The sequence below is a fragment of the Ostrea edulis genome, chromosome 1, assembly GCF_947568905.1.
Source record: "Ostrea edulis chromosome 1, xbOstEdul1.1, whole genome shotgun sequence".
Classification (NCBI taxonomy): Eukaryota; Metazoa; Mollusca; class Bivalvia; order Ostreida; family Ostreidae; genus Ostrea; species Ostrea edulis.
In genome coordinates, this window is record NC_079164.1 from 5,218,655 (window position 1) to 5,290,743 (window position 72,089).

At 36.2% G+C, this 72,089-nt stretch overlaps 2 protein-coding genes and 2 long non-coding RNA genes across 15 annotated transcripts in view; 3 read left to right on the top strand and 1 right to left on the bottom strand.

Annotated features, from left to right (window-relative positions):
- The first annotated feature begins 3,742 nt into the window (after positions 1–3,742).
- LOC130050976 (uncharacterized) lies at positions 3,743–10,224 on the top strand. Its single transcript, XR_008799355.1, has 7 exons — positions 3,743–4,428; positions 4,553–4,630; positions 4,820–4,966; positions 5,075–5,149; positions 6,341–6,533; positions 6,627–6,762; positions 8,911–10,224. It is a non-coding gene; the product is annotated as an uncharacterized LOC130050976 (long non-coding RNA).
- Positions 10,225–20,865: 10,641 nt separating this feature from the next.
- On the top strand, positions 20,866–58,977 carry LOC130050932 (protein mono-ADP-ribosyltransferase PARP12-like). Of its 3 annotated transcripts, none has more exons than XM_056151911.1 (9): positions 20,866–21,014; positions 48,082–48,144; positions 49,699–49,917; positions 50,013–51,080; positions 51,164–51,387; positions 51,545–51,775; positions 53,495–53,691; positions 53,957–54,172; positions 55,072–58,977. In XM_056151911.1, exons 1-9 carry the CDS (start codon positions 21,008–21,010, stop codon positions 55,535–55,537), a joined length of 2,691 nt encoding a protein of 896 aa, XP_056007886.1. In that variant the 5' UTR covers positions 20,866–21,007; the 3' UTR covers positions 55,538–58,977. The 3 variants fall into 3 exon arrangements, with proteins under 3 accessions (XP_056007886.1, XP_056007889.1, XP_056007880.1); XM_056151914.1 differs by lacking the exon at positions 20,866–21,014 and adding an exon at positions 25,187–25,330; XM_056151905.1 differs by lacking the exons at positions 20,866–21,014; positions 48,082–48,144 and having other exon boundaries at positions 48,761–49,917.
- LOC130050960 (uncharacterized) lies at positions 30,750–35,475 on the bottom strand. Of its 3 annotated transcripts, XR_008799350.1 has the most exons (5): positions 34,796–35,475; positions 33,537–33,592; positions 31,699–31,760; positions 31,355–31,428; positions 30,750–31,160 (listed from the first exon to the last, which is right to left on the bottom strand). It is a non-coding gene; the product is annotated as an uncharacterized LOC130050960 (long non-coding RNA). The 3 variants fall into 3 exon arrangements; XR_008799348.1 differs by lacking the exon at positions 34,796–35,475 and having other exon boundaries at positions 31,381–31,428; positions 33,537–33,726; XR_008799347.1 differs by lacking the exon at positions 34,796–35,475 and having other exon boundaries at positions 33,537–33,726.
- A 4,635-nt stretch (positions 58,978–63,612) lies between the features above and the next one.
- LOC125664362 (serine/threonine-protein phosphatase 6 regulatory ankyrin repeat subunit C-like) overlaps positions 63,613–72,089 on the top strand; it is an 83,076-nt gene continuing 74,599 nt past the window's right edge. For 4 of the 8 annotated variants that reach the window (XM_056151880.1, XM_056151887.1, XM_056151885.1 and 1 more), the window contains exons 1-3: positions 63,637–63,725; positions 64,059–64,238; positions 72,059–72,089. The exon at positions 72,059–72,089 is cut by the window's right edge and continues 74 nt beyond it. In XM_056151880.1, coding sequence (XP_056007855.1) covers positions 64,061–64,238; positions 72,059–72,089 — 209 coding nt within the window. In that variant the 5' untranslated portion in view covers positions 63,637–63,725; positions 64,059–64,060. Of the gene's footprint in view, positions 63,726–64,058; positions 64,239–72,058 lie in introns of all 8 variants that reach the window. The other 4 variants (XM_056151904.1, XM_056151894.1, XM_056151892.1 and 1 more) reach the window with 2 other exon arrangements.

Here is a 72,089-nt window from a genome sequence, read left to right on the forward strand (position 1 = left end):
AATTTTAATAAAATCCTATACTGTTGGCCACTTCCTGTTATTAGCCTGACCCTACAAAAAATGTCGGTCAAAATAAATTGTAAACAGTATGGCTAATGTGCATCTGGAGGTTATGTACTTCGCTCCATATCTGCTTATATGGATGCCTCTATTGTTTTACATATTATTTACAAAACCTTTTGCATGTGCAGTGGTTTGGAGAATAAATTTGAAGAAAAAAAAACCGTATTTACTCTGTCAGAAATATACGGTTACCTTTTTTTAAATGGCCTAATTTCCCTAGATATGAAATTGGGGAAAACATATATATATATAATGGGGAATAAATAGCTAATTTTAGTGAGGGGAAACAGCCGAATATCGGTGGCATTTTAGCCCCAAAAAATCACTGCTAACTAAGCTGCTACTGTAGGAGGATACCATCTCCTCACATAATTATCCTGTGAAAATTGCCTAGGTTTAAGACATCTATCATAATACGTCATTTGTTTTTCAGCGGTTCACTTCAGAATTTCATTAACAAAATCATAAGTTTCAGACAGAACATTTCTCAACCATTTCACATATTCAATAGGGCAAGTAGGATTTGTGGCACGTTGGGATTTTCCCAATATAAGATCAATACGACCAGAAATTCCATGACCAAACATGAGCAAGTTGGGTGAACAACCAGTACTTTCTTGAACTGTAGACATATTCGCCATAAAAAGAAACGGCAAATTATCATCCCAATTGTTCCTAACATTTGATGCAGAGTCCTATTATACCTTTCCACTAACCCGTCGGACTGTGGCCTATAAGGTGTAGTCCTTGTTTTCTCAATACCAAGTTTTTCACACAAAACTGAAAATAATTCTAACTCAAGACCCTGATCAGAATGGATATGCTTGGGTACACCACATCTACAAATAAACACATTCACAACTTTATCACCTACAGTCAATGCGGTTTGATTAGGAATTGCATAAGCTTCTGCCCATTTTGTAAAATAATCACAAGATCTTCGTTTCCATCGCCAGTAATTGGAAGAGGCTCAACAATGTCTATTACAACCCTATCTAAAGGTGCGCCAGTAACTGATTGACAAAGTGCTGATCTAGCTAACCCTGGACCACTTTTAGCTCTTGCACACACACATTGCACTGCTTACACCAGCGTTTAATATCAGAAGACATGCATGACAAATAAACTCTAAGTCTAATATGCGGTCTCTGCCTGAATGTCTTATAGTTCTAGATTCATGTAATTGGTACAATATTGTATATCTGATTTCCTTAGGAGCAACTAACAACAAATTTTCATTATCATCTGAATGTTTCCATCTATAATAAAGGGTATTCTGAACAACTGTTAATGACTCTCATAATCCCCAAAGTGTTCTGGAGATGCATCTAATACAACATGACGGGGTGGTTTTGTAATGAACTTTTCTTTCAGACTAATAATATGTTTTATTGCATGTTCATTTTGTTGCAAGTTAGATAACTCCTTATGTGACCAAGTTGTAACCAGTTTGGTTCAGGCTTACCATCAAGAGAATATGTTAATGTATTAGACTGGTCTCCTAATTCGCACTCATTGTAGTCCTCAACACAACTACCCTATATGTGACAGATGTTAAGAAATCTTTTGTTTAGGCAACTCCTTTGGAGGCATAAGACAACTGTGATTCCAGAATGACAATCTGGACAATCTTTACGTCTGCATTGTTGTGTAACCTCCCAGGTATGTGCACAATGCTAAAGTCATATGTTTCTAGAATAGAGAGCCATCTGACTAACATCTAGTTTCTTGAAATTCTTTAGCCAGATTAAGGACGCATGATCTGTTCTGATTCTACCCCAAACGAAGCGTCTGAATTGTCTAATAAAAGTAATGGCATTTAACAACTCTTTGTATATTATGCAGTGTTTGGCTTGGTGTTTGTTTAATGTACGACTTACATATGCTACAGCCCCTTCTTCACCATTTTGAATCTGTTACAGTACAGTGCCAAGTCCTCTGAGCCTGGAGTCAGTATCAAGAATAAATTCTGAATTGTTATCTGGATAGGCCAAAATGGGGCTCTTGTTAGTGATTCTTTGAGTTTGTTAAATGCAGATTGATGTTCAGGGGCCAACAAAATCTTCCTCTTTTTCTAACGAAATATGAAATAGGACTTGCAATTGTGGAGAAATTGGGTATGAACCGCTTATAATAACCTGCGAAACCAAAGAAACTACGAACGTCAGTAGCATTGCTAGGTAACTCGAACAATTTTGATTTTTTTCTTCAATTAAACTAACAGATCACTTCTTATACAAAACCTGTAAATTTTCTGGCAGCTCAGATGATACATCAACTGACTTAATACTTGGCTCAACAATATCAACAGATTGTAACGCCGCAACTGTGGCATTCTTGTCAACTCTAACAGGCCTATCTGTAATATTTAAAACGGAAAATAGTATATTTTCTGGATCAACCAAAGTTCTGGAAGCCCACATTGTAGCATTCTGTATATGCCACGTTCCCTGAGTGTCTCTTACCCCTCTTGTTGGTCTGAGTTTTGAAAGCTTATCTACACAAGTTTGCACTAATTTCATTAACTCTGACATTTCTTTAAGGTATCCGAATCTCATTAGACCACGTGACTAAAAGACGATGTCGGGACATATTGGTATATGTCAGAAGGTGTCGGAAATTAATAAAAAGTATTTTAATAAACAAATAAAATTAAATGAATAGCTATTTTTAATGGTTCATTTTGTTCGCCAATCATTAAAACATAAAACACGTTCAAGTTTGATGTTTCCGTAAAATCTCGCACACACGAGATGGTGGGACAATCTGTAATGGTTGCGCCCCTGAAAAAAGTCGTGCGGGAAAAACGTGGTCGTTTTACGTCGGATACAGTCAAAAAAGGGGAGAGGAAGACAGCACAAAACGACAGAAGGGTATTAGAAACACCGTTGTTGAACATAAGCACCCTATTGGACATTTTCACAACGATAAGAACAGATGTGAAGAATGTTGTCCGGGAATATCACGGTTAGCGAATTAAAAAAAGATAGAAACGGAAGATTGAGGAAAGGGTAGGCGTGTTGTAGAATTGAGATGTTTGGTCGATTCCTTAAGCCACTGTCTGTTCTGTAGGATGGAACCATTATATCTTGCGCATGAAACTATCAAAGGTGAAATGAACATGGGACAGGGGGTTATTTGTATATACAGTGTAATAACTGCGGGCAACTGATGAACACAAAGTTAGGTGCAGTTATGTACTGCGTGTTTATAATTGAGAAAATATACAATGTTAGTGTTTGCATATTCAATTAACATCCACAGAAGATTTGAAATTTGCTGAATATGTTTTGTAGCAATGATTGACTCGATTGGAGGCCCACAACGAGTCAATAATGTCCTTACAACGCTTGATCTCCCATCGATATCAAACAAAAATCTCAAAGCCATGGAATGACGAGCTGGGCAAATAATTAAAGATTATGCAGAGAAAAGTATGGCCATTGCAACTAAAGTATCATTTGACACTGAAATGAGGTCAGTTTTTCAAAGTACACACGGCTACAATAAGATATATGTGTGTTTCCTATTTTAATTTAAAGGTAGGTAAAACATTATTTTATAAAATGGAAAACATTTTATCAAAATCGTAGTTTTTGATATGCTGTAAATACAGACCTATTTACATTTGAATACTTTTCAAACAATATGATTGATTATATATTGTTAACATACCTCTCGAGAATCCTTCAATCATATGGAGATGTCACTACTACTGGTGAAGGGCTGCAAAATTTAGGCCTATGCTCGACGCTTATGGCCTTTGAGCAGGGATGGATCTTTATCGTGTCACACCTGCTGTGACACAGGGCCTCGGTTTTTGCCGTCTCATCTGAAGGACTGAGAAAATCGAATGCAAATGAAAAACATAAAACATTCCTGTTTCTAAAGTTCGGATTTTTATTTTATTATGTATGTATCATCAATAGAGTCTGCAGCAAAAATGTAGATGTAGGGTTGGGAAACCAAAAACAGACATATTTTATTTAGGCCTAATATATTTGAAAGATTGACATAATTGTTATTTGTAGTTTGTCACAATTTTTCAATTTAAAATACAGGGAATCATGTAGGCACATACTGTATGCGACACGACACAAAACACTAGGTATTATTCTATTTGATACTTTCATTTTGTAATTTGATATGAGTGGATAAGTATTTACTCATTTGAAGTGAATGCCCTCCTATTTTATTCAGACTCTATCAATTGTGTACTTCAGGAAAAATTATAAATGAATAAGTGAAACAATTAAAATATCATTCATTGTAGTGACATTTCAACTATGGAAGAAAACAATGCACCATTTGTCCATCACGCTACTTTTAATGAGGTACTGCAGTTATAGATGGTGAATTTCTAGGGTATGTAATATTAGAATGTTGAAACCTATGTCAGAAATGACAAAGTTGTTACCCTTTATGTGCATATATAGGTAACATATATACCTATGCGAGTATAAATATGATACTACTGAAATAATTTCAGTAATCCTGCATCACTTTTGAAATCTACAAGTGTGCTTCAAGACCTGGAGGAAAGTGGCGATTCTGGAAATGATGATGAGTAAGTTCTAAAATTTTCATCATATACTATAACACTAACAACAGCATATTTTTTTAAATCTTGGGAGTGATCTGACTTGTATCAATATACCAGTTAACCAGACACAGTGCTTGCACGTTTACAATTCATACACCAGAGAAAAGCGTCGATTAATTGGAAATATACATTATCTTGTGTTATTTATTTCAGGAATTCTAACCCAGCGCAAGTTTGTCTGCCAGATCGAGATTCACTAAATGTTGATCATTCCCCTCAGACTCCAAAACTAGTTTGTCCATCACATATAGATTTACGGGAAATGGACCTTTCTCTTCACACTCCACAAGGAATAGTCAAGTAATTCTCATATACTTTAATACTTTCATGTGATACATTTAATTTCGTTCATATATATTATCATGTGAACTTTAGTGCATTCTCATTCTATGTGGGTGTTATTTATAGTGAAACTGCACATATAGACAAAGTGTCAGGAAGGTGCTGACCATGCTGGCAAAAACGGATTTGGTAGTCTAACAGGTAAGATAATAAATTATAAAAGTGTAATGTGGAATTCTGCTGAAAACTGTATCAATTTTCAGTTTACGCCATAAAACATTTAAACATACAAGAGGCCATACATTTTTGGTCAGCAAAAGTAAGTATGGCAATAAAGTTCTTAAAACTGTTATTAAACATCGAACTTGTTCGGTTTGCAAATGGTGGAAACGAAATAGACCTGGAGAAAAGGTTCGCAATCACAAATGTGTCTGGAATCACACAGGATCATCAGGACAGATGGAGGCTATGACTGGGATTCAAGCGATAAAGGAGATGATGTCACAAAAGACACCAGTTGAAGTTATTGAGGGTGATACAATTCTGTGATATCAAGGATTGAGAATGAACTGGGTGTAAGAATAAAGAAACAACTTGACCGTAACCATTGTGTTAAAATGTCACTAAACATTTATATGACTTGAAGAACAGTAAAGCCGCAAAGATAACCAATCAAGTGATTCAGCACTTCACAAAATGTATCAAGTACATCTTCGCTAAAAATCAAGGTGATCCAGACGACATACGGGAAAACTTAGAAGCATTAGTGCCTCACCAGTTCGGAGACCATACCAAGTGTTCCAAGGATACAAGAGAAGACCAGCTGAGTTTACCATACAAGACATCACTAAGTGACCCAGTTTTGAAAGAAAAACCTGATACAATCTTTGAACATGTGATTGCCAAAGCTACTTTGTATAGTGATTTAGGGTCCAGCCAAGCTTGCGAAACATGTTAATCGAGCAGTCAGTTTATGAGCACCAAAAAACTTGCATTATGGGAAAAGTCTAAGCCTTGACTTTGTGTAAAAACTACTGCAGCATGTATGAATGAAGGTCACAAATACTTACCGGAAGTAGACAAGTTTGATGTTATCTTGAGGTGTTTGTTGAGTTTTGTTTAATTCCCTGTTGTCAGTTTTGACCATTTCTTGCAGCTTATTTTTGGAAATAAATACATATTACTAACAAAAACTCTTCTATGAATGTGTATATTTTCAAAGTAGGAAAACCTTATTTACATTAACTTTAGGCTAATATTTATTGTTGTAAATGAAAGTTGAAGGTAACGAACGGTAATGAATCTCATAATTCATAATTTTTGAATTACTCGAAAAGAATGATGAATTTTTTCTTGCTCATTCTTATTCAATGTATTTACTATTACTTTCAGGTATTTAAAGAACACGGATTATCCCCTGGTCATCATACACTGAAATATTCGGAGAATATGGACATGAAAAGACAGAAGAGACAGGAAAGATCAAAGTTGCCTGAAAAGAAGCGCCGTCGATTGGAAATGAAGCAGGAGAAAATTACCCACAAAGGAGCGAACGAAGCAGCTGAAGGAGATACATATCAATCAGGTAAACAATAACTTACAAAGTGTTAGTTAATGAATAAATGTTGAAAGTGATTGTTTGTATATTAGAGATACATGTATATTCATATTTCATCAGAAGTTGAGACTTTCTCACCAAGTCGACATCCAGACTATTCCTAATGCAGTTCCCAAACCAGGATTCACCAAAGTCGACCACCTGAACGAAGTTCAAGAAAATAGGGTCATTATCGACCTAGAAACTATAGGATTTAGTAAGAAATATAATTGACTTCCACAATATAGCTCACCCTAGTTAAAAGCTCAAGTGAGCTTTTCTGATCGCTTGTTGTGCGTCGTCTGTCTGTCCGTCTGTAAACGTTGTTTGGTTTTTTTTACATTTTCGACTTCTTCTCCAGAACCACGGAGCCATTTTCAACCAAACTTGGCAAAAAGCATCCTTGGGTGAATGACATTCATGTTTGTTCAAATGAAAGACCATATCCCCCCAAAGGGGAGATAATCACGAAAATGCAAGAATAGGGTGGGGTCATATAAAATATTTTCTCAAAAAGCACCGGGCCAGAAAAGCTGCATTATACATGAAAGCTTCCTGACATACTGCAAATTCAAGATTGTTAAAATCATGGTCCACGGGGGTAGGATGGAGAGATAATCGAGGATCAAAGTTTTACTTGCGAATATATAAGGAAAATCTATAAATATGGGACAGACTGACTCAGGTGATGTGGTCCATGGGCTCATTGTTGGAGTTTTGAATACCATTACCAATTCTATATTTAGAGTAAATTACATGTATCTAGATAGTTTATACCGAGCGAAGCTCGGAAGGCCCGTCCACGAAGCAAGGCTCTAAAGGTAACACGTATGTATTAAAAAAAATGAAAAAAATCAGCAAATGAATAAAGATAATCTCTACATACGTTCACTGAAAATTTCGTGATCCATATGGGCGCGGCTATATTGTTTTGTTCATTAGTTGCTTCTACAGTTATTCGTGTTTTAATTTGAATGGCGAAAATACAAGACTGACGTACAATTTGTAATTCAAACACTCAGTTTGTTGAAAATAAATAGTATAATTATTGTCACATTTTGTTGTCAGGAAATATAACAGATAATGGTACACTTTACATGTTTATTACTTTTACATCAATTTTGTTACTAATTATTACACAAATAAATGAAATATAATTAAAAACTCAGTCTTGTGATTGTCACCATAATGTCACTGCGGTTGTTTCAATAACTACACTGGGTCCAGTTGGAATGGTGGCTCCTTTTGGAATTCTAATACGTTTCCTCTGGCTCCCACTCTCACTTCCTACTTCTCCTTGATTTCTTTTAATTTGTGGCTAATTTAAAGGATCTATAAAATCAAGTTGCACATTTCAAATATACATATTGTTATCTCACATTGCACATGTACCATAATCTAGTGTGAATGTGTACACATCACTACTACAGTGTACAATTTTTGTACTACAACTACGATACACTGTATATATTCACTGTTCGTTATCTTCACCTTGCATTCATATATGTACTTTGACTCTACTAATTACTTCATATGTTATTACTCAATACTCAATATATACATATACTTGTGCATGTACTTTACTGACTACACAATACACATATTGGTGTATGACACTTGACAATGTGTTTTCACATTGTTACTAATACTCATCACTTTACTTGTATACTCATGAGAGTTTTACACATAATCTATACTGAAAACTATACATAGTACTCGCAAAATTAACAATATGCAGACTTGAAACCAACTTTACACAACAAAGTTAACAATAAACTGCAAGTTTTAAGCCAATCATCAAAAATATGAATACAACTAAATAGATGAACGAGTTCACGAGTTTCCATAAATAAAAAATATACGATATGTTTACACCAGCTTTTTACCACATTGAATCTGTTGGTTCATTTCTGTTTAGTTTTAGCTTTCTTTCAAATATTGCAAACGAGATGTATATTGTTGTTTGTAATTGTTGGATTTGAAAGACGAAGAAGTCGAGGCTATATGTGACGTCACAATGCACGATTTATGTCGGCTGGCGTTATAATCCCCGCGGTAAAGGAATAGGCGGATCCTGTAATTATCCTCATATATCCCCCTTTAATATTTAGATGTTACTGGGCGTTTAGCGCAAGGGGAATTTCATAAATAATATATATTCTAAATGCATTATAATTTACCGTACTTAACAGAATTATTATTATCACTCGGGACACGCCAATGACCATTTCATGCTCCGCCCGGTAACGGGTGGTTTCGTCTCGAAACCACCTGCATTCCTTCGCTCGGTCCAACGGTCACACCGTATATATTATAGATATGTGTTTTCATAATTTTTCAATTCAATTTTATGGATCCTTTTCAGTTCAGCGTGGACTAATGCCTCATATCACACAGACTGCTGTGCAAGTTCTGAATTCTGATGTCGAGTGTTCATGTTATGTATATACTGGGATGGTGAACACATGACTGTGCACGGAAAGCATGTGGCAACTGTATCGATAATAGAGGCACTTTCAAAATTTTTAAAGTTTTTGAAGAACATTAGTAATGTTCTTTTGATTGCACACAATGGAAAAGTTTTTGACTTCCGTGTTCTATCCTATGCTATATGTAGAGTGGGAATGAATTTTCAAATCATGTTTTAGTATTTGTGGATTCTTTGTCATCATTGCATTCAAAAGTTCCAAAACTTGGGTCTTATAAGCAAGGATTTCTAGCAGAATATTTCTGTCAAGAATCTTACAATGATCATGGTGCAGTTGATGATGTCAAAATGTTAGCTAAGATTCTGTATGCAAGTGGCATGACAGAAGCAGATGATGTAAAACATTCTCATGCGTCAAATTGTCATTTTTTACAAGAAGGGTTCAATCTTGCCAAGGCCAAAAATATTGGCACCCTACATTGTGTTGTTGCCAGTGGTGTACTCAAATTAGCTACTACAGAAAATATAGCAGACTCTGACCTAAATCTACAACATTTGAAGTTTGTTTGGCAGAGAGATGTTGAAGATGATCTAAGAAATATTTTTACTGCAAACAGTTGTTTTGAGAAACCACGTGTAACCAAAGATAAAAAGTTGTTGGGAAATATTAGTCCAAAGTTTTGTTCATTTTTTGAACAGTAAATTAGTCATGTTTATAAGCATGTTTTGAGTATGAGTTTGACACATGTAAAGTTGATAAATTAGCTATTCGGTCGTAAGATGTGAAAAGTAAACTATATATGATAATGAGCATTTCCTGATGATTCAAGGTCAGGTGGAGGTTAGTGACATTTATAATTGTTTTGTTAGAGTTCCTATGCTTTCATTGTTTTAATGATACATTTTTCATATGTATGTTATTTTTGTTTTTCAAATTGGAATGTTGCATCAAAATGTTTCAATGTTAAGATTTTTGTAGGGGTTGTTGTTGTTCAACATAGTATAATTTAAGCTTTCTATGGTAAGTGTATTTATAATTGTGGTAAACAAAAATATAGGGATTGAACTTCATTTGCAGTACATTATTTGTGAAAAATTTGCATTTTTTTTAAAAAACAGAGATTTTGTACATTTCACCTTTTTTATTTTTCCATTTTTTCTTGTTTTTTCATAGTCAGTTTGTCTTTTTGAAGTTAGAAGTGTTTTATAATCAAAATTATGTTTTAATAATAAAAGAAAACTTTAAATGTCCATTTATTTCTTATTTTATTTCATTATTAAATAAAAGTTGCAGCATAATTGAAAAAGATATAAATAATGATAATTTAAGGTGTTTTATGCCCTCGAGATCGAAGATCGGGGGCATATTCTTTTTGTCCTGTTTGTCACTCTGTGATCCTGTAATTCTGTCATTCAGTCTGAAACTTTAACCTTGCTAATAACTTTTGAACAGCAAGTGATAGAGCTTTGATAGTTCACATGAGTATTCCTTGTGACAAGACCTTTTCGTTGGCACTAAACCTCTTGACCTTGACATTTGACCCACTTTTATTATTTTTTTAATTGGTCATAACTTCTTAATGGTAAAATTAGAGCTTTCATATTGTACATGAGCATTTCTTGTGACAAGATCTTTCTACTGGTACCAAGATATTTGCCCTTGTGACCTTGGTCATCTTCGAAATTGGCCATTACCGGGGACATTTCTGTTTCACAAACACATCTTGTTGCGGTAAGTTTTCAATGAAAAACATAGATATAGCTTTCAGAATCAATTATGGTCATTATAAACACTTTGATTTACCTTTTATAAAAGTCAGCTAATGTGGGTCGGATACCTCAAAATCTCCCAGATAACGGAGCAGTAAAGAATTGCAAGATGGAAATGAAATCCTGGAATCAATCTGCGGTACATTTCTATGCTTCTCTGACTATATTAAACAATTTTGTTATAAAGATGCCTTAGAAGCTTACATTTGAAACGCAATGTTGCATATAAACAGATACTGTAACATTACTCTAATTCAAGGTCAACGTCACCATTAAGATGATATGTAAGGTGAAGATAACGAACAGTGATCAATCTCATAATTCCTATAAGCAATACAAATAGATAGTTGGGCAGACACGAACCCCTGGACACAAATTCTGTCTGACGTGTTTCATACCGATTGTTAGGCCGTTCTTGACACACTGATTTTGACTGCGGATCAGTTTTAGACACATTTAATATTCCGGTCAATAGGTCGAATGGATATGAGTTACCGTACCTATACTGGATTCCTAAACTACATAAAAATCCTTACAAAGATACATTTCTGGATTCAGTAAGTGCTCTACCAAGCCCCTATCGTTGCTCCTCGCGAAAATGGTAACAGCTGTGAATGAGAAACTTCAAAATTACTGTGCGACTATATATACCAGAAGTGGTGTTAATCAAATGTGGATTCTAAAAAATTCAAAAGAACTTTTAGTAAACTTGAGATCACATAATTTTTCCCAAATCAAAAGCATTAAAACTTATGACTTTTTAACACTATGCAAGGTGAAGATAACGGACAGTGATAAATTCCTCACGATAAATTAAAGACTAGACTTTTTGACATCATAGACAGTTGCTTCTTCAACAAAAACGGAAAACGGAAATATTAATACCTAGTGATCAGTCATTCAAAAACTTACTTTGTTAAACACCACTCTGATTCCACGCACAAGTACTCTGAAGTTGAAATAAAATATATGGTAGAGTTCCTCATTGACAATATATTCGTGGTCTTTGGTGATCAGGTCTTCCAACAGTCTGTTGGAATTCCCATGGGCACGAATTGTGTTCGTTTGTTAGCTGACCCGTTTTTATATTCAAATGAAGCAGAATTTATTCAAAAACTTCTACGTGAGAAGAAAAAAATCTCTCGCTGTGACCTTCAATTCGACTTTTAGATATATCGATGACCAATGATAGCTTTCATTCATATGTCGATTTGATATATCCCTGTGAGCTCGAAATAAAGGACACCACAGAGTCGTTCACTTCTGCTTCATACTTAAATATTTTATTAAAAGTAGACATTAACGGCAAACTGACAACTCAACTGTACGACAAACGGGATGATTTCAGCTTCTCCATCGTCAACTTCCCACATTTATGTAACAATATTCCATTATCACCTGCATATGGTGTTTATATATATCAACTGGTTCGATATCCAAGAGCTTGTTCTGGGTATAGGCATTTTTTAAATCGAGGTAAGCTACTGACAAACAAGTTGATGGTACAGGGATTTCAACAGTCTCGATTGAAGTCAGCATTTCGCAAATTCTATGGTCGTTATAACGATCTAGTTCGTCAATATAACTTCGCATTGGGTCAAATGCTGTCTGACGTGTTTCATACCGATTGTTAAGCCGTTCTTGGCACACTGATTTTGACTGCGGATAACTCCGTTTACCTGATCAGGATATGGGGCTCACGGCGAATGTGACCAGTCAACAGGGGATGCTTACTCCTCCTAGACACCTGATCCCATCTCTGGTGTGTCCAGGGGTCCGTGTTTGCCCAACTATCTATTTTGTATTTCTTGTAGGAGTTATGAGATTGATCACTGTTCGTTATCTTCACCTTGCATGTTAATGTCACAATTAGTACGTATGTGTTTTTATAGGAATCACCAAGGGTCCATTATGAACAAATGACGATAACGAATAGTGATACACCTTATAAAGAAAGGTGAAGATAATGAATAGTGATACATCTTATAAAGAAAGGTGAAGATAATGAATAGTGATAAATCTTATAAAAAAAAAAGTGAAGATAATGAATAGTGATACATCTTATAAAGAAAGGTGAAGATAATGAATAGTGATACACCTTATAAAGAAAGGTGAAGATAATGAATAGTGATACATCTTATAAAGAAAGGTGAAGATAATGAATAGTGATACATCTTATAAAGAAAGGTGAAGATAATGAATAGTGATACATCTTATAAAGAAAGGTGGAGATAATGAATAGTGATACATCTTATAAAGAAAGGTGAAGATAATGAATAGTGATACATCTTATAAAGAAAGGTGAAGATAATGAATAGTGATACATCTTATAAAGAAAGGTGAAGATAATGAATAGTGATAAATCTTATAAAGAAATGTGAAGATAATGAATAGTGATAAATCTTATAAAGAAATGTGAAGATAATGAATAGTGATAAATCTTAGAAAGAAAGGTGAAGATAATGAATAGTGATAAATCTTAGAAAGAACAGTGAAGGCAACGAATAGTGATAAATCTTAGAAAGAACAGTGAAGGCAACGAATAGTGATAAATCTTAGAAAGAACAGTGAAGGCAACGAATAATGATGACAGGTGAAGATAACGAACAGTGATCAATCTCATAACTCTTATATAAAGCAATACAAAGTAGATAGTTCAGCAAACATGGACCCCTGGACACACCACAGGTGGGATTAGGTGCCTAGGAGGAGTACGCATTCCCTGTCGACCGGTCACACCCGCCACGAGCCCTATATCCTCATCAGGTAAACGGAGTTATTCGTAGTCTAAATCACACTGCATGAAAAAATGGCTTTACAAAGTAAATAAAGGCAATGTAAATTTAATATTTACATTGCCTTTGAATAACTTTACTGATTTAAGGCAAAGTTGGTAAACATTAACTTTAATTTGACTTAAAGGTAATGTAATGTCCCACATTGTCTTAACTTTACTTCAATGTAAATATGAAATTTCAGGGACTTTAAGGTTCATTAAAGTTAGTATTTAATCAAGTAAAGCAGATAGATGATGTCCTGAAATTTCACCTTTACTTGTCATAAAGTTAACTTCTACTGACTTTACTGGACAGTAAAGTTCATCATTACACATCTTTAATATTCCTAACTGGCTTTACTTGGAAGTAAATTTCATCTTTAATTATTCTTAATTGACATTACTTGAAAGTAAATTTGATCATGACTTAAAAGTAAATTTGATCATGACTTAAAAGTAAATTTGATCATTTGTCATCTTTCATTCAACTTATCAAATTAAGATTAATAAAAAACGAAGAAAAACAAAATGAGATTTCAATGAGCTTTTTTATTCAAAGTAAACTAACAAAGATATTTTCTAGTACATATAAAAATATCTATCAAACTATTATTAAGTACAACATACATATTCTTGTATAAGGGCACAATAAAATACAATTAAGTCCTTGTCACATTACTCTTTTTCAAATTGTCAATTCACAAAGAAAACTGCCTGTAATCAAAATTATCATTTTTCAGTATTTTCATTTAAAGATTAATGTGATGAAAACATCAAATTTAAGATGAAAACATTTACAAAAGTTACTGTAACAATAATTTCATACCAATTATTCAAAATAGTGAATAAATGTATAAAGAACAGTTACATTTTTCAAACACAATCACTATATTAAAGTTTGATTTGTTCCCATATCATATTTAAATACAATATATTTTTTACATAGTTGATATGATAAATTTGTACTTGTAATAAAAAAAAAAAACACTTGTAAATTTCAAAATCAGATTAATATAAAATGGATCATGGTACAAATATTGTGATATGTATTTATACAGAAAATAGGCTTATTGTCCAAGTCCAAATGAAGATCTCATCTAAATATCCAAAAGAACTCATCTGCAGCCTTGGGTTTGTCTTTGTCTATTATAGATACCCCATTCTTGTTTAGACGAGTCTATTTCTTCTTGCCAGACACATTTCTATGTATGTGTTAAAGGAGTTGCTTTCCTATGAATATCGGTATGTCAAGAAACCCTCATCATCTTCATCGCTTGGCATCATTCCATTAGCACACTTGGATTTTGTCAAATTTGTAACCTTTTTCTTCCCTTCTGTCCACTTTTTTTGCCAATGACCTATTTCTTGGTTTCTGTAATTATAAAATAAAAATTTATATTCATATGGAAAATAAAAAATATACTATATTTGGAACAGGCATGGGTTGGTTGTTTGTTTTATGTCCCGTCGAGAAATTTTCACTCATATGGAGACGTCACCGGTTGTAGGTGAAGTACCACAAATTTAAACCTATGCATAGCGCTTACGGACATAATAGTGAGGGTTCTTCAACATGCCAATGCCTGCTCTGACATGGTCATATCCGAAAGACCCGTGATTCTCACTTCAAAATCCTGAGCATTTGGCAAAGGAGCAATCACTACCTATGTTTACATCTTAGGTTTGACATGGCCACGAGCGGGGCTCAAACTCACCACCTCCCCGTTATGAGGCAAACACTCTATCACTGAGCTACTGCGACCAGTCACAATTACTCAAAAATATAATCAATCAATAATCAACAACTTAAAGGAATGTTGTGTCAATTTTGCCCTGTAATCGATTGCAATAGATTACTTTAGAGGATGTAATTGATTAGCTACTTTTGATTTTTTTTTTATGTGTACACAGTGTGCGAAACTAACTGTAAAGTCCTATAGACTTTCGATCCATAATAATTTTATTTCCTATAGAACACAACAAATTCCTATAGACCGAAATTTATCATGCAATATTCATTGTTAGTTAAAAATAAATAATAGACACAAATTGGGTTTGGTAATTTGTTCATAGTTTAATTATATTCTTTTTCAATTTCATGCACGTTAAGCTTTTCAATTAGAATTTCGTTTTCATTTTGTTCCAGCTCAGTTTCACTGCCTGACCCTTCATCTAAGTCACATTTACTACGTTTCATTTTTTCATGATTTTCTGCGACTTTAGCCTTGCTGGAACTTGTTGTACTGACCGCTTTATGTTTGATTCAAGTGCATGCATTTTCCACATATTTTTAAAACCGTTCAAAAAGGACATTCCGAATTTGCACGAAAATGGCGTACATTGAAGTAAATATCAAATTGACCCCCCCCCCCCCGGTTGAAAATGGAATAATCGGATTCAAATGATTTGTAATTACATTGTGGAACATTTTATTACAGCTAAGGGATGAACAGAACTATCAGCATACTACATATAAACTGGTCCCACTTCTCATATATGTTTAATAAGCGGCGGCGAACCAGTTTTTTTACTCAGAATTCCTATAGACAAGTCGGTCTATAGCTGTTTTGATCATTATAGATCGACTCGATTTTCTATAGACATTGTCTATCGGTCCATGGTTAATTTCGCACACTGTGTACATGTATGTAAAAATAAAAATGGTGACTATCGTATGTTAATAACTTTAATATTAAACATGTACACAACTCATGTGCATTGCATCAAATCTTCAAGTTATATTCAGCTCGAAATAAAGGACACCACAGAGTCGTTCACTTCTGCTTCATACTTAGATATTTTATTGAAAGTAGACATTAACGGCAAACTGACAACTCAACTGTACGACAAACGGGATGATTTCAGCTTCTCCATCGTCAACTTCCCACATTTATGTAGCAATATTCCATTATCACCTGCATATGGTGTTTATATATCTCAACTAATTCGATGAGCAAGAGTTTGTTCTGGGTATAGTCATTTTTTAAATCGAGGTAAGCTACTGACAAACAAGTTGATGGTACAGGGATTTCAACAGTCTCGATTGAAGTCAGCATTTCGCAAATTCTATGGTCGTTATAACGATCTAGTTCGTCAATACAACCTCGCATTGGGTCAAATGCTGTCTGACGTGTTTCATACCGATTGTTAAGCCGTTCTTGGCACACTGATTTCCGTTTACCTGATCATGATACAGGGCTCATGGCGGGTGTGATCAGTCGACAGGGGATCCTTACTTCTCCTAGGTACCTGATCCGTATTTGCCCAACTATATAGGAGTGTGTGGCTGATCACTGTTTATTATCTTCACCTTTCATACATAAGTTACAATAGTATTTATGTATTTACATATTGCTTAGTTAGTTTGAATAATAAATGGTATAAATTTTATGTCCTTGCTTATTCCATCCTATCAATAGATAATTGATGAAATATTTCTCTGTGACATTGTATAATTTTGACATGTTTACTGTAACTATACGTACATGCATGTTAAAAAATCCTCTTTTTCTAAAGCATCAATTCGGGGTAACAAAAGTAAAAACCTGTAAGGGATGAGAATTTTCCGGAAAAAGTCACATTTTTATATCAAGTTTCATTAGTTATTACCTGATGTACACATATATGTATATATGAATTTTTGATATTTTCATTCTAATTTATTATCTACAATGCTAACAATAAACTTCAAAGTTGGCCTAAACAGCATTTTCCTCACTTAATCACCAATTTTTACATGAATTTTGGCTTTGAAGTTCTTAAAGGCAGGGCTGCTCCTAAAAAAGTTTCTTATTAGCTCATCTGAGCTAAAAGCTCCAGTGAACTTTTCTGATCATCCGTTGTCCGTCTGTCTGTAAACTGTACATCTAGAAATAGACAGTAACGTATACATAGACTTTTGGAAACAGGTAAAGCATTTGATACTGTTTGGAGAAGAGAACGAATGAGTTTCAAAATGTAGGTATTAAAGGCAAAATTTGGAAGGTTAATGATACTGAAATTTCTGTAATTGTCAATCAGGTTAAACCATGCTGGTTTCCCGTCCAACAAGACGTCTGACAAGGTGGTGTTTTATCAACCCTTTTGTATCTTGTATTCATCAACAATCTGTTATACGAACTTCAATTACTAAACACTAATTACCCTGTGATGTTCGACAACAATTACCATTCTCCAACTCTTGCAGATGACATTGCTTGCATCGCTCTCTCCTCTTCCGCTCTCTAATCGATGATGAACACTGATTAGAAATATGCTTGCAAAGTGTGCTTTAAATACAACGCTTCTAAATCAAGTATTGTATCGTTCCATGCAAAATGTTAAAGACAATCAGCAAACATAGACATATTCTCGGAGAACTCCAAATTACAATATGGACAAGATAACGATTATCTCGGAATTCTTATTAACAGTAATACCAAATCAAACTCTCGAATCTCTAACTCCTGTTCAAAGGGGGTGAAAATCGTTTTACATACTATTGGACATGGATATCTCCCGGTTAAACCCCATGACAATGGCTCATCTATACAGAACAGTTGTTGTGCCATCCATTATCTACGGTTGTGAACTTTGGGATTACACTAACTAGGAAGATTTAAGACATTTTAACATGCTTCAACACGAAATCACCAAAACAAATTTTCAACCTTCCAAGACTCACCAGATTAGATCAGATATTTGTGAACAATTCTACCCTACCAATCCATGCAGAAATTGACGCAAGGAAACTTCTTTTCTTTGGCAGAGTCTGTGGAATGGACACCAACTACCCTTCTAAAAGATTTTACATCACGCTTGTTCTTTTTTCTAAATCAGTGGGTTTCAGTCTGGCCGGATGTCTTGTTTCTCGTGCGAAAAGGGAATACTTTCTGCATGTTAATGAAACTTTGACAATTAGTGAGACGCATATTTCTACTGTTAAAGGATTGAATGACAACGAAATAGTCAACGTTCATAGAGAAACGGGTTGCAGTCGTGTAGTTATAAAAAGAAATCTGGTTAAATTTGAGCAGAAAACGGGGAAAAATCAGACATGCATTTTTGCAGATGTTTGAGTTGTTGAAGCAGACGTAGCTGAAATTGAAGTAGATAAACTTTCTTAACTGGAAACATTATGGCGTAGTTTTTCAACAATCTATTATATGACTTGATCCTTGAAAACTTTGAAGGAGTAAGAAATCCAGATGACCCGATACATTTTGAATTATGTCTACAGGAACAACAGCAGCAGTACAGACTCATGGGTAATCAAGGAAACTGAATTCAACATATAAACATTTGCGAGTTCCTAACACTGTATCAGAAAAAATAATATAGGAAAAACAAACAAGCCCTAAGTTGGAAAAGTTAAGAATCTGAGCCTGGAGAATTCAGATCAATTCTATAGAGATTGGGGAAAACAATGATGCATGATTGCAACAAGATATTATGCAGCGAAAACACCAGTCCAAAACTCTCCAACGGGAAACCTTTCCTACAATTCAATATCCCTATGAAGTACAGAAACTTAATTATCAAAATGGCACACGAGACATTGATAACTGGACACTTCGGGGTTATAAAGACAACGAATAGAGTTACATTGGAATTTTACTGGTCTGGAGCTCAAGCAGATATCAGATGATATTGCAAGTCTTGTGATATTTGTAAGCGAACCATTCCAAAAGGTCCAATTGCACCATCATCACATGGATAAATGCCGATAATTACAGAATCGCATTCAGCATTGTTGAACCTTTGGATACACGAACAACCAAAGGCAACATATACATTCTCACTGTAGTTCAGCTTCCAACTCCATATCTAGAACCAGTTCCATTACCTGGACTAGACAGAACGCGCGGAAGGAGTTTTGGTGGATGTATTTAGTCATGTGGGAGTTCACAGAGAAATCTTATCCGACAAAGGATCACAATTTACTTCAGATCTAATAAAAGAAGCCAGTCCATTACTATCCTTGAAGAGAATAACAACTACTCCATTATCATTCGTATCTTAGGTTATTGATCCATTCTGATGGTTGAACTTTTCTAGTAACAACGTATGATAAGACAGAAATCAAGATGTGCTCAATATCTGTACACCAAACGGACTATTGTAGCTGTCCTTTCTACATCCGTGACATGAAATTATCATAACAGTCTTACTGAGGTCCTTATTATATCAACTTTTCATGTAAAGTACTTAAAACGATTGATACAAACACATTAGCTATACAGTCAAGTGTAACACGTCAGCTACATTCAATTATAACACGTTAGCTACTGTCAATTGTTACACGTTAGCTACAGTCAATTGTAACACGTTAGCTACAGTCAAGTGTAACACGTTAGCTACCGTCAATTGTAACACGTTAGCTACAGTCAAGTGTAACACGTTAGCTACCGTCAATTGTAACACGTTAGCTACAGTCAAGTATAACACGTTAGTTACATTCAGTTGTAATACGTTAGCTACAGTCAATTGTAACACGCTAGCTACAGTCAATTGTAACAGGTTAACTGCAGTCAATTGTAACACGTTAGCTACAGTCAAGTGTAACACGTTAGCTACCGTCAATTGTAACACGTTAGCTACAGTCAATTGTAACACGTTAGCTACAGTCAAATTCAACACGTTAGATACAGTCAATTGTAACATGTTAACTGCAGTCAATGATAACATGTTAACAACATTCAATTGTTACACGTTAGCTACATTCAATTGTAACACGTTAAGTACAGTCAATTGTAACACATTAAGTACTGTAAATCGTAACACGGTAGCTACAGTCAATTATAACACGTTAGCTACAGTCAATTGTAACACGTTAGCTAAAGTGAATTGTAAAACCTTAGCTACAGTCAATTGCAACACGTTAGCTACAGTCATGTGTGAACGTTAGGTACAGTTAATTGCCTTGGAAAACACACCTGAATATTGGATATTACAGAGTTATATTAGATGATCCTGTGCTTTACCTGTTTTTATCTAATATTTTACAATGAAGTCAAATAAATAAAGCGTAGCTAACATACAAAAATAGATAACTCAATTTCTAATCATCATGACCTTCCGTTGACAAATCGATATCTAATTTACAAATAATTCCTAAGATATTCTGTTGACATTAATACTATCTACTTTAATTATGTATTACTGACCAGAAGAATATAACTCTATAACAATTATTTCCTGTTCTTTACCAATCAGCTGATATACCTTTAATAGAGTCAAGGGAAAATTCGCTAACAGTAGTATGTGTACATGAAGGGTGCGATACGAGCATTCTTTGCATCTAAATCGAAAGTAAAATTTCGTAAACTCTTTGTCGTCGATAAACAAAATTATCTATTCCTTTGATATGTGTCAGATAGCAAGCATGAATTACTGATATGACTCATTAACATGGATTAGATGTGATATGTTTCTCACTACCACATTTCGATAATCGTCAAATGCCACTGCAGAATTAGAAGCTGTAGGTGCTACAAGGGATTTACAACAATGAGTGGTAAGTAAATATTGATCAGTTGTATAATCAAATAGTAGTTATGCAGGCGCGGATCTAGAACATTTTGAAAGAGGTGTGTGCACCAAAGGTTTAAGGTGTTGATATTACCATATGTATTTTGTACCTTTTCATCGTCTGCATGGAGTTGTATAAGTTAGTTACCAATCAAAACACTCTTTAGAAAACAATATAAAATGACCAACGAATTAACAAAGTTTATTGCTAAGTGGTATCTTTAATTCTTGACAAGCAAAAAAGTAGTTAGTTCTATCTTTAAAATCGCCCCTAATTTCCCGTGTTTGCAATTAAAGTCTATGCTGTTTAATCCGTTATTTGGTTTAGAATAGAATCAACAGAAATATACATTGTTTTACTTTTTGTAATCAATTTGAGTGTTCTTTTCAAAACTAAAATGACTGAGTGCATTATTTAGCGTTAAAGGGTACCCTGTGTCGACGGTCACAAACCCTTGACACGCAAACGACCGTTTCCTAATTTTCGAAAACGATTAGGCTCACTAGGGATCGTGAGGGAAACTAGAACACTCCCAACCAAAGATATATCAATTAATTAATCCCAGTAAGATGCCTGAAATATTGCCAAAATGGCGTAAAACAGTACTCAATCTTAATGTGGCGGTATTTTGCCATCTATATAATGTACATAAACAATTTCTGTTTTCTATTCATTTACAACGAAGTGAATGTATTAAAACCCTTAAATTGCACTTGTACTATGCGTAAATGTGTGTGTAGAGAATTGGGCAAGCACGGACCCCAGGATATACGAGAGGTAGGAACAGGTACCTAGGAGGAGTATGCATCCTCTGTAGACCGCTCATACCCGGCGTGAGCACTATATTTTGAGTAGGCAAACGGAGTTATCCGCAGTCAAACTCAGTGTGTCAGGAACGGCATAACAATTGGTATGAAACACTTCAGACAGCATTTGACCCAATGATAGGCTGTATTGGCAAACTAGATCATTATAACGACCAAAGTATTTGCGACTTTAAACGAGACTGTTGGAACCCCTGTACCATCAACTTGTTTGTCAGTAGCTTGCTTCGATTTCAAAACTGACCATACACGAAACAAGCTCTTGCGTATCGAATCAGTTGAGAGATATAAACACCATATGCAGGTGATAATGCAATCTTGCTACATAAATATGGGAAATTGACGATGGATAAGCTGAAATCATCCCGTTTGCCATACAGTTGGGTTGTTAGTTTGCCGTTGATATCTATTTTGAATTAAATAATATAATTCAGATTTAGTTATCGGATGAGTATTTTTCAAGTTGATCATGACCAAGACGCCGATTGAAATTTTATGTATTTGTGTGCTGACGTCATGTGCACAAAAATCGAAATGAAGAGACGACCAAAGTTAAAGTAATGTTTCATTTGTAAGTGTTAGAATTTTTACACGGGTACCGCATCGTATTGGTCATCATTAACTTGCAGAAAAAGTCGTCTGATAGACGAGTCCTCGCGTCTTGGATGGTAGGTCCACAAAATAAAGTTTTAAAAGGTAGGCAATACAGCGACACTAGCTGGTGTTGCTGAATTATCTCTCTTCAATATTGATCCGCTCTGACTCTTTCGCACATGTCACGATATAAAAGCGGGGCTCGGAGTCGGAGGAGTATCGGGTCTGTTGATAACTTGATACATGTTCCTAAACAGGGAAAGTCAAGTCAGACGTCTGGAAATTATTTGGGTTTCTTATAACTAACGCCAATGTGAATATCGTGGCTTGAAAAAAAAAACCACCCATTTCATTCCTCGTTGATAGGCTAATAGATGTGTGTATGTTGGACATATTCATAAAACTAAAAACAAAATAACCGGAAAATGATTCACATTTATTAACTACATGTAAATAAAGATTATATCGATCATTGATTGATACATTTTTTCCGATTTTGTTCGATGATGGATTATGAAAATTTTCCGATTATTCAGCACTAGCAGTTTGAACACAAATTACATTAAGTTCCTTTACATCTATTTTCTTTTTTTTTTCTATGTGCCTAGCGGAATAAACATCCCCTGTTGGCCGGTCACACCCATGATGTGTCCTATTTCTTGATATGAAAACGGAGTAATCGGTAGTCAATAAATCAGTATGTAAAGAACAGCCTAACAATTGGTATGATATTCGCTTAGACCCACTAACAACTTAAGGCAACAGATACCGTCTCACAATAATGAATTTGCAACTCCATATCCAAATCCATAACGAGTTCCATTACTTGGACTAGACAGAACGCGTGGAAGGCGTTTAGGTACATGTGTTTAGTCATGTGAAAGTTCCTAGAAAAATATCATCCGACCAAGGATCACAATTTACTTCAGATCTAATAAAAGAAGCCAGTCCATTACTATCCTTGAAGAGAACAACAACTACTCCATTATAGTCCGTATCTTAGGTTACTGATCCATTCTATCAGTCCGTATCTTAGGTTACTGATCCATTCTGATGGTCGAACTTTTCGAGTAATAATGTATTATGAGTTAGAAATCAAGATGTGCTGAATATCTGTACACCAAACGGACTATTGTATCTGTCCTTTTTACATTGTTCTATATCCAAAATGTCAATAAATTGCAAATAACGAGTAAAATAGATTTAGTCCGTGAAAACATTCCTATGCGACGTTGTCTGAGTCAGCGATTGTGCATAAAAAGTCTTACAACACGTCCCCATACTTTGATACCATCAACGTATTTAGGGTAAAGATTATCATACTTTGATGAGGCTAAGACCGTGTAAAAATGGAAGAAAGTATAAATTACTGTTAGAAATTCCCTCGAAGTATACTTCTTATTCGCCATTTTACCATGGTACTACATGTAATTAGTCGCGTATTTCGAGGGAATGCTGACTTTAAACGAGACTGTCAACAAGAAAGCAAACAGGACTTTATCGTGCTGATACCCCAGATCTATGTTACTCGGGAAGTATTTCTTACAAATCAGCGTTTGAACTCGTAAATCTATAAATAAATATTTGATTGATAATGAATAAAAAAGAACAGTTTGAAGACGAAGTTATTATTTGTAAATAGATTTTTTTATTGAATTTTAAATGTAATTCTTAATGTTTTAGATAATTTTATACACCTTTTATATTGCTCCTGGGTACCTGTTCTCATCCCCGACGTGTCCAGAGGCCCATGTTTGCTCTACTCGTATGGTGTGATTAATCACGGTTCATTATCTTAATGTATTCAGATTGTTGATACTAAAGCAATGCTACTGAAACAATAAGAAACAATTTCCCATTTTCCATCAGCACTTTATAAAAAAACACAAATAGATCAGCCGCTCCTTGACTCTGAATAGTTCAGCTGTACATTTGCAATGTTTCATTTATACCAAATCTTTCATTTTTTTGAGAAGAAATACACCATACGGTTCGTGACAGAAAATTGTTACAACACTCTTACTGATGTCCACGTTATGCTACCTACATTCCGTGTAGCGCACTTAAAACGATTGATAACAAGCACGTTAGCTACAGTCAATTGTAACACGTTAGCTACCGTCAAGTGTAACACGTTAGCTACCGTCAATTGTAACATGTTAGCTACAGTCAATTGTAACATGTTAGCTACAGTCAATTGTAATACGTTAGCTACAGTCAATTGTAACACTTGAGCTACATTCATTTGTGAAAGTTAACTACACAGTCAATTTCGTTAGAAAACACACATGGATATAGGATTTTTACAGCGTAATGTTAGATGATCCAGCGTTTTCCCATTTTTATCCAATCCTTTACAATGAAAAGAATAAATAAAGCCTATCTAACATCCAAAAACAGATAACTCTGTTTCCAATTATCATGGCCTTCCGTTGACAAATCGATATCTAATTTACAAATAATTCCTAAGATATTCTGTTGACATTAATACTATCTACTTTAATTATGTATTACTGACCAGAAGAATATAACTCTATAACATTTATTTCCTCTTGTTTACCAATCAGCTGATATACCTTTAATAGAGTCAAGGGAAATTTCGCTAACAGTAGTATGTGTACATGAAGGGTGCGATACGAGAATTCTCTGCATCTAAATCGAAAGTACAATTTCGTAAAATCTTTGTCATCGGTAAAGTTTTTATCTATTCCTTGTATCTGTGCCAGATAGCAAGCATAAATTATCGATATGACTCGTTAAAAGGGATAAGATGATGTAAATATATTATGCGATATATCTCTTGCTACCACATTTCGATCATCATCAGATGACACCGCAGAACTAGAAGCTGTAGGTGCTACAAAGAATTTAAAACAATGAGTGGTAAGTAAATATTGATGAGCTATGTAATTAGACTGTAGTTATGGAGGTGCGGATCTAGAAAATTTTCGAAGGGGGGTCTGACCCACGGGATTAAGATTTTGATATCTTTATATGTATTTTGTACTTTTTTATTGTCTGCATGAGGTTTTATAAGTTAGTCACCGATCAAAACACTCTTTAGAAAACAATATAAAATGACCAACGAATTTACAAAGTTTATTGCTATGTGGTATCTTTGATTCTTGACAAGCCAAAAAAGTGTTTAGTTTGATCTTTAGAATTGCCTCTAATTTCACGTGCCTGCAATTAAATTCCATGCTGTTTAATCTGCTCTTTGGTTTAAAATAGAATCAACAGAAACATACATTGTTTTACTTTTTGTAATCAACTGGAATGTTCTTTTCAAAACTAAAATGATTGAGTGCATTATCTAGCGTTAAAAGGGTACCATGTGTCGACGGTCATAACCCCTTGACACGCAAACGACCGTTTCCCTGATTTTCGAAATAGAATAGGCTCACTAAGGGCCGTCCGGGAAACGAAAACACTCACACACAGATATGTTTCAATTACCTAAACGCCGTAAAATGTGTGAAATATTGCCAAATGGCGTAAAGCCGTAATCAATAATTATTTCGCGGTATTTTACCATTTATATAATGTACATAAACAATTTCTGTTTCTTATTCCTTAACAATTGAATGGTTGTATCAAAACCCTTAGATTGAAAATGTGCGATGTGTAAAACTAATGGTAACATTTACGCATCCAATGACAAAGAATGGTGCTGAACTTCAGAAACGTTCTTAGCGGTAAGTAGTGATGAAACGATTGCCGACAATCAATTGTTTATGACTCGTTGATTCCGATTATTGATTCCATTTTAAATAATCGATTATTGTCCATAATAAACGAATCAACAACGCATGCTTTGTAAGAAATATTTATGAAAAGGAAGAAGGCTTTCGATATCATCTTCATTATCATCAATCTTGAAATCAATCAACAGTCATGAAGTTGATAACTAATCCGAGATTATGTAGCGTGCAGCCGTGGTTTCTCAATTTAGACTGAACTACTTGCTTGATTAGCGATGGGAAAGGCTATAAGCCCGTGAACTGATCCGACCGGAAACTCTGTGCACTCAAACACACACAAATTGCATACGTCATACCTTCTACTTTCGTTTTCCTATATATGATGCTGTACTCTGTTCACGGGCCTGATTCTAACACCAATTAAAATGTGATCCAGTTTCCGGGCCTGACTTTAATACTAATTAGGATAAGATTCAGTTCACGGGCCTCTAATTAGGATATGATCCAGTTCACGGGCCTGACTCTAACACTAATTAGGATGTGATTGAGTTCACGGGATTGCTTCTAACACTAATTAGGATGTGATTCAGTTCACAGGCCTGACTCTAACACCAATTAAGATGTGATTCAGTTCACGGGCCTCTAATTAGGATGTGATCCAGTTCACGGGCCTGACTCTAACACTAATTAGGATGTGATTGAGTTCACGGGCCTGATTCTAACACTAATTAGCATGTGATTGAGTACACGGGCCTGATTGTAACACTAATTAGGATGTGATCCAGTTCACGGACCCGATTCTAACACTAATTAGGATGTGATTGAGTACACGGGCCTGATTCTAACACTAATTAGGATATGATCCAGTTCACAGACCTGATTTTAACACTAATTAAGATGTGATTCAGTTCACTGGCCTCTAATTAGGATATGACCCAGTTCACGGACCCAATTCTAACACTAATTAGGATGTGATTGAGTACACAGGCCTGATTCTAACACTAATTAGGATATGATCCAGTTCACGGACCTGATTCTAACACTAATTAAGATGTGATTCAGTTCACTGGCCTCTAATTAGGATGTGATCCAGTTCACGGGCCTAATTCTAACACTAATTAGGATGTGATTGAGTTCACAGGTCTGATTCTAACACTAATTAGGATGTGATTCAGTGCACTGACCTCTAATTAGGATATGATCCAGTTCACGGGTCTGACTCTAACACTAATTAGGATGTGATTGAGTTCACGGGCCTCATTCTAACACTAATTAGAATATGATCCAGTTCACGGGCCTGACTCTAACACTGATTAAGATGTGATTCAGTTCACGGGCCTCTAATTAGGATATGATCCAGTTCACGGGCCTGACTCTAACACTAATTAGGATGTGATTGAGTTCACGGGCCAGATTCTAACACTAATTAGCATGTGATTCAGTTCACGGGCCTGATTCTAACACTAATTAGGATATGATCCAGTTCACGGACCTGATTCTAACACTGATTAAGATGTGATTCAGTTCACGGGCCTCTAATTAGGATATGATCCAGTTCACGGGCCTGACTCTAACACTAATTAGGATGTGATTGAGTTCACGGGCCTGATTCTAACACTAATTAGGATATGATCCAGTTCACGGGCCTAATTCTAACACTGATTAAGATGTGATTCAGTTCACGGGCCTCTAATTAGGATATGATCCAGTTCACGGGCCTGACTTTAACACTAATTAGGATGTGATTGAGTTCACGGGCCTGATTCTAACACTAATTAGGATATGATCCAGTTCACGCGCCTCTAATTACGATATGATCCAGTTCACGGGCCTGACTCTAACACTAATTAGGATGTGATTGAGTTCACGGGCCTGATTCTAACACTAATTAGGATGTGATCCAGTTCACGGGCCTGATTCTAACACTAATTAGGATATGATCCAGTTAACGGGCCTGATTCTAACACTAATTAGGATATGATTCAGTTCAAGGGCCTGATTCTAACACTAATAAAAAATGTGATTGAGTTCACGGGCCTGATTCTAACACTAATTAGGATATGATCCAGTTCACGGGCCTAATTCTAACACTGATTAAGATGTGATTCAGTTCACGGGCCTCTAATTAGGATATGATCCAGTTCACGGGCCTGACTTTAACACTAATTAGGATGTGATTGAGTTCATGGGCCTGATTCTAACACTAATTAGGATGTGATCCAGTTCACGGGCCTGATTCTAACACTAATTAGGATATGATCCAACTCACGGACCTGATTCTAACACTAAATAAAATGTGATTGAGTTCCCGGGCCTAACTCTAACGCTAATTAAGATATGATCCAGTTAACGGGCCTGATTCTAACACTAATTAGGATATGATTCAGTTCATGGGCTTGATTCTAACACTAATAAAAAATGTGATTGAGTTCACGGGCCTGACTCTAATACTAATTAGGATATGATCCAGTTCACATGCATCTAATCCAATCCTTGTAAACCCTAACCCAGTCCTTGTACAGCATAGCTTAGTCCCTGTAGAGCATAACCTAGTCCCTGTTGAGCATAACCTAGTCCCTGTAGAGCATAACCTAGTCCCTGTAAAGTATAACCTAGTCCCTGTAGAGTATAACCCAGTCCCTGTAGAGCCTAACCTATTCCCTGTAGAGTATAACCTATTCCCTGTAGAGTATAACCTAGTCCCTGTAGAGCATAACCTAGTCCCTGTAGAGTATAACCCAGTCCCTGTAGAGCATAACCTAGTCCCTGTAGAGTATAACCTAGTCCCTGTAGAGCATAACCTAGTCCCTGTAGAGTATAACCTAGTCCCTGTAGAGCATAACCTAGTCCCTGTAGAGCATAACCTAGTCCCTGTAGAGTATAACCCAGTCCCTGTAGAGCCTAACCTAGTTCCTGTAGAGCCTTACACTGTCTTAGCCTATACAATGCAACTTTGTCTCTGAACAACAGTATCGTATTTCACTGATAATAAATTTTCCATACATGTTTATTATTAGTTTAATCATCAGGCACAATTGAATAGTCTCGTGGGGATTCGGGTTAGAATAGATCCTCAGTACCCCCTTGCTTGTCGTAAGAGGCGATTAAATGGGGCGGTCCTTCGGATGAGACCGGAAAAACAGAGGTCCTGTGTCACAGCACGTGTGGGACAATAAAGATTCCTCCCTGCTCAATGGCTATAAGCGCCGAGCATAGGCCTAAATTTTACAGCCCTTCACCGCCAGTGGTGACGTCTCAATGTGAGTGAAATATTCTCGAGAGGGACGTTTAACAATATTCAATCAATCAATACACAATTGAATAAATACCCAGTCTCTCTGTGTTATAGACTTTTCCAGTCATCTTGAGCTAAATCAACATTTTTGTGCCAGACCCATTTTTGTGTGCATCATAACTCAGTATCTCTATAAATAGTTGAATCTGCAACTACTACATGTAAGAGCTTGACGTATTTGACAGACATTTTTTTCCACAATTTCCTCTGGTACTTAGTCTTGATTTTAATTAAGAAGAAAAAGTTGAACAGATAACAGTTTTATTATTAACACCTTAGACATACAATGATTAAATTATCACATTGTTGTAACCTTTGACATTGAAATATTTTCCAGATACATGTACTTATGAAAGAGCTGGCTCGCATTCTACCTCATGCTCCAAGATTGCGTAGCAATAGTAACACATGATGGCCATATTAGACAGATTGATAATGATGGGTAATCAGATCAAACATCCTTAATATAAATCAAATTTACATAATCTGTTAAGAATTGATTATATATTACTGGGTAATTAAGGGGTCTTTCATGAAAAGAAATGAAACATCTTTAAGTTTTCATAAAACATATGAAACAACAATTTTATCTTTCTTTCAATGATTAATTGGTAAACGCATTAAACGTTTCAATGTTCCATGGGAAATACAACATAACTATTTATTCTATATGTTGAACAAGAGGCCCATGGGCCACATCGCTCACCTGAGCCACCTTGGCTCATATTGAAAGAGTTTTCCTGAATAATTGTATGTAAAACTTTGATTCTCTATTGTGGCCCCATACAACCCCAGGAGGCCATGATTTCAATAAACTTGAATCTGTACTATGTCAGGAAGCTTTCATGTACATTTCAGCTCTTCTGGCCCAATGGTTCTTGATAAAAAAAATTAAATGACCCACCCTATTTTTGTGGTCATCTCCCCTTTGAAGAGGGCATGGCCCTTCATTTGAACAAACTCGAAAGCCCTTTACCCAAGGATACTTTTGGTTAAGTTTGGTTATTATTGGCCCAGTGCTTCTGGAGAAAATATAAAATGTTTAATCATGCACGGACAGACAATGAACAACAGGCGATCAGAAAAGCTCACTTGAGCTTTCAGCTCAGGTGAGCTAAAAAGTATTTACGTATGGAATAATTTTCTTCATATGTGTCGTTTTTCATCCAATGCTATTTCTCCCCACTTTTAAATTAACGTTCAGATTTAAAATGCATCAGAGTTTCCTGTAAATATGCATATCAATATGTGATATATGCCCTTATCAACTACAGAGTTTCATAATACTGCCTTGCATGTTAGTTAAAACAGTATACCCTTTACAAGTCGTTGCCTGCAGTATATAATAACCTCTCTATGATAAGAATGAGTTGAATTAAACAATGCTATAATTCTAATATACAAATGATCCATGTGTACATGTAAACTCTCCAAAGAAAACAATTTAAACAATGTTAATGTTGCTGAAGAAAATTTACCACAAAGCAAAAGAAATGCAAAAGTTTGGCATCGGATCAAGTGCCTTTGACCTTGTTGACAATATACAATTACAAACAAAAGAAATAATAATAATTTATTCGTTTTGTGAGTGCACACTCAGTGGAGGTCAGTGGAGGTGCATCTTCTGTTGGCCTCCTCATATGCCATTCCTGTTTTGGAACAAATGAGAACAACGGCCTCTTTTAACATCACAAGGGGCAGGTAGTGAGCTGCCATTCTGGAGAGCAAACAAAATTCTATGAAAATTTAAACTTTAAATATTGTGCAATCATAATAAACTATACTGTCTTTAAAAAATTTAAAGGTTGAAAAAGCATAACATACATAAATATACTATATTAAATTAGTTTTTATTGTTTCAAGGATGATATGTTTAAGTTCTAGATATGAATTACTGGTAAGTAGCCTTACAGTGGATAATTTAGAAAAAAATTTACTGAGGTCTTCATTTTGCAAGCCTTGCAGTGTTCTGTATTTGGTAAAATCTGAAATAGATATTGAAAAAATATTATATTCAAAACATGATAAAATCATGAACTCTTTGGGAATAATTTATGATTCAATTGCAACTACATGTAGGATCGTCTATGAAATAGACATGAATGCCCTTTCTTGCAGAGTGGTGAGAAATCAACACACAGAACAATAGATGGAAGGAAGGACATAATTTAGATAATTATAACAAACATTATACAACCTAGCCATATACATGCTTGGATATGAAAAGTATCAATATTAAATGGGAGTATCTCTACCCATGACGAGCCTTGCTGCACATCATTCTGTCCCTGAGTATATTTAGAACGTGTTCCAGTTCCTAAAAATAAAAGAGTCGGATTAGAAAGCTTTAATATGTTATGTGATGCACTACTTGTGTAAAAATTGAGCAAACATGTTCATTCAACTTCATAAAGATGTGTATTTTGGATCCATACCCAAAATGTATATTGACTAATTCCTATCATATCAAAGTAATCAAAATGTGAGCTGCTGATTCTTTAGAAAATTACTTTCTTACCAATATATCAATATACTTTCCCCAAAGCAGTAAAGTTTAATATATTTATTGAACGGATTTTTAGCTCACCTGAGCTGAAAGCTCAAGTGAGCTTTTCTGATCACCCGTATTCCGGCGTCCGTCCGTCCGTCTGTCCATCCGTCTGTCTGTCCGTCCGTCTGTAAACTTTTCACATTTTCAACTTCTTCTCAACAACCACTGGGCCAATTTCAACCAAAGTTGGCACAAAGCATCCTTAGGTAAAGGGAATTCTAAATTGTTAAAATAAAGGGCCATGCCACCTTCCAAGGGGAGATAATCAAGAAAAGGTAAAAATAGGGTAGGGTCATTAAAAGATCTTCTTCTCAAGAACCACTGGGCCAGAAAAGATGAAATTTATAGATAAGCTTTATTAGGTAGTGCAGATTCTAAATTGTTAAAATCATGGCCCCCGGGGGTCGGATGGGGCCACAATAGGGGATCAAAGTTTTACATACAAATATATAGGGAAAATCTTTAAAAATATTCTTCTCAAGAACCATTGGACCAAAGAAGTTCACATTTACATGAAAGCTTTCTGACATAGTGTAGATTCAAGTTTGCAAAAACCATGGCCTCCAGGGGTAGGTTTGGGGCCATAATAGGGACTACGGTTTTACATGCAAATAGATATGGAAAATCTTCTGATGTGGACCAAGGTGACACAGGTGAGCGATGTGGCCCATGGGCCTCTTGTTTTATAAACTGGTGGTGTCTTTCATGGTCTTCTTCCTCACTGGAAAAATACTGTTGTCTTGTTAATACATGGTTTTGAAGTGGACATTGTTTTCAGAAGTAAGGATGTAGATGTAAATCATGTTTTCCCCACAACCCCTGGCCAATGGATTTGAATAATTAGGAGCTAGGATGAACTAAAAATTGTCTACCACAGCCACATACAAACAAGAGGCCCAAGGACCACATCGCTCACCTGAGTCACTTTGGCTCATACATATGTATTTAAAGATTTTTCCTATATATTTGTATGCAAAACTTTGATCCCCCATGTGACCCCATCCTACCCCTGGGAGCCATAATTTTCACAAACTGAAATCTGAAATATGTCAGGAAGCTTTCATGTCAATATCAGCTTTTCTGGCTCAGTGGTTCTTGAGAAAAAGATTTTTAAACATTTTCCTTATATATTTGTATGTAAAAACTTTGATCCCCTATTGTGGCCCCATCCAACCCCCAGGGGCCATGATTTTAATAAACGTGAATTTGTACTATGCCAGTAAGCTGTCATGTAAATTTCAGCTTTTCTGGCCGAGTGACTCTTGATTAGAAGATTTTTTAATGACCCCACCCTATTTTTGCATTTTTGTGATTATCTCCCCTTTGAAAGGGACATGACCCTTCTTTTGAACAAACTTGAAAGCCCTTCACTCAAGGATGCTTTGTGGGAAGTTTGGTTGAAATTGGTCCAGCGGTTCTTGAGAAGAAGTCGAAAATGTAAAACGTTTATGACGCCCGACGACGACAGACAACGGGCAAATTTTGATCAGAAAAGCTCACTTGAGCCTTTGGCTCAGGTGAGCTAAAAATATAAATGCTCACCATTTACGAATATCACAGTTTATCATTCCTTTCGGTGCATGGAGTAAACTGCCAATCTGTAAGATATTTAATTATCAAATACTTTTATGCTATTCTCTAAACTGAGCACACTAAAAACTGTAATTCATATAATACAACACAAGAGATGTTTCTAAAACACATATGCCCCCCAAGTTGCAAAATTGAAAGGGTTGTACCCGTGCCTCATTTAATTGATAGTAGTTACACCAATTCAAAATATTGAGCAGACAATACCTTCCTATGTCAAGAGTGGACTGACCATGTGACCTAAGAATCAATAGGGGTCATCTACTCCTTATATATGCTGTACAAGTGTACCAAGTTTGTTGTCAATCAACCAATTAATTCGTAAAATATAGGAAACATCCCCCTTAATGTATTGAATAGTATGGAGGAGAAAGCATGGGCAGGAAGATAGACATGAACTCTGATAAGCCATATAGGAGGAGAAGCGTTCACAAACTATTTTATACCCTACACCCCTCAGATCCACTTTAACTTTAAGGATAGCAATTGGATCCTCCTGTCCCTACAACTTGCACATCTACAAATGGCATTGAAGCATTGTACAAATTCTCAAGTCTATCAGATAAGCCATAAAGGAGAAGTGTTCACAAGGTATTTTAACATCTTCCACCCCTTTTAGATCCACTATATCTTTTAGGAAAAACTTTGGATCCTCCCATTCCGACAATATGCACATCTACAAATGACAATTAAGCATTGTACAAAGTTTCAAGTCTATCCAATAAGCCATATGGGAGGAGAAGAGTTCATAAGCTATTTTACATCTTCCACCCCTCTTAGATCCACTATAACTCTTAGGAAAACAATTGGATCCTCCCGTCCCAACAATATTCACATCTGCAAATGACAATGAAGCATTGTACAAAGTTTCAAGTCTATCTGATAAGCCATATAGGTGGAGAAGCGTTCACAAGATTTTGTGACAGAAGGAAGGACGGACAGAAAGTACAAATACAATATGTCTCCCCCTGGAAGAGGGAAGATATAATTATATGAGTGCATGTTTATATACACACAGCACTAAACATAACTTAAAGTAATTCCACCCTCCTATGATGTCATCAGATTTTGCAAAATCAATGATTTATTTAGATTTATGCATGATAGGAACATAAATTTTGTTAGTCTTTTCCGATAGTTATTGTAAAAAAACAACCTGTTAAAACAAGAGGTACTGTGAGCAATGCTCACTAAGAATACCCCTCGCTTACCCCAATCTCCTAAAGGGTGTTGGAAATAGGTAAAACTTCAATATTATGATCCAAAAGGTATCTAGGAACACAGCATCTCCATGCGATGAAAAAAGCCATTAAAGAATTTAAATGGAAACCATATTGCTACTTTGATGTCCAGTGCGCGTGACCTTTGACCTTTTGACCCCAAAATCGATAGGGAACATCTTCATCCCATGGGTAGTCCATATATATGATATGGTGACGGTAGGTGGAAAGGATAATGCTTTAGAGCCCGGAAACCATTGCGTCTACAGACGGACGGACAGACAGACGGACAACCCGATTCCAGTATACCCCCCCCCCCACAACTTGTTGCGGGGGGTATAATAAACTATTTCAAAAGTCTAAGTTATAGATGAATAATCAATGATACGATTTAAATCAAAATAGATGTGTGTAACATTTCACTATAAAGAGTTGTATGAAAATGTGATTTGTGGAAATAAATAATAATGCTATAATTCTAATTAGAGGCCTGTGATCTTAATCACATCCTAATTAGTGTTAGAGTCAGCCCCCTGAACTGGAGCATATCCTAATTAGTGTTAGAATCAGGCCCGTGAACTGAATCATATCCTAATTAGTGTTAGAATCAGGCCAGTGAACTCAATCACATGCTAATTAGTGTTAGAATCAGGCCCGTGAACTCAATCACATGCTAACTAGTGTTAGAATCAGGCCCGTGAACTCAATCACATTTCAATTAGTGTTAGAATCAGGCCCGTGAACTGGATCATATCCTAATTAGTGTTAGAATCAGGCCCGTGAACTGGATCATATCCTAATTTGTGTTAGAATCAGGCCCGTGAACTGGATCACATTTTGATTAGTGTTAGAATCAGGCCCGTGAACTGGATCACATTTTAATTAGTGTTTGAATCAAGCCCGTGAACTGGGTCATATCCTCATTAGTTTTAGAATCAGGCCCGTGAACTCAATCACATTTTACTTAGTGTTAGAATTAGGCCCGTGAACTCAATCACATTTAATTAGTGTTAGAATGAGGCCCGTGAAGTCAACCACATGCTAGTTAGTGTTAGAATCAGGCCCGTGAACTGGATCATATCCTGATTAGTGTTAGAATCAGGCCCGTGAACTGGATCACATTTTGATTAGTGTTAGAATCAGGACCGTGAACTGGATCATATCCTAATTAGTGTTAGAAGCAGGCCCGTGAACTCAATCACATGCTAATTAGTGTTAGAATCGGGACCGTGAACTGGATCACATTTTAATTAATGTTAGAATCAGGACCGTGAACTGGATCATATCCTAATTAGTGTTAGAAGCAGGCCCGTGAACTCAATCACATGCTAATTAGTGTTAGAATCAGGCCCGTGAACTCAATCACATGCTAGTTAGTGTTAGAATCAGGCCCGTGAACTGGATCACATTTTAATTAGTGTTAGAATCAAGCCCGTGAACTGGATCACATTTTGATTAGTTTTAGAATCAGGCCCGTGAACTCAATCACATTTTACTTAGTGTTAGAATTAGGCCCGTGAACTCAATCACATTTAATTAGTGTTAGAATCAGGCCCGTGAACTCAATCACATTTTGATTAGTGTTAGAATCAGGACCGTGAACTGGATCATATCCTAATTAGTGTTAGAAGCAGGCCCGTGAACTCAATCACATGCTAATTAGTGTTAGAATCGGGACCGTGAACTGGATCACATTTTAATTAATGTTAGAATCAGGACCGTGAACTGGATCATATCCTAATTAGTGTTAGAAGCAGGCCCGTGAACTCAATCACATGCTAATTAGTGTTAGAATCGGGACCGTGAACTGGATCACATTTTAATTAATGTTAGAATCAGGCCCGTGAACTGGATCATATCCTAATTAGTGTTAGAAGCAGGCCCGTGAACTCAATCACATGCTAATTAGTGTTAGAATCAGGCCCGTGAACTCAATCACATGCTAGTTAGTGTTAGAATCAGGCCCGTGAACTGGATCACATTTTAATTAGTGTTAGAATCAAGCCCGTGAACTGGATCATATCCTGATTAGTTTTAGAATCAGGCCCGTGAACTCAATCACATTTTACTTAGTGTTAGAATTAGGCCCGTGAACTCAATCACATTTAATTAGTGTTAGAATGAGGCCCGTGAAGTCAACCACATGCTAGTTAGTGTTAGAATCAGGCCCGTGAACTCAATCACATTTTGATTAGTGTTAGAATCAGGACCGTGAACTGGATCATATCCTAATTAGTGTTAGAAGCAGGCCCGTGAACTCAATCACATGCTAATTAGTGTTAGAATCGGGACCGTGAACTGGATCATATTTTAATTAATGTTAGAATCAGGCCCGTGAACTGGATCATATCCTAATTAGTGTTAGAAGCAGGCCCGTGAACTCAATCACATGCTAGTTAGTATTAGAATCAGGCCCGTGAACTCAATCACATGCTAATTAGTGTTAGAATCAGGCCCGTGAACTCAATCACATGCTAATTAGTATTAGACTCAGGCCCGTGAACTGGATCACATTTTAATTAGTGTTAGAATCAGGCCCGTAAACTGCATCATATCCTGATTAGTGTTAGAATCAGGCCCGTGAACTCAATCACATCCTAATTAATGTTAGAATCAGGCCCGTGAACTGGATCATATCCTAATTAGTGTTAGCGTCAGGCCCGTGAACTCAATCACATCCTATTTAGTGTTAGAGACAGACCCGTGAAGTGGACCATATCCTAATTAGAAGCCCATGAACTCAATCACATCCTAATTAGAACCCAGTGAACTCAATCAAATCATTATTAGTGTTGATTCTGTACCTCCACTTACAAAAGATTTTTAATGTGCATCTCGGGTACGAGTTAATACTAGACCTTTAGTAAAAACGAAAGTAAATTGTATGACGTATGCAATTTGTGTGTGTTTGAGTTCACGGAACTTCCGATTGTATCAGTTCACGGGCTTATAGACCCTGCCATTAGCGATGAGAGTCCCCTAGGCTTTATTCCGAGATACTGAACAGTGGTTGGCAGTAAAATTATTTGAGACAATGATCAGTTCAAATGATTAGCTATTTTACAAAGAACAATGAAATCACGCACAATTATAGAAAAGTTTGATCAACTCAAAATTACTCACTTCAATTACTCAATATTGCTCAATGTTTGTCTTTGCTCAATTTGACTCTGTATTAATGAGATAAATGTAGCGGAAGTAATGGTAAAGGTGAGTAATGTATCATTCCTATGTAAAGTATTTAATACTGACTTTGTTTAGGAAAGACTTATTCAGCCACGTCTATACCTTACCGTTGTTAAGCTTTCTCTTTTAATCGGTGTTCTTCTTGGTCCAGAGATGTGTGTGTAAACTGATGCTGATTGTGAAGATTTAAGGTGCAGACTGCCCAGTAGGGGCCCTGCTACACTAGGTTTGTTGCGGCGAGGCGACGATGGTGGTCGACCTTCGGATCCCCTGGAAACAGGGACGGGTCTTCTTGAAGATCCAGGGATGGTTAGGTCCTCCAGAAGGTAGTGGATGGGTCCATATCCTCTTCCCAGAGTCCATCGCCCTAGGATTCCCACAGTATAGTCGGGTGATGGGCTTCTTGAAGGTAGCTTGCTATTCTTCATCTGTGGTCGATCGACCTTCGGATCTCCCTCAGTAAAATCGGGGAGACGGTCTTCTTGAAGACTGTGTTTAGGAGGCGGCAAAGGAGGAACGGAGGGAGCATCCCATCGGATCCAGTGCAGAAACCCACCAGCTCTGTGCTTGAATTTGTCTAAATAATTTAGATAGTCGCCTAAATTTCCTTAGTTACTGGCTGAAAGCAGAAGGATAGTTGTGTGTATGCAAATGTATTTATGGCCGAAAGTGTTTAACGTGGAGTTGACAAGGCTCGCACGTCCATTACTTTATGAGAAAGCCATAGAAGACGCGTTAGACCACTGTCTTTAATAGATAGTTGGCCTCTTGCATCGATGCGTTATTGTATAAGGATTTACTTGATAAATTTAAGTGTATGTGTGTCTAATTTAAACTATAATACAGAGAGCTTTATACCCTATTATGGAGCATACGCTTATTGATAATACAGGGAATAGGATTCTGAATCCTATATTTTATCCAGGATATGCCTGGATATATTAAAATAGCTTAATAGGCCTAAATGGGAAATTTAATATTAAGGACTTAGGGGTTTTGTGTTTGATTATTGGCTGTAATTTGTGTTATTTTAAGGCAAAACATGCATGTTAGTATTACTGTTTATATTTTTATTTATTTGTGGGTTTTTTGTTGTTTTTTTGTTGTTGTTTTTTTTGGGTTTTTTTTTTTTTTTGTTTTTTTTTTTTTTTACATTATATAAAAGGAATTAGTTGAGAAGGGTATGTTATTTGGGTAAAAGTATAAGCATAAACTGCCAAGGTAAGTGATGTGTTTATGGTATGTCTGGGTGTTTTGGTGAATAAATCTTAATGGCGGTGGGCATGTGTTATTGCCGGGAAACTACAGTTAGCAGAAGTGACTGATACCTGCAGTAGCCCTTAAAGGTTAAAATGTATAACTGTCAGCCACTTCCGTTACCAGAGGTGTTGCTTCAGGAGTGTCAGACAGTTGAGGGTGTAAGTAAAGCGTTAATGAGACATTTGACACCGGCCCAGGGTTAAGCCCCGGACCACTGCCAGCAGACAACTTCTGACCTGACATAGTACCAACGCCACATAAACCGCTACGATGATAGAGAATAATGAGAATGAGAGAAGATGCCACCAAAGGCAAGTGGTCGAATCCTACCCCAACTGGGGCATCTCTACAATAAGATAAGGAGTTCGAGCCAAAAGCAATTAGTAGAACTTAGATATTGAGTATGGATGGATGTGATGCAGCGTATCCATGAGGCAATTGGCACCACCACAAGGTTAAGCCCCGGGCCACTGCCAGCAGACAAATTCTAACCTGACATAGTGCCAACGCCACACAAACCGCTACGATGAAAGAGGATGAGAGAAGATGTAGCCAAAAGCAAATGATCGAATCCTACCCCAACTGGGGCATCTCTACAATAAGATACGGAGTTCGAGCCAAGAGCAATTAGTCACACTTAGATGTAGTTAGTATATCCTGTGGATGTGATAAAGTTTAATATTGCTGGTACGATGGTGCTAATGTTGCAGGCGGATATGGTTAGTAGGGTGTAAAGGTCAAAGGTAGTGACTCCTGCTGCATGTAGTGTTTGTATGAGGCTTGTTCTATAGTGGTTGTGAAGTGGACAGTGTAAAAGGTAATGGGCGATTGTTTCTGGCAGTGTGTACATTTGTTGTTTGTGTGTCTGGTGTACTGACCTAAATCGCCCAATAGATTGGTTGTTCCTACCCTCAAGCGTGTGATGATTTTGTCATAGTGTATACAAGGTGAAGATAACGAACAGTGATCAATCTCATAATTCCTATAAGTAATACAGAATAGGTAGTTGGGCAAACACGGACCCCTGGACACACCAGAGGTGGGATCAGGTGCCTAGGAGGAGTAAGCATCCCCTGTCGACCGGTCACACCCGCCGTGAGCCCCATATCTTGATCAGGTAAACGGAGTTATCCGCAGTCAAAATCAGTATGTGCCAAGAACGGCTTAACAATCGGTATGAGACACGTCAGACAGCATTTGACCCAATGTGAGGTTGTATTGACGAACTAGATCGTTATAACGACCATAGAATTTGCGAAGTGCTGACTTCAATCGAGACTGTTGAAACCCCTGTACCATCAACTTGTTTGTCAGTAGCTTACCTCGATTTAAAAACTGTAAACTATGTTAGAGTGATATTTGAGAGGTTTTGAGGATGGGTTGGATTAGATTTTAGATATGAGTTTGGTGTTTGAGTTAGTTGTTGTTTGTAGATGCCAGTTATAGTGCGATGTATGTAGCTGTAAATTTCTCTGACCCCTACCAATATGTCATATCTAACCATGTTATGACCTAGTGATTGTTTTGCAGTGTTGTCGACAGTCTCGTTTCCTTGAATGCCGACATGTGAAGGTATCCACTGGAAGTGGATGTGTTGGTTATATTGTGTGGAGTGATGCAAGAGGGTGAGGATGGAGTTTGAAATGTTTGTAGTGTTTGTAGTGCACTAAGGGAGTCACTGAGAATTACCGTTCTCCGATATCCCTTATTGTGAATGTATTTGAGTGCAGCAATTAGAGCGATTATCTCCGTCGAGTAAACAGATATGTTGTCCGTGTATCTATACCCCTCCTCTATGGGACCGCTGGGGTCATAGATGGCTGCACCCGTTTTGCCTGTGGTGGGATCTTTACTTCCACCAGTGTAGATATTTTGGAAGCCTTGGTAGTGTATGTCTATGTGTTGCAGTGCAATTGCTTTGATTTGTAATGGGTTACTGTGCTTTTTGGTGATTGCACTGCCGATATTGGTGCAAACTGTAGGAGGAGGAAAAGTCCATGGAACCATTGGTAGCAATTGTTTGGTTGGTGACTCAGGTAGCCCATAAGTGTTTGCATACTTCCATATTTGGTAACCAAATCGTCCATTTCTCTTATCCTCCCCAACCTTTCGTTGGATTTGATGTCAGTGTATGCGTATGTATGTGGTGCTTGCAATAATGTATTTGTAGGATTTGTTTTGTCAGAGGAGACCCTAACTAACCCAGTACCTTAGAGAAAGTTGTAGTCTGCGTAGGTTAAGTGGTAGTTCTCCCGATTCCAGTAGGACTGTGCTTTTGTCTGTTTTGTGGTGATTTCTAAGTGCAATTCGGAGTGCCAACTCTTGGATCCTGTCCAGACTTTGAAGATATGTCTTGCAACCTGAGTTGTAAGCCTGGCATCCGTAGTCAAGTGTAGATTTGTATAGCATTAGAAGAGTTTGTTTGTCAGCACCGAATTTTGTGCCTGAAACACAATGCATAATATTCAGCATTTTGCAGCATTTAATTTTGAGTTTTTCGACGTGAGCTTTGAATGTCATATGTTCGTCGAAGATGACTTCCAGAAAGGTTACTTTTGATTGTACCTTGATGGGTTGATTTCTTAGGTAGAGTTTTAGCTGGGATTTGTAGTTAGTGTGCCTTGGGTTAGTTTTGCCAAATAAGACTGCGACATTTTTAGGTTGCGATAGCTTGAAACCCCACTGGATGGACCAGTTTGAAATTGAGTCTAGAGTGCTTTGAAACCTAATGTTGATGATTTTAATAGAGCGACTTGTGTGGTGAATTTGCGAGTCATCTGCAAACTGGAAGAGATCAGTCACTTGGTATCGTTGTTTATGGCGTTGTATTGTGGATGATAAGTCGTTGATCATGAGATTGAAAAGTGTGGGACTGATAACAGAACCTGTGGTGTACCATTGTCCAAGGTGTGCGGATCCGAATTGGGCTGGTTTACTGTGACCTGTATTTTCCTGTCTTTGAGGAATGACCTGATGAAGCAGAGTGTGTTGCCAGTGATGTGGAACTGATGACGAAGATTATATATAAGTCCATCATACCAGACCAGATCGAAGGCTTTAGAGATGTCGATGAAGACCGCTCCTGTGTATTGACTGTTTGCCATTCCTCTTAGTACTTTGGTTTCCAGCTGGACAAGATTGTCTATTGTAATGCGACCTGGGCGGAATCCATTCTGTGCAGGGTCGAGTTTGCCTTGTTTATCAGGAACATGGTGATTCTTGCCTAGTTTAGGTATTGGAATGACTATGGCATTTCTCCAGCATGTTAGAAATTGTTTTTCTTTTTAAATAGTTGATTGTAGAAATGAAGTATAATGTTCGTGAAATTTGGAGGGAGGTGTTTTAGCACGAAGTATGTAATTTTGTCCCCTCCTGGTGCAGTGTTTTTGTCATGTGTGAGAGTTTGCCTGAGTTCGTGCAATGTAAATGGTAGATTGAGTGTTCCAGTGTTGGGACCTGTGTCTTTGACGTGGAGTTTGTGTTTGAATCGGTCCCTGATTAGTGCATATGCTAGATCAAGGTTGCTATTGTAACTAGCTTGTTGAAATGTTTTAGCAATTAAATTTGCCTTGTCTTGTGAGCTGTATGCATTTTGTATTCTTGGAAGAGTTGTCCTAGTGTTTTGCCTAAACTTGCTTTGACCTTTCTCCAGACTGTTGTTGTGTTTGTACGCCAGTGTAGTGTTGAAATAATGTTTTGCCAGTGAGTTTGCTGTTCTTGGAAGATGACATGTTTTGTTTGTTTACATGCTCTGTTGTATTCTGCCTTGGAGATGTGTCCCTGCTGGAATTCCTTAATCCTTAAAGGCTTTCCTGCTAGCTTTCCTGGCTTGAGTGCAGTTGTCTGTCCAAGCAGGGTTAATTGGCCTGGTGACTGTTTTACCTGAAGTTCTGGGTATGGAGTGTCCAGCTGCTTGAAAAATAGTCTTGTTGATATTGTCTAGATATTGATATATGTTGTTATACCCTATAGCTTCGAGCTGATTGGATAGTGACTGAGCATTATCATTGGCTAAAATCTAGCTATTTGTTTGGTCAGTGTATCGGTAACTTTCAATCCACTTCCGAATTCACAACTTTACCTCGAATAAAGGAATACATTTATCACACAGAGATAATGCCAAATTCGTTTCAATTACTCCAACCCTTACTCACACTTTTTTATTGTGACATGTACAAGGGAAGGGGGGGGGGGTCAGAGCAGACTCCATAATGAAAAGTGGGGATTCTGCGACACCAGCTAGTGTCGTTGCTTTGCCTACCTTCTACAACTTTACTTCTAATCAAGATATGATTCAGTTATCGGATGAGCATTCTTCAAGTTAATCATAACCATGACGCAGATTTGAATTTTGTGTATTTGTGTGCTAACTTCATGCGCAAAGAAATCGAATGACAAGGATGCGACTGAACTCAAAGTGATGCTTCATTTGTAAATATTGCAGTTTTTACACGGCAATAGCTGGTAGAATATTCATGTAATAACCGAATGCTAGCGTTTTGGATGGTAGATCCGCGAAATAAAGTTGTATAGCTTTCATTCATATGTTGATTTAATATATCCCTGTGAGCTCGAAATAAAGGACATCACAGAGTCGTGCACTTCTGCTTCATACTTGGATATTTTATTGAAAGTAGACATTAACGGCAAACTAACAACTCAACTGTATGACAAACGGGATGATTTCAGCTTCTCAGTCGTCAACTTCCCACATTTATGTAGCAATATTCCATTATCACCTGCATATGGTGTTTATATATCTCAACTGATTCGATATGGAAGAGCTTGTTCTGGGTATAGTCAGTTTTTAAATCGAGGTAAGCTACTGACAAACAAGTTGATGGTACAGGGATTTCAACAGTCTCGATTGAAGTCAGCATTTCGCAAATTCTATGGTCGTTATAACGATCTAGTTCGTCAATACAACCTCGCATTGGGTCAAATGCTGTCTGACGTGTTTCATACCGATTGTTAAGCCGTTCTTGGCACACTGATTTTGACTGCGGATAACTCCGTTTACCTGATCAGGATATGGGGCTCACGGCGGGTGTTACCGGTCAACAGGGGATGCTTACTCCTCCTAGGCACCTGATCCCACCTCTGGTGTGTCCAGGGGTCCGTGTTTGCCCAACTATCTAATTTGTATTACTTGTAGGAGTTATGAGATTGATCACTGTTCGTTATCTTCACCTTGCATAAGGTACATGTAGGTAATGCAGCGACACTAGCGGATGTTGCTGAATTCTAACTTTTCAATATGGAGTCTGCTCTAACCCCCCCCCCCCCCCCCACCACCACCACCAAACATGTCAAATCGCCAATCGTTTGGGTAATAAAATTGATTAGGAAGCTCAGCGGCGTTTGGGCGTAAATAAGCGGGGGCTTATATATATATATAAGCACTAAAATGACCAACAACACGAACAACAGTGAATTGTCAAATTTTCGGGACAACCTTTCCTTTCCTCAGGACGATAAAATATTTACATAGAAAAGAAACCTAAATAGAAAAGGAAACTGAAACTAAAACTTATCAGCTTTTGTAGCTTAGTTACAGTTTTAGTTTCCTTTTCTATGTAAGAATTTTATCGTCCTGAGGAAAGGACAGGTTGATCTGAAATTTTGACAATTTTGTTGTTCGTGTCGTTGGTCATTATTAGTGCTTTTTATATCTTTTTTATTTGACCTCGTATCTACTATTATATCCGACACTTTGGATGTTGGGTGTTGTTGGATTATAGTGTGATATATATATATATATATATAATTTATACGGCGCCAATTTTGATGCACCAGATGCGCATTTCGACAAATGATGCCGCTTCAGTGATGCTCAAGCCGAAATTTTGGAAATTCGAAATAACAATAAACTTGTAACAGCTAAAACGAATGCTAGAGTGCCAAAAATAGGAGCCAATTTCATTCAAGGATAAGAGCTATGCATTAGAGAGACAATCCTCCATTTCGAAATGAATTTCTAAATTTTATCTCAGCAATTAAATATACATCCGTATTTTCAAGGTAGTAACGAAGAACTTAACTACTAAACCGCCTCTAAGGTGAGAACCTCGTAAGTTGTAAGAACTTGTGTTCAAACCTGCTGTAATAGAATAATTATGTTCAAACCAAACCCCTTTCGCGGCACTTATTTTAGCGCCATATTTTGTTGACCGATATACTTGAGGTGTTCCTGGAATTTTTTAGGGTTTCTTAAAACTAAAGACAATGTGGATTTCATGGCTAGAAAAACACATCCATTTAATTCCTCGTTACTAGGCTAAATATATGTGTATATGTTGAACATATTTACAATCCTAAAAAGAAATAACCCCCAAATAACAAACACTAGATGAAACCCCGCGCAATGACATTGCATTGAGGTAGGACTTTTTAATGCGTGTTTGAATAGTTGTTCACATGTACTGAATGTAAGATATATTTAATTCAATTGAATTTAAAAACAATTTATGAATGATTGCATTGCACGTATTACTTCTGCCAGAGTTATTGATATCGATAAAACTGAATTATTAGGAAGTCACTTGGATCTCAAAATTAAATGTTTTTATGTAATATAAATTCTCTCTCTTTCTCTCTCTCTCTCTCTCTCTCTCTCTCTCTCTCTCTCTCTCTCTCTCTCTCTCTCTCTCTCTCTCTTGAGAATTAAATAATGATTTTACGAATGCAATTGTAATCCGTCATGCCGAATAGTTGACCAAAGACAAAGTGAACGGTCGTTTATAATTTCAAAATTTGAAACTCGGTATTGCGAATGTGTTTATAATGTTAGGTTTTGTCCAGTGCGACAATTTAAGAATAAAATTGTGAATGCACGTCGTTTCTTCCCGTCAAACACAATGATCAATTAAAACGTAATGCACTACATGAATGACAAACAGAAAAACTGCTATATTGTAAACAGTAGCCTGATTCCATAAGGCTCACTATACCTTGAAATAGTGTCTCAAATCAGTATGAAATGATTTAATCATGAAAGATATGATGATATATCATAAGTATGTATGTCGAAAAAGGCAAAATTATGCAATTTTTGAATTAAAAAAAACAACAACAAACAACATTTCCAAACTTCATTCCATCAGATATGAAATAAAGACTTTGTAGGATTTGAATTCGGGATCTGCAGTTCACCAGCCCGATGCTTTAACTACTGACCAAGGATGATAGATAATGAAATCGATTGATGCAAGTAATTTCACAAAACATTTAAACACCATCTCGTGACGTGACATGAGTATCGTGACGTAATGCTATAAAGAGTTGAAGGTTTAGCGAAAACAGAACGGGTGACATAGTCTTTTAAAAGCTTTAACTGGACTGATTCCCGATTTCCCCCAAATTTTTTTTTTCTCTTTTAATTATCAAATAGTTTTTTTTTAAAATATGTATTGATAAAATAATGAAAATCCTTTATACTGACAATTTTGAACAATTCGAATTCACCAATTTGCTCTCAACCTAGCTTTGAAGATCATCCGGACTTCAAAGGTTTTTTCATGCTGTTTCTGAGACTTTTAAATGCATATTTACATCACGTGATTTTAAATGACATTAAAAGTGCTGTGTAGGAAAATATTTTTATACTCCTTAGGGGTTCTACACTCGCCTTTCAAGTATGAGATTATTCCCTGCTTTTTGACAGATTTTTCTGTGAAAATTCACGAGTAAATAAGACAATTGAAAATGTATCAAGTATAAGATCTAAATCGCCCGCCATGTTGTTGACGAAGTCTGGAAACATGTGACTTTCGTTGTCATCGGTGGGCGGGGCGTGGAAGCGTGAATTCATGTAATATTGGTACATTTTAGTTCACCTCCAAAAAGTTGATAAGAACCAGTGGAGTCACATTCTCAACAACTTAAAGGGACTGGTTTACGATTTTTGAAAAAAATATTTTTCATATTTGATGTCAAACATTAAAAATATAACTGATTAAATGATGACAGTCAAAATTTTGAACTTCTGAACACAAGAATAAAAGCAATATTTTAGCCTTAAATCTGTGTTATGTAAACATGAGAAAGATATAATAAACTTAGATCGATATCCATTTCTTTTGAAAATTTCGTAAACATAATATACCGCAATCTTTGTTTACAAAACAAATAATAGACTCTCTAAAATGAGCTTCTGTAATGATGTATAACCATGATTTTTATGTGAAATCTTTTAAATACATTAGACAATAGATTTTGATCATTAAAAGTGACAAACAAAATTTTGGGCGAAATCGTGAATCAGTCCCTTTAAAGTTTACATCCAAGTTTGTTATTTCTTGTTCCGTGAGGATCCGAGTTAGAATAGAGCCTCAGTACCCCTTTATTTGTCGTAAGAGGCGACTAAATGGGCGGTCCCTTGGATGAAACAGCAAAAACCGAGGTCCCGTGTCAGAGCAGGTGTGGCACGGTAAAGATTCCTCCCTGCTCAAAGACCGTAAGCGACCAGTGTAGGTCTACCTTTGCAGCCCTTCACCGGCAACGGTGACGTCGCCATATCAGTGAATTTTTTTTTCGAGCGGGACGTTAAACAATATACAATCAATTAATCTTATTTCTGTAGATAAGTGAACTACACTCAAGAAAACTTCTAGCATGAAAGGTAAAGAATATCAAAACTCCTAAAAGCAATACAAAATAGAGAGTTGGGCAAACATTGGACTCCTGAATATTATACACTGTATATTAAACTTTGAATATTGCTGCGGTCCAATAATTCTTGCCATGCAATGCTCTCAGAATGCTTGTTTGATTTATGATTTTGAACTGTTGGAGCCAGTAGGAATTGGAAATCTTTGTTTTTATTTACTCAGAACAGAGAAGTAAAGTTAGAGGAGGACGAGGATCTGGAAGTTCCGATGACAATGGACCTCGCAGTGAGTATCAGTAAATTAGAGGATCTGGACGTGCCGATGACAATGGACCTCGCAGTGAGTATCAGTAAATTAGAGGATCTGGACGTGCCGATGACAATGGACCTCGCAGTGAGTATCAGTAAATTAGGGGATCTGGACGTGCCGATGACAATGGACCTCGCAGTGAGTATCAGTAAATTGGGGATCTGGACGTGTCGATGACAATGGACCTCGCAGTGAGTATCAGTAAATTGGGGGATCTGGACGTGCCGATGACAATGGATCTTGCAGTGAGTATCAGTAAATTAGAGGATCTGGACGTGCCGATGACAATGGATCTTGCAGTGAGTATCAGTAAATTAGAGGATCTGGACGTGTCGATGACAATGGACCTCGCAGTGAGTATTAGTGAATTAGGGGATCTAAACGTAAAGGTCAATGGTCAAACTTGACATAAGAAGAGACTGTCCGCTCTATATCTTGAAAATCCTTTGCTTGACAGACATCAAACTTGGTACACTGGTACATCTTTAGGAGTAGATAACCCCTATTAATTATCAGATCACATAGTGAAAAGTCAAGAGTCAAACAACTGGACATAGAAATATACTGTCTCATACTTGCTTCATACTTGGGTGTTTTAACGAACAGCTCAACATTATGACAAACGGAATGAAATCAGCTTCTCTGTCATCAACTTCCCTTATCTATGTACAGAGTAGCAATATTCCATTATCATCTTCATACATGAAAAAATGTTGTGGAGTTCTACAGATTTCGATTTATAATCGTTAAAATCATATTGCATTGCGTGTTGAATTTTTTATCAGTCACCCGCATTTTTAATTTAAAATAAATAATTTATTTCTAAGATTTCATTATGTCCACAGCAGTTTTCAGATAGCTAGGTATTTCTTTGGTTCACGTTAGATACCCATTATGATGAATTGAAGATAATTATGTCCTTGTAATAAATCGACGTTTAAGACCCACCCGTCTGCCCCCTTATCTATAAATAAAGCATCAATGCTTTCCTAAGGGAAAATAAAAAAAATTAGTGAATTTATAAGGTAGGCATTCTTCTCAAATTAACAGTCTTTTAAATATCTACAAACTTTTTTGTTTCATTTAATTGAAATATATATTTTCATTAAAAAAATGCAATTGATCCGCCACTTACTGCAAATGAAATGCGTCAGACTATCATGATGACAAGAGCATCGCGATAAATTTTCTCTCAAGGTGTCAGATTACATGGTATTTTTAGAAGGGTTGTGATTCGTTGTTATTTTTGTGTGGTGTCATAATACATATTGCTGTATAGATTAGACCACGCCCCCTTACTGGAACCTTAACTGTGCTGCGAGGGCTCAGGGCGGATGTGACCGGTCCACAGGGATGCTTACTCTTTTAGATACCTGATTCCACCTTTTCCATACTCAGGGATCCGTGTTTGTCCAACTCTCTATTTTGTATTCTTTATAGGAGTTATGAGATTGGTCACTGTTCATCATCTTCAGCTTTGCATTAAGCCATTTCAACCTATTATACTTAGTTTTTTACTTTTAAAACTAGGAAACGCTACTTTATCAGAGAGAGAGCCTGTGGAATTTTTATTGGAGCTACGACCAACAACATCCTTCAACACAGAAAAGACAGCTTCAGCATTAATTTGCTTTACTGTTGCGGTAGATGGGATGAAATTTGAGGGATATGGCAAGACAAAGACAGAAGCTCAACATGAAGCAGCAACTGCAGCTCTTAAAGCCCTATTCAATATTGTTTGTACTAAAGGTACTGTAGAAATGTTTTAAGAATTTTATATTGCTGCCTAACCTGTTTGTATGTCTTTTACAATTGCTCTATTGGTGTTTTTTTCTACAAAATAGGACTGGAAACGACTGAGGCCGACTCAGACAATGAGAGTATTGCTAGTGAAATATCCCTTGTGGGGGAGAGTGCAGATCAAAAGCTGAAGGAAGTATCAAGAAGAGATTCAAATCTTAATGATGTTCGAGATCAGTTGGAAAAAGATGTGTTCTCTTTTCTTGTAAAAGAATGTGGTGGATGCACCAGTTTGAAAAGATTTAAAGAGATGTACAATTCTCTACCTGAGGACTTTGATGAGTGGTTATTGAAGAAAAAGAAAATACTAGCTGTGTATAAGAAAGAAGGAAAACCTACGTATATTGCACCTTTCTTAAGAGATGCAGAAACTTGTCTTCATGAATTAGGCCTTGGAAATAGAAAAAGATGTCAACGGAGAAATTGCAATTATTTTCATGTTTGCATGTGGAACCTCAATGGTATGTGCAAACGTGGTGACAAATGTACATATGGACATACATTCACCTCCGGTAACAACAAAGAAATTAAATGCAAACTGGGACTGAATCGATTTCGGGATAAAGAAATTCGCACAATATTAAAATGCAGATATCCTCAAGTGTGCCCAGCATCCCACTGTGAAGCGAACACTCCCGAGGAGTGTCCATTTCTTCATGTCTGTTACAACTATATTCGAGATAAATGTCAAAATTCACCTTGCAGCAAAGGTCATACTTTAGATGATCCTCACAACAAATGGGTTTTATCTGTTTATGGAATGTCACGATGGCCTAGACAACAACTTGCTCGCTTAAAAGCTGTGGTTTCCATTCACCGTGGACCAAAGAGAAACACAAATGAAGAAGATACATCATTGGAAGTTGATAATCACGAAAAAGCTTCAGATTCCCTCAGCTCGTCAGAAAATTATTTAGCAGAAGGAGGTGATAATCCTATTGATGAGAGGGTGAAAAATTATGAAATAGAGCAAAATAAAGGAGAAAGCAAAAATGAAAGATCGGAGGAAGTATACAAGACCAAGCTTGAAAGACGAAATCGATGGGATAAGCCAGTTGAAGACACTGAATTCATGGCTGCTGTTACAACTAAAAATAATCCAAAGAAAAAACGTAAGATATTTTTTGTTAGTGAAAACGAATATTTATCTTTGTAATTTTCGTTTAAAGGAAAGGGACATCTCTATTTTTTGCAGCCCCGTCGACGTCACAAAGTCGGGGAATGAAAGATATACCAAAAATTTGTTTGGCGTTGAACAAATCCAGTGGACCATGTCCTGAAAAGTGTAGCAGGTATCATACGGAACTCCCCTATGAGTGGCAGATAAAGATATACGGAGAATGGGTCTGTTTTACAAGCAATGAAAACCAAAAAATAGAAAAGCAATATTGCCAACTATCTGATACAGTCGAAAGCGAGGTAAACTGACAAGCTTATGCATCTATTTAAAGAATATCTACTACATCATCAGTTGTTTCATCTTTCAAATTGATTGTTAGATTTTTTGCATTGGAATCGATTTTACAACTTACAAATGTCGATAGAACCAACACCATGTTTGCATTTAATATTTCAGACAAAGCATGATGGTAGAGATTACAAGATTCGACTTAATTTTCCGGATAATTATGGACTTTTCATCGAAATTGACGGCGAGCCTTTTAGTGGTCCTGACCGCCACATCATCAGACGTCTTTCCACAAAGTCATTTGCTGATAGTTTGGAAATAGCTTCTTCTGGTTCTTTTCACACGCAGTGGAGGTGGTACTATAAAGACAAAGCGGATGTCTGGATTCCATATGAAGGGGTATGTTTTCATAATGCCAAATCAATCCAATAAGGACTAAACTTATTACATAAAAAGGTGGAGAGAATACGATACATGAATCAGAATACAATTAAGATGAAGGATTAGCGACAACATGCCAAACGCTGCAATGTGTGATTTTTTTTCATGTGTTTCGTATACTTTTTCATTTGTATTATTAAAAATCATCGATCACTGTTCGTTATCTCCACCATGTATTGTATACATGTATGTATAATTTTCATTTTTATCGTATGCAAAGATGAAGATAACAAACAGTGATCCATCTCATAATTCTTTATTTGTATTCAATTGTTTTTCCCATTTTCATTCTATGTATTTTGTTTGTGTTGTATAATTTTTCATTTCAATCGTATATTTTCCATTTATGTTGAACAGCTTTTCATTTTTATTGAATAATGTTTTTGTATATAGATTCAAATGAAAAATCATACAAATGATTAGGCAATCACAACGGAAAAGTTCAAATATTGCAAATTTTGACAAGCCATAATTAGTCATGTCTGCCTTTATCATTAATGAAATGTTTTTACGAAACCTAATTGCTACAAAACATTAAAAGTTACATGCAGTCTTAAATACGCAATATTTCATCCCATATGTCATTTCTGCATGGCATGGACAGGGAATGCTCACTCCTCCTAGGCACCCGATCCCACCTCTGGTGTGTCCAGGGGTCCGTGTTTGCCCAACTATCTATTTTGTATTGGTTAAAGGAGTATGAGATTGATCTCTGTTCGTTATCTTCGCCTTTCATCACTAGTATTGAGGATGGCATATACTGATATCTTTTTACCAAGTATGAGACAAATTCTTCAACAAATATTTTTTCCATGGCTCTGTTCTGCCGATTTTTAAAAGTTCAGTTAGCGAGACATAGCATAAAAAAAATCAATTATAGAAGAATTCTTGTAATTAGGTAGGAGTATAAGATATCAAAGTTGACATAAAAATAAGTGGGGTTCCGCATACACTACGTATTCTTTGATAATGAAGTCGAACAGTCTACTGGAATTCCCATGGGCACAAATTGTACTCCTTTGCTAGCTGACCTATCATTATATTCTTTTGAGCCAGAATTCATTCAAAAGATTCTATTTGAAAAGAAATAACTTGCTGTGCCTTTATTTCAACATTTATATCTATCGACGATATTTTACCTATTGACAATGTTGATTTCCATTCCATACGTTGATTCGATGTATCTTAGTGATCTCGAAATAAAGAATATTACAGTCTTCCATATCTGCTTCACATTTGGATATTTCATTCAACATACAAGTTTCAACACTCGTTTGAAGTCAATATTTCGGAGAGTCATAAGGTCGTTATGATGATCTTATTTGCAAATAGAAAATGTCGTTATGTCGAATGCTGTCTAACGTGTTTCATACCATGATTTGGTCGTTCTGTGGATACTAATGTTGACTATGGCTCACAGAAACAGGTGCTGACAAGCAAAGGTTATTTCAACAATAAGCTTCATACACCAGAAATAAAGAAAAGAGAGGATAAGGAAATGAAGAAATATAGACATTTGAGATAAGCCATCAATAAAATTCAAATGTGATGGCTGATCTCCATGATAGTGTTCTGTATGACTTGCTGTTCGATGGTGTTTGTTAGTAACAGAAGAAATAAAAAAAGATATTTGAGACATGATACATTTTAATCTGTTAATCACATGTTACTTTGTAGGATGATTTTCAGTCCACTTTGGAGTTAAAATATCTGAAAGGACAGAAGACGTATGTATTTACCAGACTGAATCATGGATTAAAGTATCGAATAAGTTTCTCTGAGATGCAGGAAACCAACTTAGATACACAAGAAGCTCAAGCTATACGTAGACGTCCATTGTTTATTTCATTTTCCGATGTGCGTGCCAAGAATTAGTAAGTTTTCCTTTATTTCACATGTTAGCAATATCATATTATTTGCCTTCTTTAGACTAGGTGCTACCCATGATTGTGGGCCATTCATTTCTTGTCTAACTGTGAGAGTATTTATTTCTATTTTATCTCACGTGTTTGTCCAACTATCTATTTTGTATTGCTTATACAAGTTATGATATGCATCACTGTTCGTTATATTCGCCTTCATGGTACATAAGAATACTAAATGCTACATTCAATCTGAATTTAGTACTACTAATTGCAGTTTGAAATCTGTGAGGGTTACCATTCTTCATCCAGTACCTCCTGGTTGGTGTCTATGGGATCTCGCTCATGATTTCGAACAAGTGGAACTGGAACAAATTACAGAAGAGTTTAAGAAGATTGAGAAAGATTTTTTCACATCGATGAACTACAAATTCTTCAGAATAGAGAACATATATCGTGTACAGAACAAAACTCTTTGGAATGAGTATGAAAAGTTAGTTTTCTCATTTCTGATTTTGTTCAAAAAGGTTGCGGTACATGTAGCTCAGTGTTAGACCGTTCGCTTCGTAATCGGGAGTTCGAGTCTCGCTCGTACCATGGCCGTGTCAAACTTAAGACATTAAAATGGGTAATGATTGCTATTTCGCCAAACACTCGGCATTTAGAAATGAGAATCATGGGTCTTTCGAATATGACCTTACAAGCGGAGGTCCCTTGTCGCAGCAGGAGTTGGCACAATAAAGAACATAACACAAGGCTACGATATGTCTAAATTTGTGGTACTTCACCTACAGCTAGCTGGTGACGTCTGAATATGAATGAAAAAATCATCTATCAATCAACGAATCATTTTGTCCAGTGTATGTATGTGCGCGTGTGTATTTACGTAAGTATGTGTGTTTAAAGCTTATATAAAGTACTGTTATATAAGTATACGTGAAACACGTTTCGGTGGGAATATAGTATTTTGCTAATTAATCGGTGTGTTTGTGTACCTATTCTTTCCGATATTATCCAACACTACCTCACATAAGGAATCTGAATTCTTACATGTAGATTTCCAAATTCCCAAATTGAATGAGTATTTTACGTTTTATGCTTGAAGCGCAAAAGCACGAGAGGAGATAAAACCCGCGAGGTCCCTGTCACACAGTAAACGGTCTATTCACTGAGACACTATAATAAAATCAAATTCGCTGATAATCTAACAAAATAGAATTGCATTTCACTGGTTACCTGATTACATGGTCAAACTTGAACAGAATGAACCTGAAAAAAACAACAACAGAGAAACCAGGACTCTTGAAACAGCTTTTTCCTATCCTTATAAATCAGTAACATGTATTTGGGTTTTTAAAGAAAATATTCTAACATGTTGTATCCCATATATAGGAGAAAAGAATTCATGGAATTTGACATGAAGAAGATAGAATCAAGAATCGAAGAAAGACATTTGTTCCACGGGACAGACTCCATGGATGAATGTTATGGAATATGTACCAGCAACTTCGATCTTCAATCAAGTGGTAAAAATGCTACTGCGTATGGAAAAGGGTTATATTTCAATGTGAGTGCCAAACACAGCCATAGTTACACGATGGGGCCACGCCGGGTTATGTTTCAGGCCAAAGTGTTGGTGGGTCGTTACACGAAAGGTGAGGAAAGTGTGACCTCTCCTACCACCATCCCAAATGAGGATCACAGGCGATATGACTCGTGTGTTGATAACGTACAGAATCCAAGCATATTTGTCGTGTTTGATAGAAATCAAAGTTACCCGGCATATTTGATTGTCTACAAAGAGAAATTGGGATCTTCGAAACCTTTCTCGGAAACCTCCTTTTGTACATTAACATAAATTTTACTTGTTTCATGTTTTAAGAAGATTTGGAAGCGTAATGATCAGAAGAATAACAATACTGGATATAGTGCAATAATTCATTGTTTTAAGTAATAGTACGCTAGCTTTACTTCATTATCTTGGCGCTCGTGAAAGTAAATCAAGATATGAAAGTCACGAATGTCTGAAATTAAAGTGTCGAATATCGTAAAAACCTTGACATTAGCACTTCTCATCACATGCTATGATATTCCCTTGTATTCCGTGTGTTACATATACCTGTGTTAAAGGCACTATCATGGATTGATATTTTGCATAAATCACACTTTTGTATACAAGTATTTTCTGTACAGCTTCACACAATTAATTCGAACCACAAGGCATTGATATGTGTATGGGATTATTTTATCAAAAAACTTTAAAACAACTATACTCCCACATATCCCTTCCCCAGATACAGAGAGGAAAGAGAAATATATCTACAGTCCCGGAAACGTTCTTCTTTCCCACTTGAACGGTGAGCGAACAGTGAACGCACGGTGATCGAACGGTGAACGCAAAATGATCTATTGGCTCGGAATGTTTCGGATTTTCCCCTGGGATTTTACTTATTTCATAATCAAGTAATAAAATACATGTACATGTCTATTTCATCAATTAATAAAAAATGAATTAAACCGGAATCGTGATGCAGCATAATTAACAGTTCTGGAGATTTTTAATGTAATATATTTTTGTACAAGTACCGAGTATACATATATATATATTTCATGAAATTATCGCAAATTGTACATTAATACACGCAACAGTCATACACAGACAAAAGTAAATTTCGGAAGTATATTGTGTATACCATTACATGCACAGATACATTTAATGCATGGGTATATTCTACATGCGTCGTGACATCCAGGATTTACAGGTGTTCATGTATGGCTTCAAACTTTACAAGCTCGATCGTTTGGGATATCTGTAATTAACAAACACCCCCGAAAGGAGTCAAGATAAATGCAGTAAACAAACAATACGAACAGTATACCCTGTGTCAACACCTCAACACTTCTAACAGTATTAAATATTCCTACTTACATTTTGTGTCGTTCATTTGTCGCAGCTACATCGACCCGAGGAAATAATCCTAGAATTTATGCAAGTACAAAACTTACTACTTTTATTATTAATGTGACCATAGATTGCATTTAGATCGAGCAATATTTGTATAATGTTTAAAGGCTAATGCAGAAACGTACCAGATAAACTATTACATCTTTGCATTAAGGACAAATGTTACAAAAGTTTCAAATTTGGCAAGAGTAGTAAATATCAGTTTATTGACAATGTCTTTCATAAATATAGGGGAAAATAGCTATATCAATTTGACATTCTGACACGTACATACGGTACAATGTACATTATGTAGCATCGGTTGTTTGTTTTTATTTTTCAAAGTAGGGGGAGGGGTGACTTGTTTAATACTCGTGTCAAGCAATGCAAAATAATTATAATAATTTGTGCTTCTGCCCAAACTTGTAAATGCTAAATCGTCAACACAGGGGAAAAGGTTTTCATTACCTGAAACTGCCTTATTTTTTGTACTTGGGTTAAATTCATAACGACAAACTCTTATATTCGTCTCTCATTAAGAATTTTTTGAATAAAAGTTCAAATGAGCCTTTCGGCATTCACAGTGAATAATCCTGACATTTTGTACTTCAAAATTAAATTTCTGATATAGTAAGAAAGTCTTCTTCCACTTTTACGCACACGTTCAATTTTCATTTTTGCCTTGCTATCAAGATTGGTCATTTCATTTTGGTGTTCCGAATGACAATGAAAAGATTGAACGATGAACGAACGGTGAGCGCACGCTGAACGCTTTGTGAACGGTGAACGAACGGTGAGCGCACGGTGAACGCAAAACTGTGAACGGAGAGCGCACACAGAACGCACGCTGAACGTACGGTGAACGCACGCTGAACGAGCGGTGAACGCACGCTGAGCGAACAGTGAACGAACGGTGAGCGAACGGAAAAATGGTAAAATAGAACGTTTCGGGGACTGTATACCTTATCAGGAAAAATAAGCTACAATTTCAATACAAAGAGTATATCGTTTATAACGATTTAGAATTAACTTTAGTGTCTTTCTAGTGTTGTGCGCACTGATTTTGATTACGAATAACTCCGGTGTTTTTTTTTTATCTTTTATACGGCTGATATGAACAGAAAATTCGTTTATAAAATAAAACCCAGCCAGGATGATAGTAACGAAAGTTTTTACGTTACTATCATCATTCATTTCCGTTACTATCATCTTCGCTGTTTTTTCAACGACGAATTTTCTGTTCATATGAGCCGTATAAAAGATAAAATAACACCTGATCGTAATTGCTGCTAGTGTATGATATTTCTTAACTACATATCATTCGCAAATAATCAATACAAATAGATATAATAAGTAAACGTGGTCTTTCCGGAATTTCCTTCCGCCATCTTGGGATGATAGTAACGATCGCTACTATCATCAGTTTAATACCAGTGATGTTGTGATATTAAGCATAAACACTCGTATCTGGTGGCTATTTTACAAATCAATCGTAAACTTAGTCGTAAATCTGAACGTAGCACATGCGACCTTTTTGCGTACAGGTACGACTTGGGATTTACGAACAATATTGATCATAACTCTACGAGTGGTCTACGACTCTCGTAAGTGTTCGTACTTGCACGTAAATGAGCAATATGACCACCATACTGACCCTACTTCACACCATTTGTGGTAGTATTTACCTGACTGAGTTTATTGAAAACGATCACAATGACTTGCATGAAAATATTGTGTATCGGAGCCCAGATTTAAAATTAATCACAGTTATCCTTCTTTGCTACGCACAGCAATATAAGGCAATAACTTCATCGCTTCACTCTATTATTCCACTATCACTAATTCCTACTGTAAGGGGGATAGTCAATAAGTATGTCGAACGTCGCATGTAAAGATACCGAAAACGGGGGTGGGGATTGTAGCCATATTTGCCTGCGTCACCGTTAGTGAACATGTATACATGTACATAACATTAGACAGAATTTTCAAGATGCAATAAAATTCTTGTAGGCATTTTCAGATTGTGTTGAAGTAAAAGTACATGCATATACTACTTACTTACATTTCATTTCGTTAGGTACCGAAAGGCGTTCGAATTCATGTATTCCCCAATTAGTTTATTTAACTACAAGAATTGATCTCAAAAGAAGAATTTTTTTTCTTTTGCAGAGCAGAAATAAATGATTACGGGTTTACGTCGTTTTTGGCAATATTTCCGTCATTTTACAGTGGCAGAGCTAAAATGAATTCATTTTGAAGTACATCTTGATCAAATGCAAGTGCGGAGTTTTTCCTTTAAATTCTTCAGCGTCATTAGAAAAAAAATGATAAAAAAATTAAAACAATGCAGGGTTTTTTTTGTTGTTGTTGTTTAAATGAAAAAGTGAAGATAACGAGAGAATAATGCAGGATTGTGTTTTATATTTATGAAAAGGTGACTACAGCGAACAGTGCTTAATCTCTAAATCAGTACATGAAAGGTGAAGATAAAAACAGCAGAACAGCTTTTCTTGTTGACTTAGATTTTTCATACAAATACAACGCTACCTTTCTTCTCCGTTTGCTCCCCACCCCTCAACTTTCAATAACGACGCTAAACTGTGTCTGAACTCACTATATATCTCATAGTAAGTAACGTGTGCTTGTGCTTACTAAAAAGTTGTCCAAGTTTACGCAGAAAACGTGATCTAGTTTGGCATTCTAAATATTAAAACCTCGACGGAATCAGGGACGACATAATGGTTACAATATTCTATATTCTCGTGCGTGCGCGGGGTTTCATTCAGTTAATGTGAAATTTCTACATACAGCTGTGTGTCTATTTCCAGTGTGTACCCTTTGAGCCAGATGTACAAAATGAAATTATTCCTGAATGAATTACACCCAAACCAAACAGTAACCATTATGACATCACAGAAACGTTAAAACATACGTTTGTTATAGTTCTACAATGCATGCATGCGATTTCTCTGAATATTCATATATTTGTGAATAAAGTTTGTACGTTAAAATATTTTGGGTCTTTTCATAGTTTGTGTTGTGAAAGGGTTTACTATTCCTTGTAAATAAAAGAAAACTTGGTAAGCGATGCAATTCTACACCATACAATTTGTACACATATGTAGCAATGCAAAATGTAATAACCAGGCACGTAAGTATAGGTGGGGTAGGAAGCCGAAAAAAGATGAATAATTTGTTTGTCAAAATATCGTGCCAAGCACAAAATAGATAATAAACAACATTGTAGCACAAACTCAGATTTGGAAATTCTCATCAATTACTAATATTTTATTTTGAATTATTGTGGGATTAAATGAAATTTGTGCTATCAATCAGTGAGAGCAATATTGAGTTACTGTGCTCTTTTCATGAATTCACGATAGCTTTTGTGTTTTTTATATGTATATAGAATTTATTATTTTAACCTAACACCACCTCCCGACCGCCCCCCCCACCCTCAAAAAACCCCAATCAACAACAGGTACAGATTTTTGCGTTTATTACATTTTGCGTAGTTACAAGCAGGTATAGAATATTTTTAATTATGTACTTTAGTGCCATAATAAACATGCAATGTATGCGTAAAGTTTATTTTTAGACCTTTAAAAACTGACTTTAAACTTCTACGTAAATCTTAATCTTTAGGTAAGTGTGTTATCCATTTAAAACGTGACCCTAATATGTTCATGTATGTAGTTACTCTGACATTATTCTAGTAGTCTTTGGTCTTGCCAATCCTGTATTAAAACATACTTGTAATATTTGGTAGTGCTGTTTCAGTAAAATACATTACAACGCTTATATATATGTACACTGTATTACTGTATATGTATGTGCTGTACATTCTTTATCTCAATAGAGCTGACTTGAATTGTAAGTAGAAAGGTAGGGCATTTTGTAAACATATAGTACTAAACATCATCAGAAAACACATCATTAATTACCACAAGAAGCATCTGAAGCAGATTGGAAATTGGGAGTTCTTGAAGCTGTAACAACTCATGTAGATATAAAAACAACATATACATTTGTGATATTGACAACTGGTCGGCAGAAAGTAAGAAAAATAAACAATGATATGAAATCTACCACGTTCACACATGCAATAGAATGTTTATAGAGAGCGATTTATTTGAGAGAGAGAGAGAGAGAACGAATCGGACCAAACATATATGTAGACGAAAATTTCAAAACATCTTTAAAGTCCATGGCTCGAGTGATTTTGTGATACGATTTTCTTGTGAAAATAACAATGTACATTTTCAGTTGTATATAACTACAATATGTATTTAAAATTCCTCATTATCCTGATACTCAATTGTAGCTGCACGTTCGATGACAGATGTAGGTTTCTATAAGACAATAATGAATTGCGTTTTGACGTGTGATTTAAATGACCTTACATTCCTCATTGCTTGCAACATAAATATTTGGCCTACATTTGCTATACAACCAAGTAAATACGTTATCCAGTTATCATGTGTGACTGACAAATGGCGATCTTCATTTACTGATTAGATAGAGAAGGGCTTTACGTAGTGTACAATGAGGAATGAACTAAGACATCTTTAAAGACGCATGTGCACAATGTTAGCAACATATTTTGATATTTCACGATTAATAATCATCATCTACCATGAAAGTACTTGACATGTGTAAAACATAGCAATAAGGAGTGCATGTGAACTGCTAAGTAGAATAGAAACCAAACCAAACTAAACGAGCTACTTCACTGATTGATTGATGTTTTCCGCCACATTCAACAATCTGGTGGCGCCCAGTTTTTATCGGTAAAAGAGGGAACCCAGATATAATGTACCTGGGAAGGGACCACCGACCTTCCGAAAGTAAACTGGGAAACTCTCACTTACCGGTGCGAGCGGGATTTGAACCCGCGCCGACAGAGGTGAGAGGCCGTGTGATTTTGAGCGCGATACTCTAACCACTTGGCCACGAAGCCCTACTTCACAAATACAACCTGATCTACTTTATAAATACAATCTAATATACTTTTCAAATACAATCTGATCTAATTTATAAATACAACCTGATGTTATTAAATCAAATGTCGTAATGTTGTCTATCGTGTTTCAGATCGATTATTATACCGTCCTATGCATACCGTTTTTAACTACGGATTTATTCTGTTTGCCTGACCAAGACATAGGGTCACAGCAGATGTGACCGGTCGACAGGAGATGCATACTTCTCATAGGCACCTGATGCTAACTGTGGTGTGTCTGGTGATCCGTGTTTTCCCTCTATTTTATTTCGTATTCATTTTTGGATTGAAGAGATTGATAATTATATGTACCTTCACTTTTAAGATTTGGTGTTTATTATAATTCATATGCAAGTTTTATCACGTCACAGAGACATTTTGGTGCCATAACATGGATCTGTAAAGATTTTGATTTTGATTTTGAAACTACATAGCGTAAATTTGAACGCACCACAATTCTGAATGTTTGGTGTTTTTGACTTCCCATTCCCTGGTACTAAAAAACAATATTCCCCGTGTTTATGTATTTCAAATGGTCCTTCCGCGATTGCTGATTTTGCAAATCAATAAATTTGGGAATTTCCCTTATCCTTGTGCATATCTGCATTCTTGACTGGATATGTTGCAAGAAAAATCCTGAAAGCTTTACAATAGCAGTTTATGATATATTTCCGGCAAATACACGAAGTAATTGACAAGGGACCTATGGAAGGTGAAACCTATACATCATCATGCACGGATCCATAAATTGTTTGGATAGGCGTTCCATTGTGGGTTATGTTTCCTATTTACACCTTAATTGCACCAAAACTCTAACAAATTGAAAATGGTAAAAACAATAAGTGTATTCAACTTTATTATTCATTTGAATTCCTCAGTATGTGAATGGAGATGCATATAATGTTTAGCCTAAAAGAGATATTGATCACTGTCCGTTATCATCGCCTGTCATGTAAATGGTCAGGAAGAATATTTAACGGATTTTACACTATGCTTACGTTTATTCCTTTAAGTTCGGTAGTGATCATCATATATTAGAGGGTATTTGTGGTTTGAAATTCAGGGAGGCAAATATACCATTTGACATAGTGTAGCGGACAGTATAAGAGGGAACTGATATTGCATCGATAGAGATCTACCTGTTCTAGTGATGTGGTAGAGTCTCTCTCTTGATCACGCAACTTAAGAAACAGCGAGCGTGATCAGCACTTGGCTGGGTGACCGCCATCGTCGGATACCCACGGGTGATCTCGTCTTTTACTCATCACCCGTGGGCAAACTCGCCGAAATATCATCGTAAAATATGTTGATTTGTTAATTATAGACAATCAATAAGAAAGTTGGAACTGTTCAATTTTGAAAATATATTTATTAGTTTGCTATTTATGCTAAATATCTTGACGCTCGTTAAAAGGCGCAAATTTTGTCGTACAGTCACTTATATGAAATACCAGTCAAAACTTTTATGGGAGTACCTTTCTCAAACTGCGAAATACACCGACAAGGGGATTTATTTGCAATCGGTGTATTTACTATGGAAAAGTTTTTGTCGTTGCTGAACATACATATGTAACATAAACTTTGATTCGTTAATTTGCCATCGCGACTCTGTGCAGCAGCCATTCAAATAACCCGCGCATATTAATTACATACGATAATTTTGGAGCGAGTTTGCCCACGGGTGATGGTTAAAAGATGACATCCCCTGTGGGTATCCGACGATGGGTGACCGCTACACGTTATAAATGTAAGAATGCTCTCATTTCTTGATCATTTACAGGTATGGGGATACATACATCTAATTAAATGTATCACAAAGTAGAACGTTTGAAGCCACCCAGGAGTAAGAATTTAGCTTTAGCTTTCTTAATTGAACAAAAGTGATAACGAATGTAAGCTTCATGGAAAATAGTAAAAACACAGATGTTTACATTTATATGCGTGTTATTTAGCCGCATATACAACGTTTAAAGGTTTGTAATGCTCTGTTTATTCCTTTAAAAACTTCCCCCATGCAGTGGTTATGATTTGTGCGTCTATGGAAACGCTAGTATTCCACTCTACACTGTAACAATGCTGTCATTCCAGGAACATTTACAGGTAAGGGAACCATACTTTGGATTTAACGTATCACAAAGTACATTCCTGTGAAAATTTAGGGTTTAAAGAAGAAAGATATTAATTCAAATACCACATCCACTTTCGTTTTGAATACCCCACCGTGCGTGACTCATAAATGTCTGTATTTGCCATAGTCCCCTGTCTTATCAATTCACTTACAAGGGGGTTATGCATATATACGCCCATTTGTCATATTTTAAAATAAATCAAATACTTTTGTTGATTTTAGATATTCTTACAACACGAAAATACATTTTTAGGTGAAATAGGAATGAATTTTAGGTACATGGAATTATCCAATTTTCACTTCAGCTATGAGTGAGATTGTTAAGTATTGTCCAACAAACCTCACAGAAATCATCGCGGCATCAGCGAGACTAAACTGTGGTGAAGACAGGTTTGGAAATGATCAGTATTTATGTCTTCCTAACGTCAGAAAGACTGGGCTTGTGGAATATTGTCATGAAGGAGTCATTCCATTGATACCAAGTGGTGAGATATTAAATGCTATCTTTCAAACTTTTGTCTTTATAGAGTAAACTCAAATGACCTATTGTAATTGTTCAAACTCAATCGCCGTACGTTGTGCGTTGAGGTAGCTCACTACATTAAGTTTTTTATTTAATGGCTCGTTAAAATACCTCTTATGAAGTATGATTTCACCATCGAAAAAGTGATTCAAGCTCTCAAGTATTTTATATGAATTTTGGGGGATTTATTCCGGAATGATAAAAAGGTACTTTGTTTACAAATGAAATACTCTAGAGTCCAAATTTTGCTGTGATTTGATGCATAATATGAATTTCTAAGAAAACATGCCAAAACGACTCAGACCTAAATGTTCTAATTTTTTTAATATAAAAATATTCATGAATATTGAAAACATTATTTGCTAATATTTTTTAAATCTAGGGATAAAATCTGCAAAGAACAGGTCAATTAGAAAAGAGAGATATCAGAAAAATACATTTTATAAACAAATTGAAATGAAATGGTCGTAATTCAGAAATATTACGATTTTTCAAATTTGAACCAAGTCCGATCGGAATGATAAAAAAGTAGTCATAGAGAACATTATAATCAGAAAATTACATTCCTTTGATGCAAAATGGTTTACAAATTAACCGACTTTATAAAGAAAACTAATTTCTTGATGCATTAGCAACAATATGATTATTTTGGTCATTTCTATCAAATTTGATCGGGATCGGTACTTTTCTTTTTTGTTTTAATATAGTGATTGTATCTGAGATTTTGTAATTTCGTTTCAATTTTTTTTTACATTATGTATTTCTTCGATATATCTCTTTTCTAACTGACATGTTTTTGAAGATTGTATCTGTAGATTTAAAAAAAAATTATTAACAAATAACATTTCCAATTTTCACAAATATTTTTTCAAACAAATTAGAACGTTTATATCTAAATATTTTAGGCATGATTTAGATATTCATATCATGCACCAAATCACAGCAAAACGTGGACTCTGGAATCTCTTATTTGCAAGCAAAACACTTTTTTTATCATTCCGGGAAAAATAAAAAAAAATCATATAAAAACTGAGATCTTGTCTCACTCGTTCGATGGTGAAATCATACTTCATAAGAGGTGTTTGAACGAGTCATTAAATAAATTTTAGTGCAATGGAATACCTTAACAATTGAACATTTTATTGATATCTATCATTTCAATTATTTTCAAACTTGGGTTTCAAACATGTTTGGGACAAGAGGGACATAAAATGTTTAAAAAAAAAAAGACCAAAAAAAATAAATAAATAAAAATGTAATAAATGCATAGTAATGTAGAAGAGGATGGTCTGTACCAAAATATAAATTCCGTGATCCCCAGAGTAGAGGTTCTAACTCCAGGACGGCGCTTTTGGTATTTTTTTTTCGGACTGGTACATTTAAAGACAAAAGGCCCGTGTGCAACATCGCTCATTAGAGTCACCTTGGCCCATATTAAAAGAGTTTCCCTATACATTCGTATGTAAAACTTTGATCTTTATTGTGGCCTCAACCTACCGCCAGGGGCCATGATTTTTACAAACTTGAAACGGCACTACAGTGAAACTTCTCCAAACCGGCCCCTCAGAAAACCGGTTCTCCCTGAATATCGGCCGATTTTCAAAGTCCCGGCAGAAATCTTAACATTTCCTTACAAAGAAAGTCTTACAAAACCGGCCACCCCTGAAAACCGGACATCGGCCACTTTTTAAAGTACATTTGTTAACAAACATGTGTAATTTACCCTTAACATACCGGCCACTTTTTGAAGACAATAAAATTTTGGCCAGAGGTTGATCAAGATCGTCCAGGTGTGCAAATTGACTGACCAACGGGCCAGGTGGGAAATTATCGACCGAAGGTGTGAAAAACACTAGTGGCCTCTTTAATTTCTATTGTATACCTGTGCTGTCAAGGGTGTTAATTGACACTTAGCTAATCCAAGAGACCCTTCCAAATTATGTACAAAAGGTAAAAAACAGTTAGGAACATATTGAATGAATACGGTATCAAACGCCATATTGTTTTACCATACTACATGTATCGTATGGATATAAGCAGTATTTAATAAAGAAGAAACCCATGACTGTTAATGATAATTATTAAAAGACAGATTAATTTTCTTGGTCTCCATAGGCTTTTCATTTCATTCAATATTTTATTCCTCTTTGCAGAGAGTATATCAGAAATATATATATTACATTAAGGATGAATCATAGAACATATGTACAAATATGAAAATGTGAGAACAAAGAAAAAAAAAAACTACCATTACATAATTACATGTAAATGAATAAAAAAGAAAGGAAATGTGATATAAAAGGAACTTATTGTATACTAACTTTTAGTTGAAATTCATATGCACCTTTTGTATATAGCAAAAACTTTAATTAAATAATTCCCACATAGAAGAAGTAACTTTTTTTCCTTCTGTTCTGACAGTGGATAAATTGGGGTTTTACCTAACATATATATATATAAATCTTCTTCATCAAGGGCACAGAATTCTGCACAGACACACAGATCAAGGTTTGTAATATCGTCCCAAAATTGTTCTCTGTTTGAGGAAAAGTTGGGACAACTGCAGGCAATGTGTTTAAACATATCATTATATTCGGAGTTACAAAGTTGGCATGTATATATGTTTCTCATGGGAGGTATTGTCCAGAGTTTAACTAAGGTTTTAATGATTTTGGTTTCTTGTGTCGACCATATGATTTTCCAAATTCTTGGCAACCCCTTTCCATCATGTAACTGTATAAATCGCGTAAAGTCTGAGTCAAGATATGTTCGTTTATTCCATTCACAATCTTCGTAAAGAGAAATAGAGGATTTTACAGTTTTTTTCCAGGTATATTTGTTTGGGAAGGCACCAGATTCCAAGTAAGATGCAAGATATTGCGTCAAGGAGTACTTATCCAGAATGACTAGAATGTCTTTAATGAATCCGTGCGTGGTTTCCCATGGCTTGCACAAAAATGTAAAGAGTCTGAAGAGAAATATTTGTTTCGCCAGCACATTATGAGAGAAATTGCACAGTTTTCCTAAAAACAATAGTTTCCTTTTATCAATTTCAAATATAATAGGTCTGAGACCTAATAAGCTTTCACACATATCGGACCGCGTTGATAGATTCAAGCTTTGAATATCTTTAACGATAAAATGTTGAAGTCGACGCAACATCTGAAGATCCTGGGTTTTAAGATCATTCCAAATTTCACATCCATATAATGTAGAAGGTATGACTACCTTTTTATAAAGATTCACAAGAGTAACTGGATTGGAATTTTCTGAAGATAAGTGTTTTATGGAGTAAAAAGATCGTCTGCCTTTGTCACATGCCTCCTTTGTCCTGGTTAGAGATTTGAAATGAGAGTTTTGAATGATCCCAAGATGATTGTAGTCACTCTTTACAGGAATGATTTCATCACCCACTAACCATTGATTTGAGACGACATTGTGTGATTTACCGAATACTATAATACATGATTTTTTAGCGTTGAAAGAGAATCTCCATCTACAAGAATATTTGTATGCTGCATCCAACATATTCTGGAGTGAGTGCGGAGTTGACGATAAACAGGCAATATCATCTGCGAGAGTAGGGGTCGATGACTCTATATTATGAATTCCGAAGTTTTTATTGATGTGACCAAGTTCGTTAAGTAAGTCATTGATATAAACTGTGTATAAAAATCCAGATAAGACACCGCCTTGCTGTATTCCTTGTTCAACCGGGAACCAGTCTGATTGTTGGTAATTTACAATTACAGCACTTTTGGTATCGATGTGGCAGTCGTCTATCAATGTCCATAATTTTCCCTTGATACCTATTTCGTTAACTTTACAAAGCAATCCTTTCTCCATACTGTATCAAAGGCTTTTCGGCTGTCTAGGAAACATGGATATACACGTGATCCGTTTTCAATGTGATGTAAGATTGTTTCTTGAAGGTTAAATGCAGCTGTGATAGAACTTAAACCTTTATGAAAACCTTGTTGTTGAGGACTCGGGTATTTCTCTTTGAATGTTACATTCATAATCCTTGTGTAGATGATTTTTTCAAAAACTTTGAATATAGTAGACAATAATGAAATGGGTCGGTAGCTGTCAGGAGAAGTTTTTTGTTTGTTTCCACCCTTGAAAATTGGTACTATAAAACCTTGTTTCCATCCAGAGGGGATTTTACCTAGTTTTATTATGCTGTTGAATAATACACATAAATATTTTGATAATACACTTTTTCCATGAATCAAATGTTCCGATTGAATTTTGTCGGGCCCAGGGGCTTTTTTTTATTTTAATAGTGTTATAGAATCAACTATTTCCTTTTCTGTAACATATCCACCTGGAAGATCGGCAGAATTTTCAGTTTCTTGTATTTTGATACGATTGTATTGTCGAATGGTATTGTTGTAAAATTGATTGTCATACATTTCATTTTGTCCGGGCTCGTACACAGTTGAGAAGTATTCAGCAAAAACTGAGGCGACACTTTCAGGTGTATTTCCTACTCTTTCGGCAAACTGTATTTCTGGATATAACTTTGTTTGGCGTGGTTTTTGTCGACGAATTAATTTCCAAAACAATCGAATGTCGATTCCTGCAGCGTTGTCGATATCTTCGTACGTTTTTCGAATAAAGTCCTGGGAGGCGCTTTCTTGACATCGTCGGAAATGGCGTTTTGCATGTTTATACTCAGCATACGATATGTGCTGCATACCCCGAGGTCTTCCTTCTTTTACCCATTTGACTCTAAGTTCCATTTCGTTCTTATGAGCTTCATTTACTGAGGTATTCCAATAAGGTTTGGTATGAGGATTATATGAACACATGGGAATAGTTAGTTTGGCACTTTTTATCACAGCGTTAACAATTTCTATTGAATATGTATTTATATCATTTACAGACGACATGTTGTTCTCATCGAGCAGTATATGGTTTAAGTCTTTTTTCAGCTGATTACAGTACTTGATCTTTGTATCTGTGCATATTCTGTGCCACGCAGGCCATTTAGATGTGTTTGGTAATAATGTGTGTGGGTTTTCCAAAACTTCAACCTTAACTATTATAGGTAAGTGGTCTGAGGTGCTAGATATTATACCTTCTTCTATAATTGCATAATCTAAAATACGATTTTGTAGGGATTCACTAACAAATATATAATCTAACATGGTTTTACAGGGTACAAATGAATAAACATCTTGACATTGGTTTTTCTTACTACTAGTAACATCACAATACATGTTGTTTTTCCTGACAAAATCTGTAAGTTCAGCCGATTTATAAATATTTGTTCTGTCAGCATCTTTTTGTAGTATGCTTCCATTCATGTCACCAGCAAAAATTACATGACCATGATTTGAGTAATTAGTGAATAATCCGTTAAGTATATTCAACACTTCTCTATATTGATCAACATTGTTTTCAGAAGGTAAATACACACCAAAAACATATAATGGAACATGATTTGGAGTTTTTAAACAGATACCAACAACTCTGTTGGAGTTAGTGTAAACTGAAGATGTGTAAAATTCTAAGGAATTTTTGTATAATATTGCTACACCTCCTTTACCTATTTCATCATTTTTGTCCGATTTTTCAAATTTTGCTGCACTTATATAATTCTTATCAATACAACCAAAGAATTTAGAACATGATTCGGGTAACTTGTGTTCTGAGATTACAGCAATATCACAGTCAGATAAACGTAAAAGATTTGTCAAACATACACTAGAGGACATAATTCCTCTGACATTCCAATTCAAAATTGTAAGTAACATATATACATGTACTATAGTGATACACAACATTATGTATTGTCTAAGATTGTTCATTGTGAAGAGTATCTTTATAATCGTTTTGGCGACTTCGTTGTCTCTCATGTGCATTGATCCATGGACGGCATTTGACTCCGTGAGGCCAGAATGAACGCGCACATAATGTTTTACGATTTTCTTCGGGAACGTGGATTTTCGCAGACAAACAGTCCTGATTATATTTGGACTGGAATAAGGATAGATACGTCACACGGATATTACTGTCTCGCACATAGTTAATAATGCCATCCCGAGTAGTGTCACAGTCTATGCCCGTGAGGTAAAATTGAGCGTTTCTCCGTCTATGATGCGTTATTCCGAGAAATACGTCTCGTTTTTGATTTGGATCATGGGCTTGATTTAGACCAGATTGTTTTGCTACAAACGAGTCGGGCTTCCGGGAAATATGCACAGGGATGGGAATATTGTTTTTTGAGTGGCTACTGTCTGTCAGTGCTGGACAGGAACTACTAGTATCACTTAATTTTACACTTGACTGATGTTTTGGTGCATTATGATTTTCATCAGTAACTTCTTTCTGTACTTTGCATTTATCTGGACATTCTTGTGTGTTTCGCGTGGAATTCTCTGTTGTACCGTTATTTGGTGCAGAGCCTTGTGAATGATCACTGGACCGCGAAGTGCTTTCACTGATCCGAGACTGACTATCTGGGGCCCTCGGTGGGGTAACGACAGCAGCATATGACTTTGACATCTTTATATCAGACAATTGTTTCTGTAGACTTTGACAAAGTTTGGACAATCTAGATAATTCATTGCTGATTTTTTGAGATTTGGCTTGTTCCTCAGTAAAGTCAAGACCTTCAACACACTTCAGACGTGCCTTAGTGGTTTTACGAAAAGTTTCACATGATGTGGCATGGACTTCCAGTGGTTCTTGTGCAGAATATTTTTAAAGATTTTACCTATATATTGGCATGTAAAACTTTGCTCCCCTATTGTGGCCCCTCGTACCCTGAATTTGCACTATGTCAGGAAGCTTTCATTTGAATATGTACTTTCCTAGCCCAGTGGTTCTTAAGAAGATTTTTAAAGATTGTCTCCTATATATTTGTTTGTAAAACTTTGCTCCCCTACTCTAGCCCCATCCTACCCCTGGGGGCGATGATTTTAATAAACTTGAATTTCATTATGTCAGGAAGTTGTCATATGCAAGGTGAAGATAACGAACAGTGATCAATCTCATAACTCCTATAAGCAATACAAAATAGATAGTTGGGCAAACACGGACCCCTGCACACACCAGAGGTGGGATCAAGTGCCTAGGAGGAGTAAGCATCCCCTGTTGACCGGTCACACCCGCCGTGAGCCCCATATCCTGATCAGGTAAACGGAGTTATCCGCAGTCAAAATCAGTGTGCCAAGAACGGCTTAACAATCGGTATGAAACAAGTCAGACAGCATTTGACCCATGCGAGATTGTACTGACGAAGTAGATCGTTATAACGACCATAGAAGTTGCGAAATGCTGACTTCAATCGAGATTGTTGAAATCCCTGTACCATATATATTTTTACTTTCATATCCCAGTGGTTCTTGAGAAGATTTTAAAAGATTTTCCCTATATATTTTCGTATGTAAAACTTTGCTTCCCTATTATGGCCCCATCATACCCCAAGGGGGGGGGGGGGGGCATGAGTTTTGTAAACTTGACTTTGCAATGTCAGCGAGCTTTCATTTTCAACTCTTCTGTCTCAGTGGTTCTTAAGAAGATTTTTAAATGACCTTACCCTATTTTTGCATTTTTGTGATTATCTCCCCTTTGAAGGGGGTGGCCCTTAATTTGAACAAACTTGAAAGCACTTAACCCATGGATGCTTTCGCCCATGGTTGAAATTGGCCCAATGGGTCTGGAGAAGAAGTCGAACATTTTAAAACAGACGGACAGACGACGGACTACAAGCGATCAGGTGAACTAAATACTGATGACCATTTTTCGTTATCTTCATTTATTTCATAAAAGGATATTGTGTGGATACAACGGGAGGCCAGTT

What these genes read in the sequence shown, in the direction of transcription:
- LOC130050932 (XM_056151905.1), top strand. Translation starts at nt 49,614, where the DNA reads ATGAGATTGGTCACTGTTCATCATCTTCAGCTTTGCATTAAGCCATTT. An exon ending in CAATATTGTTTGTACTAAAG is followed by an intron (nt 49,918 to 50,012) that starts GTACTGTAGAAA and finishes TCTACAAAATAG; the next exon opens with GACTGGAAACGACTGAGGCC. An exon ending in AAATAATCCAAAGAAAAAAC is followed by an intron (nt 51,081 to 51,163) that starts GTAAGATATTTT and finishes TATTTTTTGCAG; the next exon opens with CCCCGTCGACGTCACAAAGT.